The following is a 72089-nucleotide window of genomic DNA, read 5'->3' on the forward strand; positions in this document are numbered from 1 at the left end:
CAATCGTTTTCAACATTGAAGCACACTGTGTTTGCCCTATGCTGAAAGATACCAAAGTGCTGTTCTGACATTAATGAAATCAAATCCTCAATGTATATTTTAAATGCTATGTGTAAATATAAAGACTATGATCACAATCTTGACTTTTCCAAACCATAGTCATTTTGGAAAAGACTATGGAATAATATCACTGTTGTTAGAGCAGTGTTAAATACACACCTGTCTCTCAAGTGTTATTCTTTCAAAAGACTAGTGAGCAAAGGGCAAAAGCTTGGGAAATATGATGGTGTGGCGAAGTAAATAACTTCAATTTTTTAAACTAAGAATTAATGACTCCCTTATATCTCTGCTCTTTGTCCTGTGATTTCACCTTCCCTTTCATAACACCATTAGGTCAGTCAAGGTTATCTTGGATCACCCTACAGCAAGTGGACCCCAAGCATCTGTACCAGGGAATGCACCTCTGCTTGTTTTAGCTGGAAATCTCTAGAAGTGAAAACTGTTGAAACAAAAATAGTTGCCTAGATCACACATAGACTCAGGAACACTAAAAATAGTTACTTTAAGCAGTTACATTTTAGAATGGTTTGTTATCTAACAATGGTCCACTGGTATCAATGATTTCATTGAGTGTGTTTTATAATGCTTTGTGTAAACACCCTCCCCCCCAAAAAAGCATATCCTGCTTTAGCTTCTCAGGAACTGGTGATTATGAATGCATTGGTAGACCATATTCTTAATATAGATCCTGACATATCTATCAAGGGAATGAGGACATCAATAATAGGAACACTCTTCCATGTAGCTTAAAGGTCTGAAGACATCTGCAAAGGGAGGCTATCAGAGAAGAACACAGTGTGCCCTGTTGGAGACATTAACAGATAGACAGAGTTACTAGGACACATGACTCACGATTTTGGATTACCCAGGATGGTGAAAATTTCTTTTAGTTAAATTTCTGGGAGCTGATTCATGATAATTGGAAATTAAAAACAAATCTGATCAAATTTTAGATGTTTAAAATTATAAATCATTTGGCCTACCAGTTATGAAAGCAAAGCTATCTTTCCATGCAATTAATCATGTCTGTCTTGGGTGGTTAAAGTGAAGCCAGAAGGTTTTGTCCAAATGATATTTTGGAATCGTTTTCCACCCATAAGTCCATATTTTAATTATGGGAGGAAACTGTTACCAAAGGAACTGCTTCTTCTACACAGAGCACTCCTATTCATTATTGATACTTGACAGTCTTGTGTAAATCAGCTTCAATATTTTAGGAATCTGAATAAATCTCCAAAGATAATTATTGAGAAATTGGCATGCAATAAACCTTGAAGCCATCTTCAAAGAAGGAAAAGATTTAAGTGGGAGGATCTAAAGGCTGGGAATTGCAATAATCAAATTTTGTGGCTTGTAGACATTAGATGTCGCTGTGAGGTCTCTGGAATATAAACATGGCTGAACCCACACTGAATGAATAGCTGACATCAACAGATTTTGTACCGTATCCTACACAAACACATTGGGTGGGAAGAGAAAGCTTCCAAAATTAAATGAGTTCATCATTTCCAGACAACTTTCTTAGAGCCTTACCACCATCCCAAATAGGGAGGACATGCAGGAGGAAACACTGAAACCTTGATAAATCATCTTATAACCACTAAAATGTCATCTTCCTTGGTTTGGAATAAGTAGAGTTAGCTCATCCACCCAGGAATGTTCCTCAGAGTACCCTGGAAAACCTTCAAGAATAAGCGATTGACATATTATTGAATTCATTATCTGTCATTATCCTTTATAGAACTGTTTGAGAACAAGAATGTTGTAAATAGTTCATACAAGTATTCTGTGACATTCATGTATGTGCAATTGGTAAGACAATACAATCCCTCCACAGCAAACATTCTAACTATGTTCACTTTTGTATGGGGAAAGCACATCAGAGTTCTAATTATTGAGTCATTTATTTCACCCATAAATAATTCATAAAATAAATGTATGTTGCAAGGAGAGAACACAAATATCTCTCTCCAATATTATTTTAATAAAATATCATATGAATATATTAAAGAAATGTGATCCAGTCTGTGATTGGTAAGTCAGTGCACTAAGGCTGTGTCCCAGAATGCCTAGTCTAAGAAGCACCTCACACAACTCAACTTGGCTAAGGCTAAGCTGGAAGTTGAGCCACGAACTCCATCCTTCCCACAAGTGCACTAAACACTATTCCCAATGCAAAGGTGCCTGTTTAAATCCCATTTAAGTGTTTCCACAGCTATGATTATGTATGCTAAATAAACCACAAATGGCTATTGTCTCTTCCTGCTAAGAATCCACAACATGCCCCCCCATCAAATGACAAGTAAAAATAAGATAAACTAGAATCTGACAGTACTTTTTACTTATTTAACTTCTGTTCAGTAAAGGATTCAGAACAAAATCAATAGTTACTTTACAAATCAGAAGGTGGTATTTATAATACCCAAAATTAAAGTACAAATGAAACTGTTACAAATCAACAAGCCCAAACTGAAAAGTTATATGGATAAAGGGTTATGAAAAGGCCTGGAGCTGGGCGTTGGTGGTGCACACCTTTAATCCCAGCACTCGGGAGGCAGAGGCAGGCAGATCTCTGTGAGTTCGAGACCAGCCTGGTCTACAAGAGCTAGTTCCAGGACAGGCTCCAAAAGCCACAGAGAAGACCTGTCTTGAAAAACAAAAAAACAAAACAAAAAAAAAGAAAAAGAAAAAAGAAAAGGCCTGGAAATATAAAGAAAATAATTTCTTACTTATGGATTGCCAGGTAACATAAATGGGACTTAGAGGCTCAAAACATACATGACTAATTCTGTGCCTCACCTAATAATGGCTGTATGGAATTCATTCAGGTAAATTTAGTTTGGAGATTTTCCAGACTTCTATAGCTTTCTGCTCTTGGAAATCTGGAACCTCGGTTGTATTTGCTTGGAGAGCTACAGACTGTCCACAAATTTCTCTTTATTTAACTCACCTCTCCATCTATTTACATGATTTACTAATAGAGATGCACAAGGATATCAATGAACAAAAGCAGATGCTCCATCTGGTATAATTTCATTTCTCCCACAACTGACTAGATAAAAAACTCACAAAGCCACAATAAGGGAGAAAGGGCTTCGGTTTCTTGATTCTAAGATAGGCCAAGACTTTGAAATTATTTAACTGTAACAAAGGCTAAAAGTAAAACTAGCAGGAAGCTTCTTTATGCCCATCATAGAGGCAAAAGTCTTCCATTTTAATAAGATTTGTGAAGATGTGAGAAAGAAGCAATGTTTAAAAAGATAGGCAGTTAGAGAGAAGTAAATTGGGACATGGATTACTGAGAATTGATTATAATACACTGTGTGTATGCATCAAATTATTGTGATAGAGATAACAAATCTATACAAATATGTTATCTCTTAATGAAATTATTATTTATTTAAAAAAGAATATTTGAGTTTTTAAAATCTTTTCTATGAATTCAAAGAAAAGTCTTAATTTTGTCCAACTTAAACAAATTTTATTCAAGAATAAATTAACATTTTAAAATGAATAAATTTTCAAACAAGAGAATAAGAATAGCATAAACAGGTTTAAAACTTCCAAAAATGTCACATTTTCTTGACCTAATTTATTTCTCTATCATTTCTTATTCTAAACTACATAGATTTTCTTTTAAGTTTTGAGTTTATGTCATGCTAAAGGGTTCAGATTTTATTTCCTAAATTTCATCTATTAGATGTCACCTATATTAATATTTATATATGTAAACAATTCACTTGGAAAATGATTTTTGATGACACTGTTAATATTTCAAGTATTCTTTACATGTTTAATGCACAAGTAATGCATGAGCCACTGTTTGTTGGGAATATAATGCAACATAGCTCTACTATGTAGATAGCATGCAGTCTTTACCACAAGAGATAATTTACCTTGAATACCTATGTTTTATTATCAGCATTACCAATTTCAGGACAACTACTTTGAGAAAGGTTCAAATTTGTTTTAATAAGCCATCTTCAGGATAGCAACTCTTGGGTCATAACACGAGTTTAAACACACTGAGTCAAAATGGTTTCACAAAGCTCAGGAGGAAGACCACAAGTATTTCTTGATACTCTGTGTGATCCAGAAGTAGCAATGAGGCTATTCTGACCTTGCAGATGTCTGCTGACTTTCTCTGGTCACATGACACTACTTCCATCTTTACACTTGATGTGCGCTGGGGACTGATTCCATGGTCTAGAACATATTCTCAAATTCATTTTCAAGTTTTCTAGTTATGTGATTATAAGAGGGAAATGTTTTCAGTGTCAGGTCAAAAATGGATTATGAACTAATTCATAAAATCCCCATCTTTCAGTCCTTCACTATGACTTGCCCTAGCTATCCTATTACACATTTTGAGTGTAGGCATGAATCTGTCTGGCTATCCTAGCAATTTTTCTTACATTCTCCCTGAAGAATAGGACAACAGGCAAGATGGATGAGCTGTCACTTTTCCACACAGGGATGCCAGTGAGAGACACGCATTCCTGATGTAGATTTTGGCATTGGGTCTAGATTGGCATCACACTCCTCAAAGTTTCCTTAAATAACACTGATTAAAGTTTTCTACTCTGTGGTGATGCCAATCCCTGCTCCTGAGGAGAGAACATTTTTTTTGTATTGATTTTGGATGGATTTTAAGTTCAGTTTTGACGTGTAGCTTTATTTAACTGAAGAACAAAGAGGGGTTTGTTGTTATTTGTTTGTTTTGCCTTGTTTTCTTGCAGTCATGGACATGCTTGTTTTTTTGTTTTTTTTTTTTTTAGGTTATCCCATCCTCAATCCTCAGGAGATGTGGCTAGCTTGGGTAACAATCAAATCCCTAAAGCAAATCTCTTTAAAAACTAAAAATCAATTTTTCACAGTTATTCAAAAATGCATAATAATTGGGATTTTGTCTACTGGGAGGTATTACTTTCTCAACCATGAGTTCCTTCCATCTTCCTCAGTCTCTTTGTAAGGATGCAGTGTGTGTGAGTCTTGGGTAGGTATGGTGTTCTCATGATTTGCTGTACAGAGCTAACATTGCCACTGTCTAGCCTAGAGCGATTGCTCTGCATTCCTTTGGGGGAACTGTTTTATTTGTACTTTCTTCTTAAATGAAATTATGCTTGAAATCTTGATAATCTGATAAACTTTTAATTGCAAGCTGCACATATCAATGTCTCCAATTTGGTGTTAATAATATGAGCTCTGCTGCAAAGAGCACACTGAAATGATTAGCGTGAAAACTTCCTATTAAAAGACATGGCTGTGGCCTCTCTTTTCTGTATCATCTTCTAGAAGGAGCCAAAGGATGCAGATGTTTGACTTTTATTACATGAAGAGTAGTGAGCTCAAAGCGTACCACATGACTAGAAAGGGTCAAATACTTTATTACTTACTTTAGCACTGAGGTTTTCATTCCTGTGCTGCTATCCTAGATAGTCTTATCCATATTTCTGAGCATGCTTTCTCTTTCGTTACTCATAGCAGCAATTGTGATACAAGAGACTTTCCATTTTACCTGCATGTCATTGTTAAAGTAGGAGTCGAGGTTTGGTTATTGTAGATGATTGATTCACTATACAATAAACAAATTTTAAAGTGAGATAAAAATTCTCACTAATGATTTTATAGTATCTACTTGACAGTGCAATACATAAAACATTTTTCTGGCATTCATATTACCAAAATGGGGCAAAATAATCAGTCCAGTTATTCAGGAAAGAGGCCAAGAGATATTTAAATATTCTTGGAGAATCCCAGAGGGCAGAAAAGGTTATATCATGGGTAGAGATGAAAGATTTATGAAGAGTATGAGCTATATTATCATTTGAGACCTTAAAGGGCTTTTTGAGGTATAGAAACACCATGTGTAACTCAAATTTATTCATTGTTCAATATTTACTTGGACATTAATTATTATTATAAGCACAAAGACTTATTACAAGAACCCTTACACCTTTATCTGATAATATATACACATACTATGATGAACTCAGACTACTGGTCCAGAGTGGAGATAAAGGAAGAACGAAGAGTATGTTTTGAGCAAAGAAAATAAGGACATAACAAATGGAAGAATACACATTTGCAAAACATAAGATATTGTATAATTGGCCCCTGCCTCTTTGGAGAACAGAGACACTGAAGCAATGAAAAACAAGAACCTCCCAAACGTAAAGACTTGGTTTCTACCCTTTCAGACTCTGCTGTAACAACACATTTCTCTTCACAAAATGTTGACGTTCCTTTCATTAACATTCAGACTCCTCCCAAGGCCTTCTAAATGAGTTGCCATTTTACATTTTATGACCCAATGCAATATGCTATGGCATAAGTAACTCTGCATAGAAAAGAACTCACGAATGATATTGTAAGCCTGTCCAAGAACCCATGGCTAGGGTGGGTATAGGCCCTCTATTTTTTAAAGGGATAAGGTATCAAACTGCCTTCTAAGAACTTACACTTATGCTCATATTTAATATCTTATCCCTCATCAAAGAGACTTGTTTATGCATTGAGTCTTGGTTAAAACAGAGACTGACAGTGACAACTGTTTGAAATGCAGAGAACAAATGATTGAAGAATGCTCAGCCCATAATGAGACATCTGTTCACATTCCCCTCCCACAAGGCTCAGAGAACATAATGGAAGAAGAGAGAACAAATTATGTCAAATGATATATTCTGGACATGACAGATCCATTGCACTCATGAACTCATAGAAGCTGTGATCGCTAACTCAAGGTTGCACAAAACCAAGCCAGTCAAAACTCAAAAATGGTGATGGAAGGGCCTCAGGAGGCCTTACACCTAGCTAAGGGGCTGTGGATACCACCCAGGGAAAGGAGAGAATTTTCTTCATCAGACTGGCTGTGATTGGTTTCCCATATTCCTACTGGAAAATATCCTACACTTCTGCACATATGGGCAGCACTAAATAGACTCAGTGGACAACAAAGAAGAAGAGGAAAAAGAGGAGGGGGAATGAGAAGGTAAATGAAGAGAAGGAGGAGGAAAAGGAAGAAAAGGAGGAGGATATGAAAGTATATTGTTAAGGAGAAGAATGTGGACTCGATGATGATTGAAATATATTGTATTTGTGTATGATAATAGAGAAGAATAAATAAAAGTTTATAAACAGGACAAAGGAGGAAAAGAATATATAAAATCCCAGCAAGATGATAGTCATTAAGTAACATTTCTCTTTAGAAGTTCTCAATTTGAAGGTTCTGTGGTTAAGAGCAATTGCTGTTATCAGAGAAGATCTGAGATTGATTCCCATCTCCCATGCTGAGCACTTTCCAACTATCTGTAACCATAGTTCCAGGGTATCTGAGGTCCTTTTGACCTCAATGGGCACCCATACACACGAGGCATATACATGCTCATACACAGATACACACATAAATATTCATTTAAAATATAATATCAATATATTCAGACAGTTCATATTTATGTCTTGCACTATTATTTCATAAGTGAGGTATGTCTATTTCTTGTCATGTTAGATATGATGTGATTTGGTATATATATAATTTTAATATCTAGCTGTTATCAGAAATTATTGTAGCATACACAATGACTTTTACAAGATAATGATGTGACAAAGCACCAGATATTAAACACCATTAGCAAAATGCCAAGCTGATTTTCCTTCAACATAATTCAACCCAGGAGTAAAATTTCTACCTTTTAACATAAACTCATTTAAATTTTATAATAGGCGAATAAATAAATGACAAAATTCAGAGCCTACAGTATTATTTTAAAGGCATAAACATACATGAGTCTGAAACAAATGCAATGAAGGCTTAAATGTGCTTACATAATAAGGAAGCAAGAAAATTAAATATATGTCCTTGTTTCAACTAGCAGATTATTGTCCTTGTGAAAGACTTTAGTCCTTCCCACCCTCTCAACTTTCATACAATCGCTGACAAATACGAGTAACTTAGTTGCTTCTGTGATCAGCTCTGCACACAATCCTGTATTCACTGTGCTGAAGTGCTATAATTAGAACTTGCTAGAAGCAAAATTACAGTGATAAATAATTATATTTTCTCTACTAACAGCACATGTGGGAATACAATAGAGATAAACACAATGAGAGAGGGAGAAAGAGACAAAGAGCCTTTTCTGTCTAACGTCTCTGATAAAAACTGCATCAGAGACAGACAACAAACTTAGTATGCAACTAGTAACCCACTCCTAGGAACCCAGAGCTGCCAAGTTTTGTCAATGTCCAGGAAGAAGGAGTCACTCGCATGCTTAGGAAAACAGGGACAGTACCATGTTAAATGATTCTTCATGATCATTATAGCTCAATCCACAAATCCCTCTAACCTCATTTTCCCATCACTTTCCTATTTTCTCCACCACTTTTTAGCTTCCTTTGTTGATGCAGCATAGTTAAACCAATATCAGCACTGCCAAAAAAAATTCAGGTGGATTAGCTGGGCATACACAAGAAACTCCACCAGCTACAAAACATATGGAGGGTGTGTTATAGAGGATGTGCAATATAGACTAATGTTAGATTGACAGTTATATTAAAGCATTTTGTCCACATTGCCCAGAAGACCTGTAGACAGACTTATTTTACAGAAGCACCTTCAACACAAGGATGCCCATATTCATTACTAGATCTGTTATTCAGTGCTTCTTTTTCTCTTCTTTGTGTAATTTCATAAAATAAGAATGCAGACATTCCATTTAACCATTTAACCAAGCTTAGACCTGTGTATTGGTACATTAGTACAGTTGAGGTAACAGCCTCAGGGTAGATCTAACATCTTAGAAAAGAAGATTCTTGAACAACAACAAAATTAAGTGATTTGATATTTTTAGGGTCCTAGATACAGCTATCTTTGTGCTGGTTGAAAAATATCCTCATGAAAACATGAGCACTCTCTCACATAGAAAGGTCTATTTAGTATGGAGTATTTGGGGATATAAATAATGAAAACTTAGGTAGTCTCTTACTACAATTCTCATTTGTTTCCTAGTGGAGGAATTTCATGGGGAGTGTGTGCAAATGGATGTGCTTGTTAGAGAGAAGGTGAGAAACCCAGGATGGGGGAGGCAGGATCAAAGAATACAATATTATAAGCTCAGTCAGTAGTGTATTTTTCTATAAAGCTAAAAGGAGCAGTATTGTGGGAGCTGTGCTTTGAGTCACACAAACCTACTGTGTATATCCTCAGGAAGTAGAAAATTTAGTAAATTTAATCAGTTACAAGGACAATACACTCATAATCAGCAATGAGCCCATATAGAAATGATCTGAAAACTCTTTGCCTTCTATTATATGAGGGCAGGATGATATGGACCTTCTATAATCAAACATAGAATGTATTAGCTTCTTTATTTCAGGCTTCCAAATTGAATCCGTTACTTTTTTTCTTGCTGTGATAAAACACCATGGTCAAGGCAAATTATAGAATAAAGAATTTATTTGGACCCAAAATTCCAGAGGGATGAGAGTTCATTACTGAGGGGAAGCCTGGCAAAGAGCCAGACATGGTGGACAGAGCATCAAGCTGAGATTCACACCCTCAACCACAAGGGCTTTTAGTTCACAAAACCCATTCCCACTGGTACACTTTGTCCAGGAAGGTCACATCCCTAAACATCCACAAGTAGTGGCCAATTGTGACAATGTCTGAACTTATAGGGATTTTCTCATTTAAACCATTACAGCAGTATACATATAAGAAAATAATAACTGTTTCTTAAATGATACCTAGTTTATAGACCCCTCCCTCACTTTTTTCTCATAAGTATAAATGGTTTCAGACCATCTATTTGGGCTTAAGTGCTTAATCCAGTCTCATACAGAATGGAAAAAAAAATCTTCCTTATTGTTAAAGATCTTTAATGTTAAAGCTTCAAGTACCTAGCCTTATAGTTGGTTAGCTGACATTCAGAATTTGTTAAAAATAAATTATTTGTTCGAATTCAGAAGCTCTGCTCTATCATATATGCAATATGTAGGTCATCTGTGGAGGAAAGGACTAGCTACCATCTATAAGCCACCTGTCTTGAATACCATGGAGTTCACCACTGAACAACTACTTCTAACCTTCTTCAGAGTTCACAGCTGTTGAAGTGTGTGCCTTTCTATTAGGAAAACTGTATTCCAACTTTAAAAATTTTCTCAGTGACATAAGAAACAGGGTCTTTGATTGAGAGTGGGGATGGAAAAGGAACTTGAGACATTAAGGGGAAAGATGGAGAACTATTGTTCACAGGAGTGTGGGCATGAGGGCTAGTGGGTGCCATTGTTCTATAGAACTGAAAAGGTTTTACAAACCCAGTTTGAATTTCTCATTTAATCAAGTAGATCATGACGTTTTCTCCAGACACATTCAGTTGCATGGATAAGGATGTGGCACAGAGGGAGTGGAATTTAAGTAGAAATTGCATATGCCACAGAGAAACTATACTAGCTTGAGACATCCCGCTGTCCCTCACTGTCTCCTTCTTCTCCCCATTCCTCCCTCCCTTACCTTATGCTTTGTCAAACTAACAAAACTTATCACAGTTTTGCAGCAACCAGATCCTTTGTTGCTGTTTTGCTTTGTGTCTTAAATGGTATGTCTGAAACATTAAGGCACATTCTGTCTTCAGCCTATTCTCTCAGAGCCTAGCAGAGCCTCTACCACATAGCAGGTACCCAAAATCATGGACATGAAATGAATGGATGAATGAGAAAACGAATAGGAGAAAATAAGCAAAGAAAAAGTTCCAGCTACAGTTTTCATGCTACAACCTATTGGATGTGAAGGACTGAATAAATGAAGATCATTTTCCAAAGAACCAATATTTTCCTGGTTAATTAATTCTTATTGTTCTGTAGTCCCTAATTCATTGATTTCTATACTGATATTTAAAATTTCTTGTCTTCTGTTGCACTTGGTTTAGATTTTTTAAAAACATTCACCCCCACGGCTTTGTCATATACTGTTAATATTATGAACATGGTAATACTTCCAAATGTGATCAATAGAATCAACGTAATATCCATCAAAATTCCAAATGATATTCTTCAACAATAAGAGAAAAATACAAAGTTTGTATAGAAACAAAAGGATCACAGATGGCCAAATAATTTCTAAGCAGGAAGAACACAGCCAGAGATAGGATATCACATGAATTAAAATTAATGTATGTATGATGCCACAGTGACAAATATGCCATAATATTGGCACAGAAACAAACATGTAACCAGTGAAACAATAGAAGATGCTAAAATGAACGCTACTGTAGACACTCAAGTTATACAAAGTTGTCAAAAACCTACTCTAGAAGAAAGGTAGCTTTTCTGATAAGTGGTTGTAGCAAAAGTGGATATTAACTTGGATAAGAATAAATTTACAGTGAATCTCTGACTATCTACACAAACCAATTCAAATTGGATCAAAGATCTTAATTTAGAACCAGCAATATTGAAATTGCTAAGGGAATTGTGGGTAAGTACTCCAGGATATAGTTGCAGGAGACAAATCTCTAAATAGAACTCATAACATAGGAAATAGCCCTAAGGATTGACAAATGAAATTGCTTGAAATTAGAAAGCACCTGGATAGCAGAAGAAACAATCATCAGACTGAATAGCCTACAGAAAGGAACACATCTTTGCCAGATATACTTGAGATAATGGGTTAATGTCAGTGCTAAGTAAAGAACTGTAAAAATATAAACTCCAGAAGAAACAAAACTGCAATCAATTAGTAGGCAGTGATCAGAACAAAGATTCTCAAGAGAAGAAACAGAAATGACCAGCAAATACTTTTAAAGTATTCAATATCTCTAACCACCAGAGAAATGCAAATTCAGATTCCATCTCACCCAGTCAATGGCTACACTTAAGAAAACAAATGGCAACAAATGCTGTTGAGGATGTGATGGGATTGTAATTTGGTACAGCAAATGTGGAAATGATGTATGAAAGTTGCTCAAAGAGCTAATAATATAACTATAAGACATAAATATAGGTTACAAATTTCCACATACAGCCTAGTAGCAAAAGAAACAAGCCACCTATATGAGTCATAAGTCTCTACCTAAAGGTTTTTGTGCCCTACATCCAAGATATTGGCATTCATGGACATAGAGCAGTAGCTCTAGTCATAATAGTTAAGAAAGAGAATCAGGTTAGTTATCCCTCAACTATAAAGAAATAATGGAAATTAGCCACATATATGCAATGGAATTTTATTTGACTGTGAGGAAAAATTAAATTATGGAATTTTCAGGAAAATTGAAACTGGAAAATGACATTAAATGAGGAAACCCAAGCTTAGAATGAAAAATATCCTGTCTTCTCTCTCATTTGCAGATCCTGTGTTCTCTCTCATATGCATATCCAGGTAGAAGTAAATATGGGGAAGGGACAGGAAACTGGAAAATGGGCCATGAAAATGAAAAAAAAATTAAAAGGCTTTAAAAGAGGTAGGGATGAGACAATAGGTCAAAGAATTTAGACTACTTGGAGCAAAGGGCATATAGCTAGGAAAGAAAGAGAGGAAGATCTAAGGCAGAATCAGCCATGAATTAAGTGTGGAAATTCCATGAGGGGCTTTGATACTTTATAAGCTAATATTAAAAGTAAAATATTATCTTTTTAATGAAATGGAATTTTACCATTTACATTGCTTAAAACCTTATGATTCAGGCAGGAAGCAGGACCAGATGCAATTTTATCTTTGCTGTGACAACCTCTTCATTAACCATTATCAAAATATACAGAGAACCAATCATCCACTGGGCATGAAGCTATAAATCAGAGTATATACTCTTCCAGCACATGAGTATGTCAATTTACTTTAATTGGAATGGGGACTTTTGGTTTAGCAACTCTATCCTATTTCATCTCCACTCACAGTGGGTTAGGCAAACTTTCTCAATTGCTGTTCTTGGCCTGGATCCTGGGCTAAAACTAGGTGGTGTCTCCAAATGGGCTACTTCTTTTGATGGGTAATAGTCATAACCCAAGGAAATACATTTTTTTACACATTCTCATGTTCAGGGACTTACTAAATTTTAATTTATTATCTTCAATCCTGCTCCCGTTTCCTCTTTTCCTTTCTTCTGTCTTTGTTAATCATATTGGGAGACAAAGCACCAGGTTCTCACATTCCCTCTCTTATCAGATACTAGGCTCTTCAATTATTTTACCTAGGCCTGGTAAAATCGCCCCTTTTAAAAATAGGTCTTACATATATTCTATCGAGTGCAAAGATGATACCTTTGCCAGCACACCTGAGTTTTTTTTCTCTATGAAAACTAAGACATCATATTTCTTTCTTTCATCTAATGTCTATTAAACCTAAATTCTCAAGAGTTTTTTCAGACAGCTCCTGTCTTTTCAGACAAAAAGATTTTATAGATTTGCATTCATAAAAGAAATACCCATTTTGGCTGCTTATGAGGAAATGGAAACTTTGTTTTGTCTCATGGTTTTGGAAGGTCAAGTTCAAGGTTTGGTCACCTCCTTTGTGTGAGTTTATGAAAAGAGTAGCACAGTGGGGTGGGATGATGTTAGAGCCAAAGTTCTTACCATCCTTATCTTACCAGCAACCCACCACCTGATTTGAGAGCTAACTCCACAGTCTCCCTGCTAGTTATTTTTCTCATCATGGACATCAATATACATGAGAATAAGTCAATTATAAGGATTCTTAGTATTGGATCTTTATTTCTGTCATAGTAAGGAGAGGATGCTGAAACAGAACTGTTGGGAAGTAAGGTAAGGAGGGGAACAGGACAAGAAAAGGGAAATCTACAGCTTCAAGGATATGGTTCAGTACTCTGTCCAACTAACCAGGATCTCCCACCTCTCACCAATAGTGATACAATGTGAGTCTACCAAGGGGTTAACCTCTATTGACTATGTTGACTACATCATAGACTTCATGATCTAATATTTGATACATAGAGATACATACACACTTATACATGCTAGTGAGCACCTAGGCATTTCTCAATAATGTAATCGCCATAAATTACATAAAAATAAAAAGTATTGAAAGCACATTAATAATTACCTCATGATACTTAAAATAGTTTCATATTACATACTACATTGTCACCCTACATACTAAACCCTTATGTATGAACCTTGAAGAATTCTTAAATCATCCTAAGCACTGTCAAATAATGAAATGTAAATTTTATTTGTAACAAAACATGTTGACTAGTACTAATAACTAATCAGAGTTAAGATACATGGCTAGGCAATAAATAATATTAAATTTAACTAAATGTCTCCACTAGATATCGTAGCATGATGTGGGTTTTCTTTTTCTAATTTTCTACTTTGTTCTATGGGCAAAATTGTTTTTCAACAGTCTAGTATGTAAGTCTTAGAATACATGAAGCCTGAAGTTCATTTTGGCTCAGCTGTCCATTGTGATTCAAGCAAGAGAAATTTTGAAAACCAAACTCGTCAAGATAATTGCCTGAAATTTCTATTTCTCTTTAGTATGTGGACACAGTCTATAACTATTTCAGTAGAGATTATTTATTTCATTTTAAACAGCCGATTCCCAGGATAAACTTAATAAGGGTGATTTGTCGTCACCATTGATTAATGGTAAGTGGCTGTTCTAGGAGTTGGCACTGAAAGCTGAATTACAAAACTCTGAAAAATTTAGGATTATTACCTCTGGGAGTTTGGTCATTGAACTATACAGCAGGACAAGAGATTTCTGGGCATCAGATGGAATATTCAGCAACAGGAATGCCTTATGCAACATCTTCAGAAATTTTTGACAGTCATGGAGAAGATGTACAGCCATCACATCTTCATGCTGATGTTCTTTAGATTATGTCTGTAATAAAAATATGTTTGGTAATATGACTCAGCTTAAGGAATTGTATTCATAAGAAACAAGGAAGCGTGGATAAATTTTTCCTTTAAATTTTACTCCTGTGAGAATTCTAATTAAATGTCCTGCATTTGATTCTGACTCATCTGTGGCTCCTCAATCATGAAAAGTGGTACATGACACATTACATCCTGAGAGTTTTCTATACAGTTTTGACCAAAAGGAAACAGGCTTTGAGATCATTGGAGGATTCAAATATCTACAGAGCAGTATCTATAGAGCAGAGTGAGTTTTGTTGCTTTTTGGACACTGATAAACAACACAGAATTTAAAATGCAGTTTCTTATACAAGCTATTTTAAACTCAGCATTTAAAAATGAACAAAAATGAATGCTTCTTATTGTTTTTTTTTCTGAAAATCAGAAAGTAAGGAATACTTAACTCATTTCATGAAGAAGCTGTTACTCTGATATCATAGCTAGACAATGAAAGTACAACAAAGGCAACTGTGGACCATTAGATTTTTAAAAAGAACTAGAGCACTCACCCCCATACCTTTTCCTCTCCAGACCTTCCCATATACCCATTTTCCCACTCCTCCAAGCCTTCCACACTCTAAATCTGATTGCCTCTTTTTCTTGTTACATACCACATCCATAACTCACAGAACATTGTAGAAGGGGAGGTGGAAAGATTGTGAAACACAAAGAAGTCTGTTGTGAAGCAGTCTTTCCTTGAAATAGCTGTATAATCAAGACTGGAACAATGGCTATATCGATAGACATGCTGATGTGCAAGGGGGAGTTTTCCTGGAGTCCCATTATTAGACAAGGAAATACAAGCAACTAGTGACTACTAAAAGAGGGAGAATTAGCCTCTTCTAGGTATAAGCTACTCTATTAGTTCTTCAATATAATGGCAGCAGTCCTGAAACTGGTTGTATTTATACCTCAACAAAATGCTAGTAGATGTGATACAGTAACATTTAATGAATTTGACTCATATTTTACATGTGAAAATTGATCACACACATAATATAGTATGTAGTCAAGAAAGATATTTCTCAAAAGAAGATACACAAATAGGAAGGAAAAGAAATGCTTGAAATCATTAATCTTCAATGAATGCAAATAAAAAAACCAGCAATGATATGTCATCTCACTGTAGTTAAAAAGATAAACAGCAATTTTATAAAATTTTGTGTAATGCCAGGGAATACTGTGTATAAAATGCTTAAAATGTTAAAAATAAAACTACTACGTGAGCCAACCTTCCCAATGTTGAGCCTACATATGTAAGAAGTAAAGTCAGTTTAACAAAGAACATGTGTGCTCCCTATTTTACAAACCCTACTCACAACAGTCTAAAGATGGAAGTGAATAAAGTGTCCATTGATAGACAGACAAGATGAAAGTAATAATTATTTTTGTTATCGTTGTTGTTCTGACAAATACTAGGAGAAATAATCTGAAGGCAGGATTTTTTTATTGTTCATGCTTTCAGAGATTTTATTTGCATTATTTCTGGGAAATGGTTTGAAAGAATACCGCAGTAGGTAGAACACCATTTTAGAGTAAAGCATTCACAATATGTTTTCTTGGATATAAAGAGAGATAAGAAGCCTGATTATGAGATTGGTGACTGCCTTCATCCAGCAGCTGGTGGAAGTTGAAGCAGACACCCATAACTAATCACCGATCTGAACTGGAACCCAGATGCAGAGAAGGACCAATGAAGAGCACAGAGGTCCAGACCACACTGGTGGAACACACAGAAACAGCTGACCTGAACATCCCGGAACTCTTGCTCCCCAGTCTGATAGCTGGAATACCAGCATGGGACTGATCCAGACCCAAGGAACATGGGTTTCTGTGAGGAAACCTCAGAAATCTATGGGAACTCCAGTAGAAGCCGAGTATTTATCCCTAGCATAGGTATGGACTTTGGGAGCCCAGTCCATATAGAGGAATACTCCCTGAGCCAAGACACACGGGGGTGGGCCTAGGCCCTACCCCAAAGGAAACGAAAGACTCTGATGACAACCTATGGAAGGCCTCACCATCCAGGGGGAGCAGAAAAGATATGTGACAGATAAGGTTTTAGTTGGGGGGGTCGGGTAGGGGAGGATGGGTGGGAGAATGGAAATGGGATTGTCATGTAAAACAATCCTGTTTCTAATTCAAAAAAAAAGTTAGGAAAAAAAAAAGGAGGGGGACTGGGTCAAGCCATTTCTCCCAGCAGAAAATGAACATATTTATGGCTATATATGAGAGTATGCATATGTGCATCAAATTATAGCATGATACCCCATAAATTGATGCAACTAAATTAAAACAATTTTGAATGAAATAAATGTATCATAAGCACACATGAAATGCAATGTTATATTGATCATCTTTAAAAAGGGAAAAATTATGAGAAGCATAACATGTATGAACTTTGAGGACATTAAATAAATTTAGAACAGCCCCTCACAGAAAATTTTCCATTTGATTTAATTTATAAAATATATTTAGAGTGGCCACATCATAGAGGTGGGAAGCAGAATGGAAGCACTCACAGCTGAGAAGGGGAGATTTATGAGGATGGCTTTTGGTATGAGATGGTACTGGCAGATGTAGAGTGGGACAGATACACTTAATTGGACAGGAAGATGCACACCAAATATGAGTAACAAATTTTTACATTAGGAACTTTTCTTCTCAATAGAAGTTTGGGTTTCATTATTGTTGTTTTATTTTGTTTGAGAAGCCCTGTCTATCTAGGAGCTCACCTATGTAGAACAGGATTGCCTCAAATCCATACAGATTCACTTGCCTCAAGAATATATCTGGTCCCAATTGAACATTATAGAAAAGAGTTTCTTTAGACCATATATATATATATATATATATATATATATATATATATATATTATATATATATCAAAGAATTATAGAAAATTATATAATAAACAGCTCTCAGAGTTTTCACCCATGAAAACTCTGATGCTTTGTAACCAATGTACTTTAAAATGACTAATACTTTTATTCAAAAATTGTCGACTCAATATCACATATTTACTTATATCTTCAGAAAATAAGTTTTTCTATTAATTATTTTTTCTCCATTTTTATTTAAATTTGAAACAAGATTATTTTACATGTCAACCCCCAATTCCCTCTCTCTCCCTCTTCCCCTGTCCCCCTCCCAAATAACACCCTACCTATCCAATACCCTTTCTACTCCCCAGGGAGGGTAAGGCCTTCCATGAGGGTGTCTTCAGAGTGTGTCATATCTTTGGGATAGGGTCTAGGCCCACCCCCTTGTGACTAGGCTCAGGAAGTATCCATCGACGTGGAATGGCTCCCAAAGTCTATTCCTATGCTAGGGATAAGTGCTGATCTACTACAAAAGGCCCCATAGATTTCCAAGGCCTCCTCACTGACACCCACATTAATGGGGTCTGAATCAAGCCCATGCTGGTTTCCCAGCTATCCATCTGGGAACCAAGAGCTCCCCCTTGTTCAGGTCAGCTGTTTCTGTGGGTTTCACCAGCCTAGTCTTGACCCCTTGGCTCATCACTCCTCCTTCTCTGCAACTGGATTCCAGTTCACTTCAGGGTTGAGCTATGGGTGTCTGCTTCTACTTCCACCAGCTGCTGGGTGAAGGCTATAGGATGGCAAATAAGTCAGTCATCAATCTCATTATCAGGGGAGGGCATTTAAGGTAGCCTCTCCTCTGCTGCTTAGATTGTTAGTTGGTGTCATCATTGTAGATCTACAGACATTTCTCGAGTGCCTGATTTCTCTTTAATCCTATACTGGCTCCCTGTATTATGGTATCTCCTATCTTACTCTTCTCTATTCTTCCCCCAACTCAGACTTCCTGCTCCCTCAAGTCCTCCTGACCCATCCTCTTCTCCCCTTCTCATTCTCCTATATCCCCTCCCCTCATGCTCCCAACCTCATCAGGAGATTTTGTCCCTTTCCACTTCTCCTGGGGAAATATATGTCTCTTTTAGAGTCCTCCTTGTTACCTAGCTTCTCTGGCAGTGTGGATGGGGGCTGGTAATAGTTTGCTCTATGTCTAAATTCCATATATGAGTGGTACTGGTGCTTTGGCAGTCTCTGGGTGGGCTCCAGTTTTTCTATTCATTATAAAATTTAAAATAATTAATTTGAAGTTAAGGTTATTATATTGTTAATAAAATGGTTCATAAATAATCACACTTAATCTTTGTTTCTTTTTATTTTAGAAGCACTCTTTTTTTAGATATCCATCCCACCATTCCCTCACCCTCCCATCCTCCCATGCTCCCCACTAGCCCCCCAAAATACCCCCTCCCCTCCCCAGGATAGTGAGGCCCTTCATGGGGACTGCTAAAGTCCATCACATTATTTGGGGGAGAGCCCAGGCCCTCCTTCCTCTATCTGGCCTGAAATAGTATCCCCCCATAGGGAATGGGCTCCCAAAGTCCTTTTGTGCTCTAGAAATAAAGCTCTAGAGGCCCCATAGACTGTCTTGGCCTCTTATCAGGCACCCACATTCCAAGGCATATTTTTGATGGAAAAATAGAATTACAATTTTTAGTATCTGTCATGTTGCTTCACATGTGATTGGTTCACTTTTATGTTACTTGTAAGATTACCTTTCGTATGTTCTTACACTTTCTAGACCTCAGTTATCTGAGAGATATTGACACCAATATGAATGGGAAGAACAACTCATCTCATAGAAAATGGCCTAGAAATTCTACCTCTGCAGAATCCTGATACGGTCCACAGGTGATACAGACAATTTTACATCAGTACAATTCACAGGAGAATGACCACAAATGGAACCAGAGTACATGTTTTCTTGTCTGGTGTGACCATTCCACAAGGAAGTTAGGAAATCAACAGAGTCAACTAAAACTGGAGAGTCACAAGGGGCTGCTGACTTACACATTTCATCAGGTGACTGTACAGTCATTCCATATTAGGCTATAGGATCAGGGGATTCCTTTAAGTATTGTTTTGCTGATTGAAATGCTTTCTTTCTTTCAGATGTAAAGCATTGTCCATGCTGTATGTTTTATAATTTCTAGTGTAAGTGTCTTTAAGTTGAGAATGTTAAGACTCTGGTTGAGAGTCAGAATTGAGAATTGAAGTACAGATGGAAGACATCATTAGGACAGAATCTTCCTGGACTCGTAGGGCCTTTGCCATGACACTGGGAAAATCCTCCTGACATCTCAGCAACTTATTATAGTGACTTGCCTGCATTAAATCTCTTTGGTATAATAAACTCATTTTATGTTATAAGGAAAGAATGAGTTAAAGTTAAAGGAAACTGCTTCTGGACAATGTGTAGTATCTCTCAGAGCTCAACAAAGGGCTTCCGGTTTTGATGACTGACAATGTTCCAGATGGAACCTTTGCCTGTGACAGTGAATGAAACAGAACCAACTGCAATAAGCTAGCTCATTTGCAGTTGGTTGTTTTCATAAAACATACCCATCAATCAACCAAAACCAGCTGCTCAATTTTCAGAAGCTATGGGTGAAATTCTTTACTGAAAAAGATAATAAACCCAAGACAAAAATACATACGAGTCTGTAATTCAAAATTGCCCTGTTAGGCTTTTATTAAATGTACACAGAATAAAATATTTTTGGTACTTCACTTTTTTTTTTTCCTTTTTGGTCTGGGGTTTTAATAACCTTCATGGCTCAGAGGGAAAAAAAAAATCTCGGTTTTGTGTAGATTTCTTATTCTGTTTCTGCAGTATGAGTGCATCTGAGGTAATGCCGAAAGGAATATTTTTATCATTTCAAAAACACAATTTTAGTCACAGCAACACATGTCAATTACTGCTGTCCAGTTTCATTCAGCATGGTGGTGCCTTGCTAAAACCTGTGAGCTTTACAGCCCCCACAACTCAATTGCATTTGTATTCTCTCAGTGAGTGCCAACTATTTAGTATTCTGTCCCTCTAACTTCTCAACACAGCCTCAATTTCTCAGGGATATAGCACTTTTAATACATTTCCCATGTACAATTATTATGCTCAAAACAGTCACGTTTTCTTTCATGAGACTTACAGAACTCAGGCCAAATTTGTATTTTTTTGATCATGGTTTTAACTCTAAGGTATGCCTATATTTCTTTATAAATCCACAGGACCTGTGAGTTGAAATTTTCATGTCAGTTCTGTGCCTTCCTCTTTATTGATGTGGCAAAAAACTATGTGTCTGACAAATATATCCAGAGACCATGTCTTTTTTTATTCATTTTATTTTTTGATAGTTTCAAACATTTGTGCCGTGAATTTCAATAATTTTCACCCTGCTTTGCTCTCCTACATTCTCTTCTCTCTCACATTGGAACTCTTCTCAACATTCCCTCTCCTAATTTCATGGCCTCTTTTTCTTTGTGGCTCACAGAGTTTAATATGACCTGAGTGTGGGTGGGAGGTGATTTGGTGCAAGAGTGACAACGTATCTGTGGCTATGCCACCTAATAAAATGATACTCCTCTCTAAGCAGCCATCAGCTACAAATAGTCCCTCTTGTGTGGGTGAAACCCATGGAACCTGTCCCTCCTTTATGAAATATTGATGTTTCCAGTCTTGTTCAAGTCTTGTACAGATAAGAATAGCTATTATGCATTCATAAATGCAATGGTTATATCATGGCCAGAAGGCATCTTTTATTGAATATCTTCCCCACATTTGTGTTTACATCTTAGAGGGAGGGATATGGCTCTCCCATTAACAACCAAACAGTCTGCCATCACCAGTTCTTTGCACTTTAACCAGTTATGGGATTCTGCACTTACCACAACCAACAGCAGTGTGAAGCTTTCCTGTAGAACACAGAACACACCATTAATGTATGGCTACGAGCATTTGTATTTAGGAGGCACTGTGACTGCATGACTGTTTTGTTGAACATGAGAACAGGTCTATTTCTTGTGTCGATTTGAATTAGATATTCATTAGCCACCTTTTCTTGCTTTACACCAATCCTGACCATCAAAGGACAACCTATTTAGTAGCTCTAAGGGAATATCTAGATTTGCATTTTCCTTAAGCAAATTCATTTTACAATGTTAATAGCCCTTGATCTAAAACTGGACACATTATGTTCAAGGCAAAAGCAGCAGATGCCCTGTCTATCTAAATTATTTTAGGAGTGATTTAATTTTGCAAGTAAATGACTCTCCTGAAGTTAGATTTGAATTTGTTCTGCAAGATTTGTTGATCTGAAAGGAAATGCAAAGATATTTTGCTTGAATTTGTATTGTATTTTTCCTATTAGTTTAATACCTCAACTATGACAAAATAAGACATAAAACACAATGATTTTCTGGCATTCCAGAAGAAACATCTGGAAGAAAAAAAATATAAATAGTAGAGAAATATACAGCAAATAAAAATAAATACACAGAGACATACAGAAATACAAACAGACCTCATAAGGAACATGTTATGACTGCAAGATTTAACTCGGTGCTCATATAATGGTAAATAGTTCATGAAAAAAGTAGAGAAAAGAAAGATGAGAATATAAGAGGCACATAGAATGTTTCAAGAATAGAAGATGTTTCCTCTGGGTAATTTCTATCAGTTGACACTAAGAGATCACTATTAGGACAGCCTGAACTCCAATTAGAGGCCAGTGGGCCAGAGAGCTTACAGTTTCAGTTCACTGTTCTTTATTTTTTTATTTTTTTCTAAAAATTTGTTTTCTTTCTTTCTTCTCCTGTTTTAAAAAATAAAGCCCTGGTCACATTCATTTCATCTAAGTTCACCTCCTCCCTTGTGACCTCCCTCAAAGAAAAGAAGGAAAGAAAATGAAAAAAAGAATACATAAGCCAATTTGTGTTGCTTGTGTTCTCACTGGTCACACTCCCAAAGGCCAGCCCCTTAAAGAAAACTAGAAGTCCTTCCCCACCCTGACCCCTGCCAGAAGCCAACAACTATGAAGGTTTCAATTCAGGATCCCTATCACAATTTTTAAGAGTTGTCTTCAATGGCTTCCTATCTAGACTGTTTCTTTTTATTGGAAGGGGGTTGTCACAGAACCCTTCATGTCTCTCATTCCCAACTGTCAGTCTGCTGTCACCAATTTCACTGTGAAAGGCTTCCTTATCCTTTATACTCAGTGACAGCACAGATCATTAACTTATTCATGCCTTCTGACCCTAATGTAGGCCATGGACATCAACATAGCTTCAGGTGTTCCAGCCAGGACTGAGCCTGTGCAAGCCAGCCCTACTTGGCAGCTACATCTTCTTCTGTCCAGCAAAGCTTTCTTCCATCATGCTGCTCTGCTTCTCCATTGTTCCCACCACTCCATCACATGTTTGTTCATGGAAGTGGCTTTGGAAACTGCAGTGTGTCACATAAATTGCATATATATATGCATATATATATATATATATATATATGTTTAACAAATAGCTTTACATGCTAATACAAAATGTGTCATTGGTCTGGTTCAAGATTTCTTATTTCTGAAGCAGCATAAAAATCTACATCATTGGCCAGGTGATGGTGGCAGCACACGACTTTAATCCCAGCAACGGGGACGCAGAGGAAGGCAGATCTCTGTGAGTTCAAAGCCAGCCTGGTCTGCAGGGCGAATTCCAGGACAGGCTGGAAAGCTACAGAGAAACCTGGTCTCAAAAAACAGAACAAACAAAATCTAGATCATTGTCAACACTCCGGTAGGACATCATGTGACTAGGTACTGTGTCCTGCTCCAGACCTCCGCACACCTACGCTTGGTGCTGGACTCTGAGCATGACCATTGTGATCACAGCCTGTGGGCAGCGCCAGGCCGTGCTCTCCTGCTTCCAGCAAGGCAAGCAGCAATAGCAGCTCCATACTGCAGGCTGATGTTCTGTAATGCCATGTTCTTAGTCAGCTGTGGCTGCTCTCTCCCTTACAGTTCCCATACCTTCACTGTCATGTCTCTAGTTTTGCCACTCTCCTCTAGTGACTATGTTCCACCATCTTTCCTTCCAATTTCCTGAAACCACTTTCTAGAAGCATCTTCCCATAAGACCTGAATTTTTAGCTTTATTCTATTATTTTTTTAATATTATTGCAGGCTTTGAAGACTCCTTGCAGCAGGCCAGTGTTCGGGCTAGGGCTTGGGTACCTCTGGATGGCTCCATTTTGTAGGCTGCAGGACTGACTGAAAGGGTGGGACGGGCCACTGGCTAGATGGTAGCGTCTCTCATGTGCACCCTGAGCCCTGCATGGTCCTTGTGGATTATCAGCTGTAGCTTGGTGTGTGATACCCAGAGCTGGTGTGCCAGAGACTGAATTATGTCTCCACCTCTAACCTACTACAGGAGTGGGATGCACTAAGGCCATCTTGGTTCCGTCTCTCCTAAAATCTTAATTGTATCCCACTGTTTCAAATGTCATTATACCTAAGAGTAACAAGGGAGTCTATCAAAAGTATATTTGGGAATGTTCTGATTAAATAAAGTAAGAAATACACACACTTGACTCCAAGATAGTGCATTTGCCTAAATATCTAAGGCACTAGGCAAGATACCCTCAAGCCCTGGCCTGCCAAAGCCCTGTCATGAATGGCAAAGCATTTCATGGTGCCCCACTCCTATCTTGGATTTAAATACAGATAAAGATTGATGCGGTGGGGACAGACATTTTCTCCAGTGATATAACCACACTGATAAGGTTGCTCCTCAAACGACCTCCCAGCTAAGGTCCTACAAACAATCCCAGTGAAATTCCTGGGTCAAAGAAGGAGATGGGAAAACAGGGAGATGTTAACTGAGAAGAGGAAGGATTTAAGAGCAGTGGAAAAGGGACAAGAAGTTATCAGGGAACTGAATATTACCAAAATATTTTATGTTCCTGTGTGAAGAGGCTATAATGAAATTCATTATTGTGTATAATTAGCAGATGTCAATAAACGTTTGTGAAAAGAAACACAATCATTAGGGAATAGAGAAGAGTGAGCAATTCTGCTTGAACTTGCCTTTAAATCAACCCAAGACACTTTTAAGCACATGTTCCTTCACCCAGGAAATATTTTGTGCATGCCTCCATTGTGCCAAACATTATACCAGTCATTGATGATGGAAAAACTGTTAAAGACAGCAACATGAACTCAAAACAGCAACAGTCTGAGCAGTATACGATTCTTAGACTGGGCTTTTCCGTAGGGCTAGTTCTCTCATCTGCTTATAATGAAGCATACGTTTTCATCAGGGTTGAGGAATAATCGTAGGACGTATCCATAACTTACCCCTTCCCTCATTTCAAACCACATGCAGTAAAACTGTGCAGAATTGATCACTATTTGACAAATAAGTTGTTCCACAAAGCATTAAGAGATGAATTCAACCCTGGTGTTGTTTGATTGCTTGAAACACAGTCTCTCCTTGTAGCCTAAATTTGTCTTGAAATTTGATTGATGAACAGTGGGTTACAGAACAGTGAACTTCTTGTTCCATTTAAAGTCTTCAGGATAATCCAAAACTACTGTGACTGAAGCACTTACAGTGTAATTTCCTCAAGATAATAAAATACAAAAGTAAGTGTCAATGGCTAGTCATAAAGTCTTTTGAATAAAGTTCAAATCTATTTTGAACTTCAGCTTTTAATTCTCCATTAATGACAAGGACAGAGACTCAGTGTTTACAAAATCTCAATAGCCTTAGTATCATCACAAGGAGTATTTGCCACAGAGAGAAAACCTTTGCTGTTTTATTTTGGAATACTTCAAAGAAAAGCACACACCACCAAAATCACTACCAAAAACTGGGCCTGCAACCTAGCAAACATAGTTCCTTAGAACTCTGTAATAGTGGGAACTGTTCACTGAGGAGCAATGCTGCTCATTGTGAGACAGTCTCTAGTGGAGAGAAGTGACTTAGTGATTATAAATTAAAAGTAGAATGTTTTTTATATCTGGTAGTGAAATCCTCCTGTGATTATGAATACATCAATTTTATTCTATATTAAACTCTAGATTAAAGTTCTCAAAAATAAGATGCAAAATTCAAAGAGCAACCATAAACAATTAGATACTAAAAACTATTTTCCATTTGTATTTTCATATTTTATAGCACAAAACACATAGTAATATTATACATCTATAATATACAACAGGCAAATATTGGATCTTCAGTACCAAAACTGCTCTACTTATTATATTTTATGATGTATTATCTATAATAAATCATATAAAAATTCCCATGGATATCTGGTATCAAGAGTTCAGGGCAACTCTCCACTACATAGTCATCCTGTATGGATAGTATAGAATTCTATAATTTCATCAGTTTATGCAAATGACCTCACTCATAGATGGAATCCAGGGCTAAGAAAAAAGAGACACTTGTTAGCAGGTTTTTTAATTTTGGTTTTGCCTTTTTTTTTTCTTTTAGTGTTTTATCACTATATATGTACACATGTGTACTGCAGGTATGCCTGCTGTTAGCAGAGGTTATAAGAGAACATCATATCCTCTAACATTAGAGTTATAGACAGTTGTGATTTGCCATGTGAATACAGGGAAACCACGAGCAGGCTCATAAATGGATATGATATTTGGACTGGCAGGGAAAGCTCAATAGTCAAAAATTCACATAGTTCCCCCAGAGGACTCAAGCTTGGTTCCCAGCATCCAGCTTGGGTTGCTCATACCTCCCTATAACTCCAGCTTCAAGGATTCTCTGGCCTCTGAAAAAGTTACACCCACATGAACATATATGAACCAGGACACACACATAAGGCATAATATTGACAAAGGAATTTGAATGCCATAAGTACTTGGAGGACAATGGGGAAATGTGAAGTTCTTGTATACATAAAATTACATAATATTTGCAGTACACAGGTAATCTGACATCTACCATATAGTTTTTAAAAACATGAATCTATAAAATGAATTATATAGTATAAATGTATTATTATATTAATACACAAACCTGAGCACTTACATCAACAATTATCAAAAAATACACATTCATTTATGCTACAATTCTTAATGTGTATATATTATTAATAATGCACTATATTTTATATTAGGACATATATAAATTAGATTTATGCCAGGAAAAAAGTTTAACATTTTAAAACCATGTTCTGAACAACTGAGTCATTTCATAGAATTGAGTGAAAATGTTTTTGGCTTCAATCTACTAATTGATAAAATAAAAGTTGAAAAACATTCATCTTCAGAGTCATAATGATATTATATATTATATATTTCAGATAAGGAGAATATATATATATACTATATATATGTTATAATATATATATATATATATATATATATATATATATATATGGATTTTAGAATTTGAGTATTTCTGTTGCACAGAAGCAACAGATGTATATAAATTATTAAAATATAGACACATGCTTCACTAGTTTCTGTGGCAAATCTCATCAGCTTGAGCGGCTCATCTTTTCACAGCCAGGTTTTAAGTGCAAAGAAATCCTAAGTGGAATCATATTGTGTCTTCTGATCACTGAGGGGCAATTTTTCTGGCAATACTAAATGGGAGCCTAAGCTTTTTCTTTTCTCATATTTTATATAGAGTTTCAATTTGCTCTGTTTTAACCAAAAGGATTTTTTAAGTCATATAGCCCCTGTGAAGAGTGGAATACTTCATAACTACATAATGGCTTCATCAACAAATACACGTCTGCTTCCTGCAGTGAAGCCACAAGTATGTTGAAAGGCCCTGGCTTTCGGCAGGATGTACAAAGATCTCCATTCCAGTCTCTTTTGGACCATTTCCCCCTTTTTGTGGTGGCAGTGGTTGTCTGGCAGAGTGGGTGTACATTTAAAACACATCTTACAGATTTTTTAATAATGCATTCTTCAGGAATAAGAGAAACCATTTTTCCTATGCTATGAGTAATTTGTGAAACACTTCTTTTATGATTTATTGTTTTTCTTTTTCATCAGTAATACATGATTTATTAACTGGTGGTAAACAGATTTTTGAAGTATGTATGTATGTATGTATGTATGTATGTATGTATGTATATAGTGTTTTGTTGGTAGGCACCAAACTTTTTTGCTTTTTTGTATTCATTTGTTGTGAATGCTACGAAATATTTGATAGGCAAACTAATATTTCAAGTAGACTTATTCACTGTGGGTGAAAAGAATTCAATCTCATTTACAGTTATAGGTGTTTTTTCTGGTTACATTAGGTAGTTCATGTTAACATGTTCATTTGTTCACAATCTCCATTTGAAATATTTAGCTGTGGGGTGCTCTGGCTCTGAAACCATTACCATCATGGACAGACAGACACACATACACACACACACACACACACACACACACACACACGAACAAATACACACACACACACACACACACACACACACACACACACACTCAGACACACACACGCACACACTTTGAATCTTCTTGGTCAGATATTAGAAAGAGCATGTATCCTGAGGATTGTTGTGACCTACTTACACTGCTGATATGATTAGATGATGAGTGGGCAAGTAACCCTGGGGAGTCTCCTCTCATCTGTGCCCTTCATAATAACACACTCTTCGGTAATGCAAACATGCCTGGTCTCTTCTGGTTCATTTTGTTTCAAAGCTAAGGTTTGTATGCTTCTGTAAAATTCTGTCAAGGATAATATTGACATATTAAGCGAAGTTTTCTGTGACTAGTTCACTGTCTGTCTAAGAAGCAGATTTAAATAAATAAGTGCTATTTCCAAATTCCAAAAGCCTACCATGAAATTATCATATCCTCATCTTGTAAATATGAATTTTGTCTCCTTCCTTGTAATTACAGGATAGCATAAAGGCGGTATAATCTTTAAGAAAGCTAAAACATTGTAGGAAAATGAAAGTTGCAATTGAATTATTTCTCCTTTTCTGACTTCTAATACTTTTTTCTCATTCTCTTTTATTTTTTTAAATTAAATTAGAAACAAGCTTGTTTTACATGTCAATCCCTCTCCCCTCCTCCCCTGGGCTCCTATTACATCCTCTTTCTGCTCCCCAGGGAGGGTGAGGCCTTCCATGGGGCATCTTAAAAGTTTGTCTCCTCATTTGGAGCAGGGCCTAGACCATTCCCGTGTGTCTAGGCTGATGTGGAGTGGGCATCCAAAGTCCATTCACATACTAGGGATAAATACTGGTCTACTACCAGAGGCCCCGTAGATTGCCCAGACCCACGATTTTTTTTTTTTTTTTTTTTTGTGTGTGTGTGTGTAAGCACGTGCACAGACAAACACACATTCCCTGTGTGTTAATAGGTTCCTGGAGAACTCAGAAGAACACATCAGATCCCTTGAACTAGAATTATAGACAGTTGTGAGCCACATGATTTGGGTGTAGGATCTGAACTGCAGTTCTCTTAGAGAACAGGAATTACTTTCAACCACGAAGCCCTTTCTCCAGTCCTATTAGGTTCTATATTCTGTGGCTTTAAAGTGTTTAAGAGAGAAAAAATAACTTGGCAAGTTGAGGTGTTTTCAATCCCCAGGACCCACATGGTAGGAGAGCACCAGCTCTTGCAAGCTGCCCTCTGATCTACACACACACACACACACACACACACACACACACACACACACGCACATGCACACAATAAATAAAAGGCAATTTTAAAAGTTTAAAAATTAAAGTCTTTGAGCATAATGCCTTTATCATTCTCATTCATCTCTCTTAGTTGCAAATCTCTACAGAAAAGGAAGTTATTCCTCATTAATGTTCCTTCCCACCATAATTACTCAACTTCAGACATACCATTGTTTTGTTCTATTTTACCAAATACAGAAAAAAATAAATCTTTAATCTTTTATAAGATCACATCTTATCTTAGTAACTACAATTTATCAGTTTCCCAATGTTTTGATTGCTAACAGAATCATCTTGCAAATGTCATTTTCACTTTTTCTTATTTCTTCCTTATTTGTGAACTTCAGTCATTTATGGATGGCAGCTTCATGTTTTCATTGCTAAAATTCTGTTATTCCGATTTAGGCATGGCAGACACTCCATACAATCTCTGGTTTTAAAATGTCACCTTCACCTTATTAAACCATCTCGTCAAAGGAACATGCCAGGCATTCGTATACCCCCAAAGAGCTTTTAAAACTTTATAGATAAATTATATAATATACTTAGTGCCTTAGAGTTTACCAGAATAAACTCTCACTAGGATTTGACACACACTTTTGTATGTGGGTGCATTCACTGACAACATACAAGGTACAGAAGGTCTGTGATTCTGTAACCAGCAAACATCCTGCCTACAGAGGCATTCTCTGTAGGACTTCATGGGGATAGCTATTGATAACACTTCAGAATGCAGGTAGCACTATGACCTAACTGCTTCCCACTATTGCACCAAACTTCAGCCCACATTTGCAGCCCACATATACAAGGATAAACTTTAAAAAGTTACCATATAGTTTAAAGTAACTTAATCAGGAATTACTTTCAGTAAAGGTAATTAATCAGTAAAGGTAATGTGCTGGAAGTAACATCTGGAATAAAATTTTGCTGACATATATAAAACACACACACACACACACACACACACACACACACACACACACACACACACACACACTCTTTGCTAAAACAAAATGAGTGATCATCAATGTCTGGGTACATTGCATTTCTGGCCCTAGGAAAGTCTCCTTTACCTGGAAGTGTAGTTCATGCTTCAAACTGTGGCTGAAATTCAGCATTTTCACATAATGACATGTATTTAAATCAGTGCTTTTACGGACAGAACTTTTAATATTTCAAAGATTGTGTCTTCGTTTTATAAACCAGACTCATGGCTTCTGTAAACTGGAGAAAGATATTCAAAACTTTCAACCTTCCCAGCTTTCCTAACACTGTCACAAGAATCTGTGTTCTCTGTTCCCTGCTACTCACAATTATAAATCAAAGATTAGAACAATTATCTCACCATAAAGGATATGCTGAACATTCCTCCAAGAAGGATCATTACTCTTTTCAAAATGCTATGGCTTTAAAACCCTTTTTCAGTTCTCTTGACGAATTTTACCAATTGACCAGTAATCAAAACAGCAAAAATAGCTCAAGTAATTTTATAATGTTGCTCACTCAGGAAAATTACAAAATATTTCCTTTTGGATGCCAGCTTTCTTTTGTTTTAGGAGTGGGATCCAGCTCCCAGTTACAGAATTCTGGCTTTTCTTTGAGAAGTACTTATTTGCCTCCTGACTGCGAGATCATGTGCTTTCAATTTCTTTTGCATTTCACCACTTACTTTCTACAGCATTCTTTTATGGCTGAGCGACTGCCTGGCAAAATAGGAACTGAACCACAGTATGTAATTAAGTTCTTTGCACAATGGAAGTTAGTCATCGGCGGGATTACACCACTGACTCTGGATGCTGCAGGGGGAATGAACAGCAGATACAGAGAGTTCTCCTACAGCCATTGACAATCTCCAAAAATTGTTCTTCCAACTGGAAAAGAATCCATGATAAGTAGTATCTTATATGTTTTTATGATTTTACAAACATTTTATGGGGTAACAACTCTGAATGGAGATTTGAAAAATATAGATAGTGGAACTTAACAATTTAAGCTGTATTTTTGTTCATGGCTTTAAAAAAATCATCGTGAATCATAAAACTACTTTGAATAGAAAGTAAATGCACTTTCCCCTAATGTAATATAAACTGAACAGTAAATGAAATAGAACACAGTACGGATGAGTTTCCTATCTTTGAATAGACTTTCATCCTTTAAAATATAACATTTGTATTAAAGAATGATTTTAAGATTGAGCTAGAGAGGCTGGTGTGATGGTTCTCCTGCTGAAGGCACCTGTCATTGAGCCCAGTAACCTGAGTTCAATATTCCCAGTTTCTGCAAGGTTGAAGGAGAGAATGGAATTATAAGTTGTTCCCTGACCTCTGCATGAGTGCTGTGGCATGTGTACACTCCCTCTCAATCTCACGCTCTCACAATTGAATGCGCCAAAAAATAAATAACAAATATAATATACAAACAATACTCTAGAACTGTTTTAACATATGACACACAATTCAATTTCAACTTCATGATCAGATATATATCTAGAATTAAAAATAAAATGAAAAGCCACTATAATCCTAAAAAAGTAATAAAAGGGTGGACAATGACTCAGGTAGTAAAATGTTTGCTGTGTGAGTAGGTGTACCTAAATTTCATCATCAGTACACATTCACAAAGGCATCGGCCATTCTGAGAAGGTAGAAGCAGAAGGATCCTTGAAACTCTCTGACCAACCAACTGGCGATCCCAGGTCCCACTAAGAGATCCCATCTCCAAACAAGACAAAAACAGCAAACAAGACAAGAAAAAGCAAGGTGGATGGATCTTGAAGTCAGACTCTGACTTACACTCACACACACACACGTTTACATACACATTTCCAACCCCTCAAATACAAAAATATTTAAAGAAGGAGAATTCGTAAGTATTGCTAGCTTAACAATATTTTTTCAGGAAGCAATACTGTTAATATTTTAAAGAGGAAAATAATTTGTATTATCAAAATGCTTCTGAATATGATTAAAATATTAAAAGGTTCTAGATAAGATACTATTGAAGACAAATACAAGCACACAGTGTGGTATCATAAAACTCAGTATCTCAGTTCCTGTAGTTGCTTGCAATAGTGAAAATGGGCTTGTGTGAAGAGCTCTACTTAGGGACTGGTATTCTGAAAGTCTTTGTCCAACCTAGATCTGAAAGCATTCCAAACCTGTGTTTCCCTCTAGTAATGTTAATGTTCCTGTTCTTAGATGAAGGGTTACCTGGCATTCTAACCTGAATTCTGTACAGTCACACACGGGGTCTTATATCAGCCCCCTGTGTGTAGCTTTTAGCTTTCTTGACAGATTTTGCTAACACTGGTTTTGTAGTATTTTTTACTTTTGTTCTCTTTGTCCAGAATCAGGTGACTATGGTTGTGTGAGTTTATTTCTGGATCTTGTATTCTACTTTATTGATCTAAGTGTGTGTTGGGGGCCAGCACCATGCTGTTTTCATTACTAGAACTCTGTGATATCATTTGCTGTTGCTTTGCTACCGTGAATGAAATGGTTGTTGGATTGAAGACAGCCTATATATGGATGGAGAAAAGCTTTACCAGATATTCATCGAACAGTGGATCCAGAATATGTAAAGAATTTAAAACATTTAAACATCAAAGAACACATGATGTGTTCAGTAAATGGGCAAGTGAAATGAACAAATACTTTTCAAAAAATTAAAGCAAAATAGCCAATCAGTACAAGAAAACGTTTGACTAGTTTTAGCCATGAGCAAAAAATGTAAATCAAAACTAGAGTGAGATCACATCACAATGCAGACACAATAGTTATTTTCATGATGAAAATAAAAATCAGTCAAACAAGCAAACAAATACAAACCAAATGCTAGAAATGATTCAGAGAAAAATTTTACACATTATTATTAGAAAAGTAAATTATTTCAATTACTATAGCAACTAGTCCTAATGGAATTAACAAGTGATCTAGCTGAGCCACTCCTAGGTGTGTACTCCTAATAATCTAAGTCAGAATATATTATGGACCTTCCCATTCATGCTGATTATGACAGTATTCTCATTAGCCAAAATATAGAATCATCTTAGCTGCATATATATGTGAGTTTAGCATAAGTATATATTGTGTGTGTCTCTGTGTGTAATGTAGTTTTAATATATATATATATATATATATATATATATATATATATATTATATATGATTTTTGCAGTAATAGCAATATCATACAATTTTCATGAATTTGTATAACTGGTGAGCATAATGGTTTTTAAAAAGCATGAAACTGGTGGTCTCTGTTAAAGAAAAGAAAGGAATCAGAAAAGCTATAGGTGGAAAATTAGAATAGTTGGGGATGAAAGTGATTAATTCAGATTCTATGCATGTAAGAAAACATCACAGTGAAACTATTATGCCGTACACTTTACATACAAGAATACAAAAGAAGAATGGATAATATATGGTCTTATGATTTATAAATTAATAGGAAAAACGCTTCCTTGATATTCTTGCTGTGAAGTTTTTATTATAAGAACAGGTGCTTAAAAATCCTAATCACAGGGAACCAAGAAGGTGGATGTTCAGTGTGAGGATAATGTCCAAAATTTAGGGATTGAACTAGGCATGGTAGTATGGAGCCCATGGACATGTAAAACCAGCAGTATGGCATGCTTGTGAACTGGGTCGTATTTTGATCTCTGTGGAAAAGTGAGTCTGACTGGCACCTCATGAGGACCTGCAGGCTGTTGAGCTAGATTACGGAGTAACCATTGTTGTCATGCCCAGAAGGATTCTGTCAGTCTCCCTGACCCTGAAAAGGAATAGTGGGCCAGGCTCAAGCCTCTGCCATCTGTCTTATGTTCATGATCCAAGATGTCTTTTGTAGGCACCTGGAACCCAGCTTGGTCATCATCATGACTGATATAACGCACCTGCTCACTGGTTTTGCTAGCATGTTCTTTCCCTCTGTGTGTATATATCTTCATGATCAACTACCAAGATCATGAACTATGGCTGTTAATGAGCTGAGGTACCCTTGCTGTCCCTGAGGTCTATCTGAATGTTGACTGGTGGGCTCCTTTACGTGGCTGTATCATGGTTGTTTCTTGTACATTATGAGATCACTGTGGCTGTGAGCATCATAATGGTGTTGACCCTCAAACACTCTGAATATGGGAATTGCCATGGCCAGGGGCAGAGCTATGATAACAACAACTAGCAACAGGAGAATGTCTGAGTTGCCTTCATCCATGTTGTTGGGGACCTTATACAGAATGTGAGCATCACATTTGCAGTCTGTATTTTATATGTCAATTCTGAATATAAGTATGTGGATCCCATATGCACCTTTACCCTCTCCATCCTTGACTTGGGGACAATGTTAATTATCCTAGAAGATGTGATCTTAGTACTTGTGGAAGGGGAAACCAAAGCTGTGAGGAATCTGCTACTGTCTGTGAATAACATGGAAGCTTTGCACAGCATACATTTCTGTGCTCTGACAGTGATCCACGTGACCTGTCTGTCTGGATAATCACCCTTCAGAATGCCAAAGAGCAGTCTGTGCTGAAGATGGGTAAGGATCTCTTCCAAAGGATATTCTATTTCTACATCATGACCAACCAAACTGAAAACACTCTGAGGAAAGCAATGACTGCTGGAAATGCCAAGGCCTCTTGGACCAACTACTTGTCCAGGTGCCAGCAGGGACATGGCCAGGACCTGTGGGTTGTACAACCGAATGTTCAGCTAGGACTCTGTATCTTCTTCTTCGGGTTCCAGGCATAGCCTAGGACACTTCATAATGGGGTTTCTCTCCCTTTTCTCTCATGAACCCACAGCCAGCCACAGGAAGACGATGAGGCAGGCATAAAACCAGCATGGCCCTACTTCTCTTCCAGGGTGAGCTCCTAGCAAGGCTGTGTTAGGGCTTTATCATCAGCTAATCTTGCCCTAACACCACAGTTAGGAAGGCTCTGAGACAAAGCACCGTTTTCCGAAGGAATATGGGCTTTCCTGTACCACCCAGCATTTTAGTGTCTAGAACCAAGAATTGAGCAAGATACATGTTAGTGGGGAATTGGGAATCCCTTATGCGAGTATCTACTCTAAGTGATATCATAATTTTTGATCAAGTGTGTAAAATTATAGATATAAAAAGATAGGCTGTGAATGGTATTTCTAAAACTACTTTTTAGATCATGAATTAATTTTTTGTTTATCAGAGTTCATAAATGCCCTTTATTTGATAGTTTGTGGAATAAGATCACTTGGCTTCCTCCTATAGTCACTATAACATTTTATATAATTTTAATGTAAGAGTGATATAAATACTTGATAGAATAAAGATTTTGAGCAAGTCTAGCTTAATTTTGCAAACAAATTTTTAATTTTCCTGTGAGCATTCTGTGTCCATCCCCTGAAACTACTTGTGACTTTTCCAGTTTCTTTGCTTGAATTTTAGGATTCTATCACAGCACTTTGCTCAGCATTTTGCTGTAGCTATTTTCTCCAGGAAACTTACCTTTTAATGATCTGGCAAATAAATATCTATAGATTAATACATTGCCTCTTCAGCAAAAGCAAGAAATATATTGGGGCTTATTCCAGAGAGTGATCCTGGAGCTATGATACCTCAGGCTTTTAGTATTCTTGAAAGCTATTGTTATATACTATTTGTGGTATAGCTCTAATCATTTTTGAAAGATTAACTACTTGGAGTGTTTGTCCTTGGAAAGCAATAGCTGACCACGGGGAGGAATAGCAGGCTACTGGGGCATATGGGCTATAGTCAGGAGTATGTGGAATGAAAACACAGGAGTATGCATGCAGTCTGGGTTGTTCCTCTCTGAAGGTCAGGTCTTCCTTGAGCACCATCAAAAATGTCATGAGGCATGTGCATGATTTCTCATGTGATCTATTGTATTTGAGATGACGTTCACTTCAATGTGTGCATTCCTTCCTGAATCTCTGCCCCTAGTTTATCAGACAACCACCAATTTTCACATCTAGTAAGATGTGAATGTTGATATTTAGGGAAATTTTAAATCTCTAATGAAGCATGATATTAAGATGGGTACATTCATGGCACCACACAGAGATATTATTGGGCAAACATGGAAGGAACATGGAATATAGACCAGTAAGTTCAAAGGTTTTCAGGAAAAGAAGGCTACTCATCAGTAATGATAAACAGTGAAGAGTCAGACAAAATATAGCAGCCAGAAGATCAGAAAGGCTGAAGGAGAGAAGTCTGTCTTTCAGTGCTTTCAAATCATACACCATACACAGGAAAAGCAGCTCATAGAACCTAAGTAACATTCACTGTCATGCACATAAACTAGAATTATAACTCTAAGTGAACCATTCAAGTGTAAACAGAGAGAGGGCATTTTGAGTTATCTTTAGAGGAGATTATTCAGGAAACAGTAAACATAATTATTTGGAAGACAGCCAGAGTAAAGGCAGGAAAAAGATTTACACAATTATGAGAATTATCAGGAGAATTGCAAAGATGCGTTTCTCTTTTAGAGAAATAATCATGGCCAGCATGCTTGCACAAATCCTCCCATTTATTTAAATATCACTTCTAATAATTTCCAGGATTGTTTGTTCTGTTTTAAAGTTAAGGAATTGTGGTTTATGCTTTATACTTTATTTCAAATGGCCTCTCAACTGCTATATGATGTCAGATATGAATAAACATTATTGAACAGATGATGTCTTCATGTCAAAATCTATATATTATGTAAACAGACATTAAGGATTAAAGTAATAGATGTTAAGTACCTTTGTACCGTGAGATCCCAGAATGAGACTTGGTAGGAAAATTTCCCTCTAAGTCAGGGATCGCCAAGCATGGATTGCACTATTTAGCTGTAAGCATGGTTTGGCCACTTAGAGAAGTTATTATATTAGCTAAAATTCCAGGGTTTTTTTTTTTGTGTGTGTGTATGCACGTTTGTGAGAAGGAAGGGGTGGTCAGGTATGCCCATGCCACATCACATGTACATAGGTCACAGGACAAATTTGGATGTTAGTCCTTGCCTTTCCATCTTACTTAAGACAGGGTCTCCTTGCCACTGGGCAGGCCAAATTTGCTGACTCACACCTTCCATAGCAGTGGTTCTCAACTTTGCTAATGCTGTGACTCTTTTATCAGTTCCTTGTGTTGTGATGACTCCCCAAACATAAAATGGATTTATATTTATACTTCATAACTATAATTTTGCTACTGTTATGAATATTGTAAATACCATAATGTAAATGAATAATGTAAATACCATAATGTAAATCTCAAATATATCACTTCCGTGAGGGTGACGACACACATGTTGAAAATAGCTATTCTAGTCATTCTTTGGTAATGCACTAGGATTCCAGACACATATGCCACTGTGTGCCTTTTCATTTTCTGTGGAGATCTGAGGTCAGGTCATTAGGCTGTGTGCTTTTCTCACTGAGCCATCTCCTTAATCTTTAAAAGTCACTAGATTTTCTCCTAGAAACTAATAAAATTAAACTTAAATAAGAAGATGTCATTGGTGTGAACATTTATAGAATAATTGCAGTAACAATAGCTAGTAATGCATTCATACAAAATCAAATGTTGCTGTCAGTAGGTATCTGGAATTCAATCTTCAGCTAGTTTAACTTACATTAAAATAAATAAATCTAAATGTTATATTACACAGTGACTACATTTTCTGATTAAAGAGCGTTTTCTTGATATCAAAATATGTGGGATTGAATTTTAGTTTACTATGCTGACTGTATGCTCTCATTTGCTCACCTTTAAGATAGGATAACTGTCTATGTAAGGTTCTTTTCAGTGTAGTTAACTGTTGGTGGATTCCAGTCATGCATAAACTTATATATGCACATATATAAGTGCCAGGAAATAACAAAAATGCAAAAATAAAATATTAGCAATGGCCAATGTCTTGTTTTTAGACACTTAACTTTCTACCTTATTTTTTTAAGCATTCTGTTTATACAATGCAAATTTAGTTCTTTCTTGTCCATGCCTAACTATCATCTATGGTCATTTTTACTTAATTGTACATAAAATATAAGATACATATGCTAGTAGTTCCAAAACCTTAATTTGAAATTATAATGAAATAAAAGAGATGCATATCTTCAAATTCTTGGATGAATTATTTTGGAGAACAAATGAAGAAGTTATCTCAAATATATGCATAAACTCTGGAAGCATCAATATCAAGATGAGCTAAAGTTCAGAGCATGCAGAGGACCTTCAAACTCCTTTATAAACATGAGCTAATACAGTTATTAAAGGTCCTTAAATCCAGGGGGAACAAATAGTTTATTGACATTCAAACCCCAGTTTTCAAATACTTTCAGTTGTGAGTAGTCTGTTACCCAATTAAATGTTCATTCTAATTTGTTAACATGAAGCCTCCTAAACTTAACACCATTCTCAAATCAATGTGGAGTTTTCCATAAGTTACATTGACCTACATACACCACAATTTTAAAAAATTCTCTTTGGTACCCCCATTTTTTGTGAGGCCAACATAAATTTTGATGACTTGTTTAGAACCACAGTTTAGAAAGTGTAAATATATCTGTTATTTCAAGAGATTATTGGGTAGTTCATACTTCTGACAAGCTTCATGTATGCACAAAAATATTATGTCCATTACCTCAAGATGTCCCCAGTAGCTGAGCAATTTGCATGTTTCAGGAACACTACAATACAGCCTTTGAGAGTCTGTGACAGCTAGGATCACAGCCAAGATAAATTAAGCTTTCCTCCTGGTCCTTTGAGCCAAGGATTGATGGGCATTCCAAACTATAAATGTACTTGGGAAGGTCATATTTTATTAAACAAAATAGGATCATTTTGATACTCTATACTATGTTAAACACTTCATCTGTACTTATCATGACTTCCCCACTTGAACTCAAGAACTGTTTTCACATTAGCTTCAACTAAACTGTATGATTAGCATTTTCTGTTCAAATTTAGACAAATGCAGTGTAGTTGATGGAGTATCTATGTATATCAAAGCTAAGGTGTTCACTTTTAAAAATTAATTTTTCCTAAAGATTGAAATATTCTGGAATTGACCAAAGTACCTGTATTTGTGGACAGGGTGTGGTTCCATTAAAACTAAGTTGTGAATGTGTATGTGTCTGTGTGTGTTTCTAAGTGTATGTGTGTGTACATGCATGTGTGTGTGTGTGTGTGTGTGTGTGTGTGTGTGCATGCATTTGTGTGTGTGTGTGTGTGTGTGTGTGTGTGTGTGTGTGTGGTGTCTGTCTGTGCGTACATGTCTTTGTGTGTATATGAATATGCCTATGTGTTTTCATTTCAGAAGTATGGATGCAGCTTTTGACCACAAGAAGTTCATATTTTGGCAATATAAAATTTTGAGACACTGTTAAAATCCTAAATTTCCATGGTATTCTTGTCAATTTGGGATCAGGAATAAGTTATTGTTGGAAAATGTCTTTGATTTACTATTTATCAATGTGCATTTGAGATTTACAAACATTTGAGTTTGAATTGAAATCCTACTTTAGCAAAAGTATCAAACACATCCAGAGCAAGTGCATATATTCAAGTTTTAAAAAGCAGAATTAGTTTAATTTTAGTGGTGCATGGGTACATTTTCAGCATTTCTTGGTTGCTGTCAGAAGCAGTTCCTAAAAATCAGACATTCTTTATGAATTCATCAAATTGGAGTATATTTCTTGCTATTAGAAGCCAGAGTTGGCCAGGAGTTGGTGATGCATACCTTTAATCCCAGCACTGGAGGCAGAGGCAGAGGCAGGTGGATCTCTCTGAGTTTGAGGCCAGTCTGGACTACAGAGTGAGTTCCAGGACAGCCTCCAAAGCTACACAGAGAAACCCTGTCTCAAAAACCACAAAAAAGAAGCCAGAGAAATCAAGACACACTCTGTGGACTTAGGATATCTCAAATATTTTCTCAATCACATGAAGTTTGTCATGTCTTTCATTGTTTAAATAAGATACTTTCAGTAATGTCTTCCATAGAACAAATCTGGTAAGTTAAACATCCTATTTCTGTGCATTTAAAATGGATCTTCATTATAACAGTAAAAAAAAAAATCACTATCAAGGAGTGAAGCAATGAAGGGAGCCTTTGTGGGCATTTCACTGAGTCATGTCAATATTTCTCTATTGGAAGAGCCAATGTTATCACAAGAAACAAATATCTGACAACAGATTTCTAAGGAAACATTTGGAACAGAACTGCTTTAGCATAGTCAATGATCATCCTGGGAATTTGATCTTTGAGGGAAAATACTCACTGATTGGTTCTATTTGAAGTCTTTCAACCACCATCTGAGCAACCATCACAATTGCTGAGTTTACATAATTTTTTGTACCCAATCTAATCATGGAAAGGGGCTTGGAATTAAATTTCTCACCTTTATTTTACATAAGAACAATACAAGGTGATAATAAATTAATATATTAATACACATCTAGAAATCTTAAAAACAATGTCTTCACTCTTTCACTTTTCTCCTTCTTTATTTTACTCTCCCTCCTTTCACAGTCCTTTTGTTTCTATCTCCTTTTTTCTTACTCCAATGCTTTTTCTCCTTTTCTTTGATTTCTTTAGTGTTCATAATATTTATAAATTTATGTTGCATGCATACTATTTTAAGATTACAGAAATAATAGAAATACATAATGTACTTATAAAAATGAAAATCATATTTGTTCCTATGGAGTTTGTATTTTGAGAATAATAGAGGTTATACATTCATACACATATTTAATATAGATAATATATTATTGTCAGTCTTAACATAGTAATAGGAAATATAATTTTGTGAGTCAGAGTCTGCTTGACTTTAATCCTTTTAGACATTGCAACCATTTGATTAAGTACTTTATGAGCTCTCTCCCCCAACACTCTCAAAGTGTCATCTGTCATAGCCTTTCTGTCACAGTTATAATATATGACTGTCTAATGATATTAGAACCAAGAAATATGATGCTGGGTTTGGCATTTCAGATCATAATGTTTCTTTACTGTAAGCCATACAGAATGGTCTCTGTGTGTACAGTGAAAAATAAGATATCAACTGAGTTGTGATGAACACAGCAGATTTGTGGGAAGTACAACTTTAGTTTTCTTAAATGTGAAATGCAGAATATCAGAAAAATAGATTGTCTCATAATCCTCCTTTAAGGAAATGTCTATAATTGTATTTTAAATTGTGAGAAGTGATGTATTCAAGTTAAATGGACTTATCAGCAGCTTAGAATAGCTGGTTACCTGGATTAATACTACATTGAAACTGGTTATTTTCTGGTGTCTAAATGGATCCTAATATGCTGCTGATGCCCTGTCCATAGCTCAGTTGTCCTGTACATAGCTTTCTTACATGATAGAAGCTCCTTGCTAGTAAAGGCAGGTGAGAACATATTAAATTCTCAACTAAATATCATACACAGACTCATAGACTTTGGAATAAAAATAAGTGTTAATTTTTCCTATCCATATTTTCCTTTTTCTTACATAAAACTGCTTCCAATAGATGACTAGTAGAGACTGATGAAAACTAGGTGAAAAGAAATAAAATGTGAAGAACATAGCAGAAGGCTGAAGAGATAATGAGTGGAAATGTAGTTATATTTATCCATTCAAATGTGGTTAGGTAATAGTTTAAATCACTGTAATTAAAAATAAATAACTGAAATTTGTGAAGACTTCAAGGAATTATGTTTCATTTTATTAAAAAATATTTTCAATGTTGTGATATATGTAGGCATATATAAGTAGTGGAAAACACAGGAAAAAAGATACAATATTAAATGCAGGGAAAATGGCAATAAGGGAAAATGAAATTTGTAAAATGGAAGAGCTTTAGCTAGTCTACTAGATATGGTGAACATAGTGTATTTGTGAACAAATAACCATTGAGAAAAGTGTACAAAACTCAAAACCACAAGATCTGCCTTCTAAAACACATGTGAAAGTAAAAGAAATGAATACATAAATACTCTATGAGAAACATGCCAAACTGAACAAAATGTATGTAGGGTAAGAAACACTTGTGGAATCATGGTGTGACGATTTCCTTGGACCTTTTTCCAAAATGAAACAACCATGACTTCCAGCAAAACAACCATAACTCATGAGAATTATAAAAAGCAACTTCTTAAGTCTCTGGAAATTGTCCTAAAGGCGTACATCTAATGGAGAAACATGTATTCAAAAAAGTCTCTGCAGTCTCATTCTGTGTCATTTCATCCATAACTTGCTCCTGTTCTCCCACACATCAATGTGACAATAGTGTGACTAAGACAGGTGCAGTCATGAAGATGAAGATGAAAACTTCTCCTTTCACTGCTTCCAGTTTAATGTAAGGATTTCTCTCAGAACAAGAAAAGGATTTTATCATTCCCATCCTTTCTCCCCAGGCTCTCATGTTGCAAATCTTTTTTTTTTCCATGAAAGAATGCCAAGAGATCTTAGGTTCATTTCCCCCTTCTGGCTACCATGTGTACAATGGAAACTCTAACTCAGGTATGGAGGGCCAAGCAACAGTGGAGCTCAGTTGTCCTGTACATAGATTTCTTTCATGATAGAAGCTCCCTGCTAATAAAGGCAGGCGAGAACATATTACCATGAATAGTACCATGTACCAACACCACCCTTCCAGTGTCTTATTCTAGGCTACAGTTGGAATTCTAAGAAAAATAACGTGCCATTCTTTATCTATGTCTTCTATCTTAAATTAGTTGCAAAATCACTGAACATGGGGAGATGTTGGCTACAACCAGTTGCTATTATAATTTTCTTTGAAGACCTTGAGTTTATTTGAAGCACAAAAGGTGCATCATGTTTAGGGCATTGTCTAAATCAATGGAGATCCTGAGGAATGATTAGGAGATAGCTGCACAGTATGAACAAGTAGGTCATGCTTAAGCTCAACAAAAAGATTTAGAAGGAGAAAAAGAACAAAACCTCAAAGGTTGTTTTGAAACAAGTTATTTATTCTTCCCCTATGAATGTGGCCATGCTTATTTTGGAAAAGACTGTGGAAAAAGTTAAACCCCAGAGCATTATTGGAACAATATACCAATCAACTACCAATTAGTGAACAGTAACTGAATGTGTTGCCATTAGAGACAGACCACCCAAAACTGAGGAGGGAGATATGGACTGTAACAAGAAAAAAAAAATTCCATTCAAAGTCATCCTTGTAGTGTTTAAAGAAAAAAAGCTAAACATTCAGTCCCAAGGTTGTACCCTCTAATAAACAATATCAGAAGCTTTGTCCTGTGAGAAAACAGACTTCAGTAAAATAGTCCACTCAAATTAAAAAGCACAGACACAAGCAAACAATAAACCCAGGGGACAGAGATTTCTTCATATCCAGAGTAACTACTATTGAGTATCTAAAATGTTTTCTGTTGCGGAATATTAGTTGAAGATGTGTTACAATAGTTTTTCTGTGGAACATTTGTTTAATGATGCAAATACGTGTTGCATTCTTTTATGTTATATTTGTTTAACTCTGTGAAGCTGTGTTATTTTGCCTACCTAAAACACCTGATTGGTATAATAAAGAGCTGTACAGCCAATAGATAGGCACGAGAGAGAAACAGGTGGCACTGACGGGCAGTGAGAGTAAACACAGAGCTAGGAGAGAGTGGGAAGAGGGGAAAGGGAGATGGGGAGGACATTAGGAGCCAGGAACCCAGCCCTACAGTCAGCCACAGAGTAAGAAGGGAAGAAATACATATAGAATAAAGGTGAAAAGCCCAGAGGCAAAACCTAGAAGAGAAACAGTTTAATTATTTAAGTTACAAAAGCTGGCAAGAAACAAGCCAAGCTAACGCCTGGCATTCATAAGTAAGATTAAATCTCTGTGTAATTATTTGGGAGCAGAGTGGTGGGCCCCCAAAGAGCAAAAATTTAAAAAAACAACAAACAACAAAATTATACTCTTTTTAGCAAAGAAATCATTGGTTCATGGAAAGAAGCAGAAAAATGCTCATGGAGCCAGCCATGACGACGTAGATTGCATTCTCAGTCATTTGGGAGGTAAAGGCAGAAGGACCACCTGAGCCAATGATTTCAAGTCTAGCATGATAAATGAAACTAAGCTCACAAAAAATAAGGAAATGACAATGAGCCAAGCAGAACAAAAGAGCAAGGGGGGGGATGTATGAACAATACAAAAGGAGAAAAATTTCAGGCAAAACAAATGACCTTTGAAGATGCACAGATGAACCAGAGCAGACAGACTCCACAGTTGCTGTCAGAATGATTCAAACACTGCTAGAGCTTCTTAGAGAAGCAAAGGCTCATACAACATCCCATCATTAGTCAATAAAGATACAGCCATTATTCTCAAGCAAATAACCAAATTCGAGAGTCATCAGCGACTACTACAACGGAGTGAAGAATTTAATGGAGGTATTCAAAACTAGATTTGACTGGTCTGTTTTAAATGTCGGTGAACTGGGAGATACATTAATAATGTTCAGTGTGAAGAAGAGAGTGAGCAAAAGAATAAAACACAGTGAACAACTTCAGAGAGATATAAGACACAATTAAATGGACCAATATGCAAAAATTGGATATAGCACAAAGGAGGCAAAAATAATGGAAACTGAAAGTATTGCAAGACATCATATGAGAAAAACATCTCAAATTTGATGACATAGCATTCTATGTATCCAAAATTCCAATGATCTCGGCTTTTAAAAGGCACAGGGAGATCTTTACCTAAGTATATTATAATCAACATGTTAAAAATTGAGGACAAAGATGAAAATGAGAGGCAACAAGAAAATCTGATCAGCCATTCACAAGGAAATTTCACTAAGGACAATATCTTGCCTATGATCCAGAATAATGGAGAGGTCTTGGGAATATAGCTCAGTCAGAAAAGGGTTTGCTTCAACCTAAGTCCAGTCCACAGAACCCATGTGGAAGAAACTGATGTGATGGTACAAACCCCTAACGGCCAGCTGTTCTAAATGGAGTTCTTAATTGGTCTAAATAATAAAAACCCAGGGAGAAATATAGATGTAAATGCTGAGAGGAGAGAAGGAGGAGCAAGCCAAAGCCACTTCATTAGCTTCCCGTGGAAAAAGAGAGAACGTTCCTGTTACTTACCACTTATATCCTCTCTGTGCCCAGCCATCTTCCTTCCTGTCTCTGCCCAGCCAACTCATTTCCTGTTTCTGCCCAGCCCTCTTGTGGTGACATATTATTTATGATTTATTGAAGCTTGCTTGAGGACTTAGAAAGTAAAGTCAGCCATAAACCATAGAAGCCAGGCACAAACCATCAATCCCAGAGGCCAGAAGCTAGGAGGTGGTGGTCTACACATTTAATGCTAGGATTTAGGATTAAGAGGTAGACAGATTTCTTTGAATCCCAGAACACCCAGATCTACACAAGATTGATCCAGTCCTAAAGAGAAATAGTTCACACAAAGATGATCTCAGCACCAGGGATCACATGCCTTTAATCCCAGCATTAGGGAGGTATATAACACAGCGGGAAGGTCTCGGTATAGAACATTCATTCTCCTGCCACATTGAGAATATGAGGGATTCATTCTCCAGCCACATTGAGGATAAAAAGACATTCAGTCTCCGGATTCTACAGCCACACTGAAGAGAGGCAGCAGCATTGTCTTTCAGCCTGAGGTAGCAGTCAGAGCTCGTGGCCAGCTACTTTGCTTTTATAATATTCAGGTTGAAGGCTGAACACCATCACAAGTATCTGGGTCATTTATTTACAGTATTACATCATCTTACTTCCTGTATGTCTGTACAGACCTCCTGACCTCTATAGTTAGCTACTGGCAAGTTCCATCCTCTGATCTTCAGACCGGCTTTATTTGCACAAGCAAGATATCCCCACAAGTTGTGCTTGCTTGGTGATATTCAGGACTGTGTAAGATATTCCAGGATAGTGTAAGACCATGCTGCAAAAAAAAACAAGGTGTATAGTGCCTGCAAAATGACACCTAACTTCTACCTAACCAACAGAGGTATCTACACAAATATACACTTGTGTGAGCAGACATTCATGAATGTGCACATACACTTAGAAGTAGGTCAGTTTAGTTCTGTACCCTAATTTTTAATTGGATTGTTTGGTGTTTGGGAGGTCTTTGTATATTTTGGAGATCAGCCCTCTGTCAGATGTGGGGTTGGTGAATATCTTTTCCCAGTCTGTGGACTGCCGTTTTGTCTTACTGACTGTGTCCTTAGCATTACAGAAGCATTCTCAGTTTCACAGGTCCCAATTATCAATTGTTGATCTCAGTGTCTGTGCTACAATTCTCAATACAGGAATCTAAAATGGTTGAAAGGCACATAAGAAAGTGTTCAACATCCCTAGCCATCAGGGAAATGCAAATCAAAACAACTCTCAGATACCATCTTACTCCTGTTAGAATGGCTAAAATCAAAAACACCAAAGATAGTTTATTCTGGAGAGGATGTGGAGAAAGGGGAACACTCCTCCACTGCTGGTGGGAGTGCCAACTTGTACAGCCACTTTGGAAATCAGTATGCTGACTTCTCAGGAAAATGGGAATCAATCTACCACAAGATCCAGCAATTTCACTCTTAGGCATATACCCAAAAGAAGCACATTAATACAACAAGGACATCTCTTCAAAAATGTTCATAGCAGCACTATTTGTAATAGCCAGAAATTGTAAGCCTCCTAGATGCCCCTCAACTGAAGAATGGATAGAGAAAATGTGGTGCATTTACACAACGGAGTACTACTCAGCTGGAAAAAAAACAATGAAATCTTGAAATTTGCAGGAAAATGGATGGAACTCAAAGAAACCATTCTGAGTGAGGTAACCGAATAACAAAAAGACAAACGTGGTATGTACTCAATCATATGTGGATTTTAAACATATAGTAATGGAATACTAGCAATCCACACTGCCAGAGAAGCTAGTAAACAAGGAGGACCCTAAGAGAGACATACATGGTCCTCTGGAGAAGTGGAAAGGTTAAGATCTCCTGAGCAAATTGGGAGCAAGGAAGGAGGGGGAGGGAGCTAGGAGAATGAGAAGGGGAGAAGAGGAGGGATGAGGAGAACATGAGGGAGCAAAAAGTTTGAGTTGGGGAAAAATAGAAAAAAAACAAGAAAAGATACCATAATAGAGGGAGACATTTTAGGTTTACAGAGAAATCAGGCACTAGGGAAATATCTGGAGATCTACAAAGATAAAACTAACTAACAATCTAAGCAACAGAGGAGAGGCTACCTTAAATGCCCTCCCCTGATAATGAGATTGATGACTGTCTTATATGCCATCCTATAGCATTCACCCAGCAGCTAGTGGAAATAGAAGCAGACACCCACAACTAATCACTGAGCTGAACTGGAATCCAGCTGCAGAGAAGAATGAGTGATGGGCAAAGGGGTCAGAACAGGCTGGTGAAACTGACAGAAACAGCTGACCTGAACAACGGGAGCTCTTGGTCCCCAGACCGATATCTGGGATACCAGCATGGGACTGATCCAGATCCCAGGAGTGTGGGTTTCAGTAAGGAGACCTCAGAAATCTACGGGACCTCCTGTAGTAGATCAGTACTTATTCCTATCATAGGTGTGGACTTTGGGAGCCCAATCTGCATACAGGGACACTCCCTGAACCAAGACACATGGGGGTGGTCCTAGGCCCTATCCCAAAGGATATGATAGACTCTGATGACCCCCTATGGAAGACCTCACTCTCCCTGGGAAGTAGAAAGGATGTGTGATAAGTAGGGTTTTAGTTGGGGTGGTGGTAGAGGAGGGGAGGGAGTGGAATCTGGGATTGATATGTAAAACAATCTTTTTTCTAAATCAAATAAAAAAGAACAAGAAGTAGATCAGAAGACACCACTGAAGTATATTTTAAGTACTGAAAGGATCCAATAGTGTCAATTGAGAAATATCTACTCAGCAAAATGAAGTTTAAAAACAAAATATCTCAGTATATACTGTTAGTAAGTGTTAAATATCACAACAAACCCCATTTAGGTATACAAATGGTTAATGCTAACCAATTATATGCATTTCACTAAACAGTATATACTTAATAACTATGTGTGTTATAAATATATTATATTTTAATGAATATGTAACAAACATATAGCAAAATCTAAAAGTATTATAGCTTAAAAAGAACATGATATATCAATTTAGATCTATAAAAAATAAAGAGCACAAGCAACATAAGCACAAAATAATTTATAATTGAGTGTTATCTGCACTCTTCCCCAAATGATTCCATGAGGACAATGTCATCCTTACCTCATGAAAGAGCAAAGGCATAGGAAAGTAAAAATAAATCCAAGAAAACTACAGACCAGTATCATCTCTGTTAATGCAAAACATCTTAGCAAAATATTTAAAAGAAACACAGCAGCATATAAAAACCACTACACTCTATGGCAAGTGAAGTTTTCTATCAGGAATCATTAAGCATTGAAATTAACAGTATTAATGGGATAAAGGATATTAGCAATATGTCTTAGTTTCCTTTCCTCAATAAGGTCAGCTTTTTCCATATCACAGTTCTAAGGTAAATTCCATAAGAGTGGGGATATTAAGGTTTCAGGAGTATGAATCATACTGGTGGTCGCATAATGTCCACCACCTGAAAATAGACCAAATAAATGTATACGTCCTTCTGGTGTTCAGCTCCCTTTCTCAATCCTTTTCAATCCAAGACCCCAAGCACAGAGAATAGCCTTGCGCACAGTTGAGATGGTTCTTTACATATGTATTAAGGCAAACAAGAATACCTAAAAGACATGCTTACAGGCAATTCATCCAGGTAATTATAGATTCTGTCAAGTTGACAACCCAGACCTGATTACATCACATGACTGTTTTCATAAATGCAGTAGTTATATTTAAAAATTACAACAGAATTTCATAATAAGATCAAGATAAGTCATGCATATTATTTTAGAATGATCTGAAAATACAGATTACAGAATTCTTCTGGAAGCTGCTTGGATATTACTGGCAACTGTATAGTTGTAATTCTTATTATTCTGGATGCCTCCTGTGAAGAGAATAACAATAGATATCCTTTTGTCAGCAGTTTGTTTCACCTTATGTAACACCCAGAGCCTTTATTCCTTTTGTAGAACACACAATTTCCTTTGTGAATACTGGATAATGCTGCAGTAAAAGTATAGCCTATGCTTTCTTTTCCATTTATCCATCAAGAGATATTTGGATTGCTTCCACCTCATGGCTATTTCAGACAATGATTCCTGGAGCAGGAATGCTCACATCTCTCTGTAAGAGACTCCTTTGAATACCCAGAACTGGTGTTTATAGATCCTATGTGATATTTCTGTCTTTAACTATGTGATGAACATCCACAGGATTTTTTCAAAGCAGCAACATTTCAGTTTCCCTCTTGTGGTGCGTGAACATCCAGTTCTTGGACAACATTGCCAGCTTTGTCAGCATTTGCTGCCTGCTTATCCAGTAGGTTCCTGGCCATATTAATGGATGGAGGTGATATTTCATCATTGTCTTTATTTTGATTTCTTAAATGATTAAGTGTAGTTAAAGGCCTTCAGTGTATTTTCTGGCTACTTCTGTATTTTTTTGGAGAGCATTCTATTCAGTACTTTTGACCATGTTTTAACAGGCAGATTTTATGCTTGCTGAGTTATAGGATTCCTCCTATGTTCTAATCCATTTTTATTTTACATATGATTTGATCATGATTTCTTGTGCTTGGTAGGTTTTCTTTGATCTGCTGCTTTTTTCATTGACAAAGAGAAATGTTTAATTGTTGAGAGATTAATATTTCTTTATGTAAAAGTGTCATGTACAAAAGTAGAGTACTTCTATTTTTGAAAACAGCAAATCAGTGATATTTTCACAGTGCTTACCTGTGGTTCTGTCTCCAGGAACAGACATCACCACATGGTCTGTCATCTCCACCTCTGCTGGACTCTGAGTAGCATGGTTAGTTCTTGGCTTTCTTGTCATTCTTTCAGTGATTTGTTGATTTGTTCCCAATTTTTGTTTGTATTTTCCTTGATTTCTTTAAAGGAATTTTTCATTTCCTCTTCAAGGGCCTTTATCATTTTCACAAAGTTATCTTTAAGGTCATTTTCTTCTGCTTCATCTGTGTTGGGGGGTTTAGGTCTTACTATTATAGATCCACTAGGTTCTGGTGCTGCCGTATTTATGTTGCTGAATGTATTCTTACACTGCTGTCTATCCATCTCTTCCTCCAATCCATGCAGGTGGTGAATGTGTCTCTGGGGATTGCTGATGCCATTGAAGATGGCTGGGTGTGGAGAGAATGATGGATTCTGTGAGTTTGTGGGGCAGAGTGGGACTTGTAGGTTGCAGACTCCAAACGGTGGCTGAGTAGTCTGCCTGCAGATGTCTTACCTGTTGACCAACTGCTAGGGATACACACAGGAGTGTCCCAGGGCCTAGATCCTAGAGAGTGGGGCTGATTTTCAGAATCTTACATGGAAGATAAGCTAAGTCTCCTTAAAATAAAGAATTCACTGATGCATGTACACTCATGTTGATTGCTACTCTGTTCATAGTAACTAGGACATGGAATCAGCTTAGATTTCCAGAAAGTGATGAATAAATATTGAAACAGTGGTACATATAATGGAATTTTATTCAGCTATAAAGAAAAAGAAAAATAATGAAATTTGCAAATAAATGGATGAAATTAGAAAAATGTATATGGAGTATGATAACCCAGACTAAGAAAGACAAACACTGAATGTTCTTTTTCATATGTGGATCACAGCTTCAAATCTTTAGTCATATGCATTTATCATGGAGTACCTTTTGGAAGATAGAAAACTTGAAAGAGCACAGCAGGGGATAGGAATATCTACTAGAGGAGGAGAGCAGAGCGTATTAAATTAGAATGGGATGATGGAACACGTGGAAGGAGGTCTTAAGGGATAAGGAGTTAAAGGAGTGATTGAGAGGGGGTTAGTTAACATAATGAAGGGTGTATGAAAAACCCAGAAGTAAACATACTATTTTGTAACCCAATTAAAAACTATTGTTAAACTGAACTAGAGGGAAGATAAACTGAGTATTTGGATAATGCTTATTATAGAAATGGCAGTTTAGTAAACAAAATCTCAGTACTCTTTGTGGGACACCTCTGAGTTGTAAATCAAAGCAGCCACACCAAAACAATACAACCCTGGTTACCTGTCAGAACAAGATGATGAGGTTCTAGCATGGAAGACACAATACACCTTGGCTGCAAGGTGAAGAGAAAACAAACTAGAATATAGCTGAAAACTTCTTTCATGATATGTAGATTTCATAGAGTCAGAAGATGGTACCCAGGTTGCTGAGGAAAAGGGTCATCAATAGTCTTACACAGCTGTGAACCTTATGAGCTTCAATACCTATCTCCCCAATAATATATGCATATTTGTTCATAGTGGCATAACTATAATGGGGTAAACAACCAATCTCTAATTTGAGGACAGCTTTGCATCAGGGAACCCACACATCATACTATCACTAGGTCAAACATGCACAGCTGGGAAATCATAGAACCTAGCAGCAAATTAATATTGTCGTTTTGTTAAATTAGCACAGCATCAAACTCTCTTCTAAATATCTGAGTTTACAGCCATAGAAAAAATGCTACTCTCAGCCTTAAGGACAGAAGTCTCTCTTTGATTTATAAATGGAAGCAATTTCAGGGAAACATGGCTGCTCCATATGCTGAGAATAATCTACTGCTGAGTGTTTAACAATAAACAAGACTATCCACCTAAAAGGTGTGAGGGAACATCCTGGAGCAGACGGCAGAAAGAATGTGAGGACTGAAGATACGAATGGTTGTGAAATGCCATGACACAACCATACAATATAGAACTCAGGGCAACTGCAGTTACTCACATGGAGCCTGTATAAGACTGGTTTGCCAATAATAAATTGTTGAAGAGTTCCTGTGTTGCTACCCCTCTCAAGCTCTTGATGACTGAAATATTTTGTGAGTGGAAAAATTTTTCTTTTAAACTGTCTGTTCACAGGAGATGCCCAATTTACAATAGATAATTCCAAACCCATAGTCATACCATTTGCCTTAATTAAAAAGAGTGGGCTACAAAATAATTCACTAATGTGGGGGAAAGATGTCTAAGGGAAAAGAAGGATTGACAGTGATTGAAGTTGAGCATAATCAGAATGCATTTTATGCATGTATGAAAATGCTGAAGATCAAATTTAATTAATAAAAATTGACTAAAAATAAACACATGAAAAGCCATTCACAATACATAATTAGAACAGAAAGTTATTTTGCTGTGAGTGATGTATCTATACAATTATATTGCATAATCACTCTAGATGAGCCATGATAGAGCTATTTGCTTTTATGCAAATATTAAATGAGGTAACTTAGAAGCCTCAAGTTGTATTCATTTAGTTAATAATATTGATTACATATTTGTTCTCAATATATTTATAATTTTAAATAAAGAAAAGTTACTGTAACCTTTATTTAAATAGAAAAATGCCTGGAACTTGCAAAACAAAGAATGGGCAAATGTACAGTAAATAGGTCACCTAGATCAAAGTCTATGATGTATATGATACTAGAAGTTTTATTAGGTTCTGTCAAGCTTAGGAGATGGACAAAACACAGCCAAAAGCTGTCAGCTAGGTTGATATTTCCTCATTAAAGGTGAAGAGCAGTTTTCTGCTGTAACATTTCTATTAGGAATGCAGAAGAAACAACTAATTTTTTCTCTATGAAATAAATACATACAGTATTCTTCACTTATGATACTGCTTCATTTCTCCAAAATTTAATGACTTACTGAAAGTCCATTGAAAGAACCTGTTTTATTATGTTAATGACAGGGTTTTAATCTACAAATCTCTTAGCATTGCTTATTTTCATTATATATATTTCAGCAGATTTTTACTATGATCTTTAACTTCTTTCTACCTTCTGAAGATTTATGTGGTATGCTCTGGGTTTAGGCATCTGTAACACCAAAAAATCCTGTTCTTATACTTAATCAGTACAAATAATGAACTTCAGAATTTCTAACAATAATATCAGATAGATGAAACAACAGAACCACTCTGATCCTCTATCTTTATAAAAAGTAAACATGAAAAACTCATGCCATTGAAATCTACAATGCCTTTGGCCTACTCTAAAGAGGACAAAGCTATGATACTAGAAGGAATTATCTAACCAGTAAAGGGGACTTTCAACTGAAGAGGCTTTAGTTATAAGGTAAACTATTGCTTTTCAAGTGATGTCCGCACACGTGAAACAAACCAGACCCTTGCTGAGCACCTCCTGTCTCCTGTGTATTTCGATCTCTTCCTGGTCTCACTGGGGATGAACTTCCCAGATAAACGATGATGCATTATTGTGGTATAGCAGTGATGGTATTAATTTTTCAGGCTCTTACCCTGAACCAGTTACAGTGGCAGATTTATATTAATCCCCAAACTGGCTGGAGAACCTCGGTTTAGCATAAGAAGGCAAGTGAGATGTGAGTCACAAAAAAATGTCCCATTTCATGAGAACCCCAAGTGAGGGAGAACTTTAAATGGTATTGACAAGAGCATGAAGTTTCCATTTTGAGAGCTCCACCTGCCTTGAAGCGGAAGCTGCCCATGTGTCTGCCATGCTGTCCTCATTTGAGGGATGAACAGAAGTTGCTCCAACAGTCTGTCAATCCAGCACTTTGCTCAGGCACTGAATTTATCTAAAAGTGAAAAAACACAGTGCTAAATGAATACATTGTCAAACCAAAAATAATTTTAATTTTTGAAGAGAAATGTGGCATTCCAATTATCCTGAATAATTATCTTAACAATATGTAGTTTTGTGTTACCTGTTCCTGTGATAGTGAGAACAATGTCACACCTGTGATTCCAGTCAGTGGTTTCTATTCACAGCTCAGTTAGCAAGAAATGCTGCCAAACTTACTTATACAAATAATACTGTTGACTAGAAAATATTCTTTTAATATCCATTACTGAGAAAATTATGGATTTCCTTTAAGATTATAGGCTTTTGTTTTCTAACATTATTTACAAAATGTGTTGGAAAGACTGGTATTTCAAACCAAATCATTATATTTCGACAGGTGGCCACAAATTTGATTTATAAGAGACACTTATTGAAATGTCTACTGCTTATGGAGACTTTTTCTGTTTTATGTAAAAAAATAATATTACCAAAAGATTTTATTATGACTTTTTTCAGACCCTTCCTCTATTCCATGTTAGAGATAATTTTATCTTTTTTATTCCTCTCTGGGAAATGTGTGTGTGTGTGTGTGTGTGTGTGTGTGTGTGTGTGTGTGTGTGTGTGTGTGTAATGCCTTTGGTTATAATATATCCCACTCTTACTTTCCAATAATCAAATTGGAACACTTTTTCCAAGTGTTTCTTTCAAGTCCTGCTCTTTAATTTCAATTCATCAGCAGGCACACAGGGCCTGATCAAAGGTGGGATCTACTTAATACCCCTGATTCTTTGTACCCACAACAGCCTCCTCTGTTCTATTGTGACCCTGAGTGGGGTACAATAGGAGGCATTTTTTTGTCCTATTGTGCATAATTATTAAGGTGTGACAAAGGATGAAGGAACTGCAGAGGCAATCTGCTCATCTATCTGGACTGTCTGAGGACTCTTCAGTGCAGCAGTGTTAATTTCCTGAGCATCTTGTGATAAGTGTAAGGCTCCTCTGACAAGGAGGTTGGCAGCAAGCATGCTGGGTTGTTCAATTGACTCTCCTGTGTGATAAAAACTGAACAAAAGTAAGAGGGTTAATTCCTGTACATAAAAAATGCTCTTGACTTCCTTTATGCAATACAAATCCCCCAGCCAAGGATAAACAAAAAAAGCACTATTTTGAAAGCTATTGATTGTTGCTAGTCACAGTAACCATTATTTCAATGATGAGAAAAAGATCATTTCATGAAAACTTCTATCATCATTCCTCTCTGAATAGAAGAGCTTGTAAAACACTCTTAATTTACACTAATACAGTTTACAGGCTTATATTTTATTTACTTATACATTTTGGTCCAGACAACTGTGAAAGTTATTAAAAAGGCTTCAATTCTAAGAATTACATATTACACAATAGAATTATCAACTTGAAAATACATGAAATGGTTCTGATTGAATATGATAAGCTAGAAAGAAAATCCTGGGGACATTTTCTTAGGCAGCCTTTAACATCTTTGAAGAAAACGCTCTGTTCTGGAAAAGGGAATGAACTAATAATTTTCCTTTGAACTTATTTGAGAAAAACATGATAATAGTAATTCAAAATACCAATTCTGCCTTTTAGCTAGAAATATCAGGTTGTAGCATGCAATTGTGGCCTGAAAAATAACCTATCGATTCCCAAATAAAGGTTGTGATTTTTAGCCAGCTGAGATGCTTCAAACCCAGATGCCCTATACAACACTTTCTTATTGTATGCTTCCTTGAGAGATTCAGACATTAGCTTAAAAGTGAAAAGTGGGGGTCTTCTGTCAGAGTCTTTGTTCTGGAGTGAAGCTCAGCTCTGTGTGGCTGATTTCTCAGTTTTCTCCAATCCCTTAAAACTAGTTGCCAATGCATTTTGTCTACCAGACAAGCAGAAATCCAAGAGACTCAGAGCAGAGGTAAATTGACTCAAAGGGTTGTTAAGAACCTAAATCTGAGGTGCATCATGAAATAGAAATATTTTAGTCAGATATTATTGACTACAATTACTCAACTAAAAGTTAAGAAGAGACATTATTGTTTCTCTATCAGGGAATCTTATCCAGGTCTAGGTTTATGACCAACCACCTCTCTGAACATTCCACAGGTATATTCAAAGTGTTTGGCACCCAAATGCTAAAAACAATCCTCCACAATATATTATACAAATCATTCAAACAGTTATTGATTACAACTCATCTTAAGTCACAATATGTTGTGAACACAGATGAAACACCATAACCACGCCCACCGGCAGTTCGTAAAAGTACCCAGAACAATATTCCGCTTATCTATTAGTATCTTAGATATTTGTTCCCTTTCGATCTTTTTTTTTCTTGGTTTTTCAGGACAGGTTTTCTCTGTGACTTTGGAGGCTGTCCTGGAAATCGCTCTGTAGACCAGGTTGGGCTGGAACCCACAGAGATCTGCCTGCCTTTGAGTGCTGGGATTAAAGGTGTGTCACCAACGCCCAGCTCCTTTTGATCCTTTGCCATTTATTTTTGTTTTATTTCTGTAGCTCTATAATTCCTTTAGAGGAAGAATAAGTCTATTTACTCTGCTTATAACGAATGTCCTGTTCTTGTTCCTATCTACAGAATAAAACTATTTAACTTAGGTTCTTTCTTCTGTGATCTTCCTCAGAGTTAAAGTTAGAGGGGTAGGTTACTTATGAAGAACAAACATTAGAAACATAATCTAGGTAAAGATAAAATACTTGGTTTTTGGAAGGCTCAAAGACATTTTACACCATTCTGCGTAGACAGAACATTGGTCAATAAAGGTAAATATTTCAGAGAACAAAATAAATAAAGACAAAATGTGAACTTCTCTTCTTGGTGGGGTAAGAGAAGCTATATGTGAAAGAAGGACATGGAAATGTGAGAAGGTTTAAGATCAGAGTGATGGTGTGAATGGAGGTTTCTCTGTCCACTCCATCTCACAATCACTTCTAAATAATCACTGAGAGGCTTAAAATTAATTACAAACTGTCTGGCCAATAGCTCAGGCTTATTACTAACTAGCTCTTACAACGTAAATTAACCAATTTCTATTAATTAATACTATTAATATTCTTTAGCAGGAAGTACTCTAGTATGTTGCTTCCCTGGATGCTACTTTCATTTCCCCTGTCTCTGCCCTTCTTTTGCCTTCTATTCCCACCTAGTTTTATTCTACTTTTCTATGGGCCAAAACAGCTTCTTTATTAACTAATGAGAGGAAGACATATTCACAGGGTATGGGAGAATTATCCACAGCATGATGGTGTATCACTTTCCTATGGCTGTGGCAACAAATTATCCCAACTTGTTGGCATGTAGCAGCAAAAGTTCATAATTCAGGAGTTCTGATTCCAAAATCAGTGTGGACATGATAAATCCAAGGTAGCACTTTGTGTCCTCTGAGAGTCTAGGTAGAAACTGATGCCTTGAGTCTTTTAATTTCTTATGACTTCTACCATTCCTCACTCTTGTTCACATCATGGTATTCTCAAGCCTATGTTTCCAAGTCTATGTCAACTGCATTGAAAAACCTCCTTCTTGTGTGCCTGTAACATCTTTCCATTTCCATCTTATAGGGTTGATATGGCCAGAGTTAAGACCCACTTAGATTATATGAAATAATTTTATCCTTATAAGACAGGATGTGAGATTGTATATAGTCATACACACAAGATGATATGTAGACTAGAGCCTATCCACTGGGAGCTATTATTTGTCTTCACATTTCTTAAGTTGATCACAGGGGTCATTTGGGACAATAATAAGGGAATATACACAGTGAATAAAAGCCTTTCGAAGGAAGCTCTCTGAATTTCAGATTAGAAATGTTTGCCAGAAATAAACTTGAATTTTTTGTTCCCTTGAAGCATTGGAACAAGATATCCCAAACAGTAATTGCCATGGGATATAATTTTACCTAAGTATCAAAGGGAGGTATTTCTCAGCTGAAATTTGAATGACTTTTGATTGTAACTACTTAAATTTATGGCTATTAGGAATCTATTTTTGAATATTCACGCATTTCTGAGAGTCTCTTCAGGTGCCTGCCTGTTTTATTTTCTATTTTCTTTTCTGCCATTGCCTTTGGCATTCTACTCTGACATGAACACATTATGTTTAACACTTAACGACACACTCTTATTAAAAATACAAAGTCTCAGGCCGAGTGCACTAGGATATCACATCTGCTTGCTCCTTGGCTTGTAGCTTCCATTCAGGAAATGAAATCATCTTTTTAATTTCCATTAGTGTATCGTCTGGTTTTAAAGGAAAGGAGGAACTCTGAGAGATTAATTTCAGAACTCCACAGGTGCTGTGTAGACATGATGCTGTCTACCCTGGAGGACTTGGCTACCTCTACAGGAAAGCCTTTCTTTATTTAATGACCTGGTCCCTATCTGAGGTTGTAGGGGGTGGACGTGAAAGAATTATCAGTGAATGACCTTGTGTGAATTGGTTACAGAAGGTGAGTGTTGTTACAGAAACTACCACACCTGGAATTTGCAGAGTGCTGATTGTGGCTAGTGTTTCCAAAGCATTCCATTTTGATGGATATCTGCAAATGCCAAAATTCTGAGTCATGGCTTTGACAAGGCTACTGGGCTATCTTTGAAGGGTGTTCTAATATTGCATTCCTCTTCAGGATGAGAATGAGCCCATAAGGAAGATGAGGATGCATGGTGAGGAAACATTTCCACCTCTCCAAGGAAAAAAGGGAACAAGGCCTCTCAAACAACCCTTCTGCAAGCTTTAGGCCTTTCCTCCAAAACTTTAGAAGCTAATCAATGACTGTTGGCAAGAAAAGCCTAAATCCAGAGAATTTTGCAGGAACATTTTCTTACTCTTGCATGACAGAAGAGGGCATAAAGTAAACTGCTCTTCTTTGGTGGGCCAAGGGTATCCCCTGAGGAACAAACTGAATGTGTGGAACCAAGCTGAGCTACAGAGTCCTAGGCCTCTTAGACTTTCTTTAAAAGGAAAAAGATTTTCTGAGCTAAACCAAGGCAAAGAGTGTTCTAAATAAATATTAAATACTCTTTAAAAAGAAAACCCAATGGAAACATATATAACATACATACATACATACAAAGGTAGATTTATGCATATGTATAAGTTGTGTACATATGTGTGTGTGTGTGTGTGTGTGTATTTGAAGTGTAGATGTACACATTTGATTTTTTGACTCACATATCATTTATAGCTTTTAACAATAGGTGTGAACATCAGGGGTTCCAGGGATTTGGTTTTTGTGCTACCAAATCCAGTTAAATAATTTAAGGTACATTAATAATTAATTTTCCTCTGCATTGTCATATATAAAAACTAAATTAAAATAAGATGTTCGATGCAAAACCCTTTGCTTTTCATACCCCTTCCTTCACACTGATTTCTAATGCTATCCGCATTCATTTTAACTGCTTACGTTTGCTCTCATAAAGCCCTGTATGAAATGTCCTGAGCATGTGTTTCTATTTCTGTCACTTGCAGTACTGTAGGTTACCTATTCATTCAATTTTTCTTAGTTGTCTTCATCCATATATAAAATTATTGCTTCTCTGATTAATAATTACAATTAAGTTGTGCTTTTATACTCATAGTTATCTGTTTTAAATTATAAGGATTCCATTGCTTTACTAAGAGCAATCTATTTAAAATTTTCTTCCTTTCAGTAAATAATTCTTAGATATCTTTATTTGAAAGGAAATTACATCATATCCTTTAGAGAAAGAAAGCAGACATTTTATCTGATATCTTTATTAGTAAGTTAATCTTCAAAAGTACATATACAAGTAATATTATATGGACTGAACAAGTTATATTTTGGAATATATATGTATATTCACATAAATTTATGCATGTAGTAGTAAATAGTGAAAAACATGCCAAGAATCTGAAAAGGAGTAGGGAGGGTTATTTGGGTGTTTGCAGTGGGAAAAGGAAAATGAGAATGTTGTTAGTGTATTATAATCCACAAACAGTACTGAAGAAATATCAAATTTAAAAATTATTGAGCATACCTACCTACCTCTGTACAATAGGTTGTGTGGAATATAAACAGAAAACTGATGAAATCTTGATAACTAACAAAAGACTTTATTGGCAATAAATGTGCCAAATGAGAAATTGTGAGTCTTCAGTTAAAATAAAGCAATGCCTTGTGATGGGAACCCAATTCATGACGTGGGCAAGTTGAGAAGACTTATGTTCCACTGTTCATAATATCAAGTTAATGTATTTGAGTTTTCAAAAAGGTATTCCTACATAATGAAATACTAAGAGGCTCATATTCTGCATCATCCTCAAATGTAAAGGAATCCAAATAAATAAGTCACTAACCTCAGAAAGTCTTCCAACTTGGTTTGGTTATAGATATTGATGATGTTGCAAACACACCAAGAGGTGATAGAGAGGTTTATTACTAGAGCTTGACAACATAAGAAGGAAAAGAAAAGCAATTCTGTAGCAAGTTTATAGATGGCATAAAAAAAGCAGAGGAGAAATGGTGCCTTTAGGCTCTGTATAGTTGAGAGACAGCAGGAATAGGGTGAGCTTTTGTAGCTCAAAATCTCACCAGCACTAGTTGAGCAATCACCATGCTCTTAATTGTCTCACTCATATGTAGAGAAGATAGGAAAAGAGGGGTGTTAGGACTTGAAAGCTGCTCACAGAAATTAAGAATGAAATCCAACTCTTATAGCAGTTAATCTCTGATTTTGACTAGAAGTGGAAGTGAGCATTATCTCGTTGAACTTAATTTGAACTTCCCTTCAAAAGCCATCATCGTGCTCCCTAAGGACTGCTGTCTGAGTCTGGAAAAGAAAGTGATTCTTCACCTCACTGTATTTTTCAGGACTTCAGTACTGGGTAGCTTTGAAGGTGGAATAAGTATTTTGAATCAACTATCAATAGCCCCTAAAATTCTGAATATAGTATGCTATATTTTAGTATGCCCTGGGATTGTGGTTTTACCATGGTTAGAATTTGCAGAGTTTTTCATTCCATTTCTTTGTACATCAGATATTATCAGTTTGTTATACTGAAAGTAGCAAGTTTAGACATGCAATTTCTCATTATTGACCATCATCTGGGCAAAGCATTGATATTGACCAAGAGTATGTAAAATGGCCAGTCAAAGCCAATATTGGTCAGTATAATCCATGCTAAGTTGCTTTCATTAAGCCCAGCCTATTGTACTGATCTTTTATTCTCATTAATGTGAAAGACCCTCAGATTGAGGAATCTCCAACCTGGACAGTTGCTCAAGAACTCAATATCCAATCCAGTTGATGCAACACACAAGAGACTTTATTGCAGTTGTTTAACGAGCTAACCCCATGTTAGCTCAGGCCTTTCATCCATCCACCATGGCAGATGGCTAGAAAAAGATGCTGAGAAGCCACTGCATAGAGATCTTATAGGGCAGCGTAAGGGGAGTGTCTAGGGGTACACACAGGCTCAGGATTGGTGTGCTTCCAGGCTTGGAGGGTTTGCCCTGTGTTGATTGGTCAACTGGTTGTTATGGCCCATAGGCCCTCCCATGGTGGTTGTTATGCTCTGAATGTCATTGCTGTGCACTTGTCCGTAAAGCACACCCAGAGCCGTAAAGCATAGCACCACCAGCTAACTTCTGATTGGTTCATTGCCACAAGGCAGGCATCTAACCTCCTAGTGACCAAGACAAGGTCAGGCAAGTACGTGCTTGGCTGTTATGGCTGCCGAAATGGGGAGCTGGTCCCTTCAATGAAGAGGGGCAATATGGGAAAAATAAATAAAATTAATACCACTCCAGTACAGTCCCACTCCCACACATGAGTGTGAACAGGTATTCCTAAAGTATATAAACTTTGCTTTTATATTCTCTAAGTTGGACTTCTCAAGTTTCAACCAAGGGATTTAAGGTAGAGTTCTGTTATAATATTGGAAAGTAGCACTGTGGGGATAGAAGGGACACTCTTCTAAAAGATGACCTATCCCAGAGTGTCTAGTTTTGATTCTGTTCTCTAAAATAATATTCTGAATCCATGGACTGCTGCCTCTGAAACCCAAGGCATCTCTTCTATATGGTGAGCAATGGGCTCTGGGCTTGCATGAATCTGTTTCAAGCAGAGGACTGTATGTAGACAACACACTGGGTAAGACTTTGAGCCCAAGTATGGAACTTACTCACAACAGCGGTCAGTGGGAAACTTATGTTCATTTTGCCTGTTTCAGAAACCAGGAAAGAAAGTTGATAAACCTTGAAGATAAAGGAGTTTCTGGACTCCAATAACAAGAATGTCTTTTCTCTTGAAATTTAGAAAAAGTTCTTAAACCCACATCTTAAAATATCTAGAATGCCCCAGTCATAGTGAGCTGATATGGAACAACATACAATTTTTCATTAGGAATTTAACAGATAAATCCATTGCCTCTATAATTAAGAAAATTTAGATGATGGTTGTTACTTTTGGAAATTTAAAGTGACAATAGCTGTATTTTGGCAATGTTGAGAATATAACAGTCTGATGTTTGCCAAATAATTTCCAAGAATTTATCCAAGTTATATGTCTTACACAATTTTTGGAGGACTGGCCAGCCTATTCTTTTCTTGTGAACTTGATTGTATCTTTATGTACTGAGTGGGTAGATCCAATGTGTCACACTAGAAGAGGGGGTCATTCACATAAAACCAGTCTTGGCATTCCTGGAGAAAGGTAAATTGGTTGAAAACTTGCTTTTACCACTGTGGAATGGCCACACATACTGTTTCATGTGTAATCAGATAAAAATATAATAGGATCTTCCAATGTGAAAGAAAATTGAATTAGTCTGTTGAAGGAAAAACAAATATACTGGTCAAATCTGGAACTGAAAGATGTAGAGGAGTCGCTAGCTAGAAGGAATCAACAATACTAATACTGGTGAATATCCAGGATTGATGGGTAAAATGGGCATTAAGTATGGTCCCATGCATCACATTTCCTATGTGTCCTTTTTAAATAAGAGAGAAAATTACTTTGATAAGTACAGAAGCGATGGAGACAGCCATATCTTTTCTAAATAGGTCTTACATAACATGATTCCACCCTTAATGGCCTTATTTAAGCTTATAAGCTTATGATACATTAACTATTATAACTAATTCAAAGAAGGTACATGTAATGACATTTGTTCAAGCTATTTTTAAGTGTCAAAGAATTAGTTTTATTTTTATTGATATTATGTCTACAGTTAAGTATTGGGTACAGTGAGATTTAACACAGTAAAAACAATAAAAGAGTCAATATCTCCATGGTAAAGGCATGTATTCTTTTTTTTTAACTGAGGAAAATATGGGAGATGCCTTGGTTAAATGTAGTGTTATCCCAGAATTAGATGTAATTTTAGTGCTAGTAATACTGTGTGTAGTCTTGATGCTATGCCAGTTGGTGAACTTAGCAGAGGTTAAATTTGATTCATGACCTATGCTGTCCAGGAAGAAAAACCAGTCAGTATTGTTATTAGGATAAATTTCTTTAGGCAAATTTATGTTTCCAATTGAATTACACTGACAAGTCTTGTCTTAGATTTTGTTTTCCCCCTATATTTACATTCCTCTTTTGTTATTTGTCACACTGTTCATGAACACACACCAGAGAAGCCTCTCTATTCTGACAATGGATTTGTTTGTTTTTATTTTTTAAAGTCTACAGACATAAGTTGACTTTGTGTTTATCACTCTACTGCCCCATGAACACATAGATGTTTTGTTGCCTATGATCTCAAAGAGCATAATATTTGTTACAGGAAAGGCAGAGGTTCCCAACCTATAGGACATGACCCACACATCAAACATCCTACTTATCAAATATCTACATTTACGATTCATAACTCTAGCAAAGTTATAGTTATGAAGTAGCAACTCAATAATTTTATCATTGGGATCACTGCAACAAGAGAAACTCTATTAATGGGTCATAAGATTAGAATAAGCAAAGGGGTCAAGACCAGGCTGGTGAAACCCACAGAAACAGCTGGCCTGAACAAGGGGGCGCCCTTGGTCCCCAGACTGATCACTGGGAAACCAGCATGGAAGTGATTCAGATCCCATGAATATCAGTGAGGAGGCCTCTGAAATCTATGGGACCTCTTGCAGTAGATCAGTACTTATCCCTAGCATAGGGATGAACTTTGGGACCTCATTCCACATAGAGGGAAACTCCCTCAGCCTAGACCCAAGGGGGAGGGCCTAGGCCCTATCCCAAAGGATATGACAGACTGGGAAGACCTCCTATGGAAGGCCTCACTTTCCCTGGGGAACAGAAACAAGATGGGATAGGGAGTTAGGGAGGAGGAGAGGGAACTGGGATTGACATTTAAAACAATCTAGTTTCTAATTTAAGAAAAAAATGGAGAAAAAAAAAGAACCACTGGATGAGGCAACAATATCCCAAAAGTAATTTGTTGGTTCCAAATCAAGCATTTACTTTCAAATCTAGCCATTCCATGTACAGCTTAGTATGTCCACAGAAGCTACTATTTTATTGGCTTCTCATTTATTAAGAGCAGCAATGCCCCTCTCTCTTCCCAAGAATGGATACTATCAATAGCAGTAGGGTGAAAGCAGTAAGGCAAAGATTGTCCCTCTGAGCCTGTGTCTGAAGACCTTCCCCCAGGGGGTACTCAGACACACAATTCAGTCTGACAGGAACTCAGAGGTCTGGATTGAACCACAAGGTGCCTTTAAAAGTGGGCCCTGAAGAGTTGATGGCTTTCTCTGTAAATGTCAGTTGTTGAAACAAGGTGCTTGCCTTACTTGAATCTGCAAAAGGGTCGGTCTGATTCCACAAATGCTAGAAGGTAGCACGCCTAAATCACAATTTTAACAGATAACCAGTCCAGTGGGCAAGTCAAAGTGAGTGGGGAAAACAACCCAGAAAGTAGTTGTATTCATTGTTTGTGGGAAATACTGCAGTGGGCCCCAATCCTGAGAAGAGATTATCCACCCCATATTGGGTTCTGGTGTCATACAGATGGTGTTTTCCAACAGATGAAGAAGGCTTGAAAAAGTTTCTCTACAGTGTTGCTTTCTGGGCAGAGCAGGCTGAGTTACCAGGAGTGGTTAAAAATGGATGCTGAGAGTGAACAGAGGTTAACTTGGGAGACTGGAAGTAGTTAAGGAGTAGAGGTGGAGTGAAGGGTTCTGTACTCCAGCTGGAGCCTACAGGATTTCAGCTTCTCCTCCAGTGAACAATAAGACACCTGAACTTGCTTATATCTGCCTTCCGGTGTGGTGCAGAGGCACAAAGAGAAACAATGGATGCGAAAGCTTCTGGAAGTCAAACATTAAAAGGAGTGTCAGGTTCAATATAACTTTATTATATTCTCTCTCTCTCTCTCTCCCTCTCTCTCTCTCCTTCCTTCCTCCATCCCCCTCTCTCCCTCTCTCTCTTTCTCTCTCTCTCTCTCTCTCTCTTTCTCTCTCTCTCTCTCTCTCTCTCTCTCTCTCTCTCTCTCTCTCTCTGTGTGTGTGTGTGTGTGTTTCTCTCTCACTGTGTGTGCACATGTGCCCATGGTGTTTGTATATCTGTCTTATTAATATTACAAGAAAAGATTTGAAATATTATTACTATCTTTTTCTTAGTACTGATTCTCAAGGAGAGGATGGTTGTCAAAATACTACAGAGTCAAGAGTCAGACGGACCTGCATCCATATCCCTACTATGCACTCTCGGTGAAATATGCTTACTCTTACCATTTTTCTCAGGAGCCATTAGGGAAAAGGGACAAAATTCGAGAGCAGGTGAGCCTTTGAGATATCTTCCCTAGCAATTGGTCATTGTCAATTTTGGCTTCACCCCACTTTTTCCTGTCATTCAGCACTTCTGTTCCATTCTAAATGGAGACTCAGATTGTGGGAGGTTTTTCGTGGACAGCCAATTCCCAGTTATTCACAAATGAGCTGTACTCATTTTGGAAGACGCCATGCTGTGGAAGTTTCTTGGCTGGCATTTGATCTGGCCTGTGCTCTTTATCCTGGGGTAAGAATTGAGTCATACCAGTTAATTTAGTCACATACAAAATTGGATTATACAAGGTTGTTTTCTCCATTGTGTGATTTCTAACCATAAAAAGGCCTATTTGGACCTTTATATTTAATCCTTATGAATCAATTATCTTTCCAACTTTGAATTTCAGGATGTTTAGCATGCACATTTATATCATTATATTCTCACTTTTAACAAAGATGCATTGTATACACTGTGGAACATATTATGATTCTGTGTGGAGACATAGAAAATATAAAGAACTTAAAATGTGTATATAGCAAAGCAGAATCCACACTATTAGTAGACATACTTGGTACTGTCTTACTCTACACCTTTATCCTAATCAGAGTCTCATGAAAACAGTTCCATGACTGTGAATACCATTACTTTGCTGATACCTTCATTTCATAAGGCCCATAGTTGTCTCCATAGTTCATGCCTCCAATGTATTGCTTCGGTTTTACATTGATCACATTGGCTCATCCAAATTGGTATGATTCATGGATTTCTCCTAAGTTGAACATCATTCAGCCCAAACACCAGACATCCTGCAAACAGAGGTTTCAGTATCCATCAGGAATAGCTCCCAAGCAGTGACTGACAGGAGCTGATATCTAAGGTCTCTGTCTTCTTCATTTCTTAGACAAAATAACACTGAAGCATGTATTTTGCTCCGACTTTTGGAGAGTTTCCCAATGGTCTTAAACTCCATTCACACATAGGAGGCACTGGCCTTAACATCTTAGCCATAACTGACCTCATCTCACCTCATTTACCTGTTCAGCTAATGCTCCTTCTTGCTAACCTTAATTGAACTACTTGCTTTCACTACATTCATTTAGAATCTACCCATTCATAAAGAATCTGCTTTCTAGCCCAATTGATTTATCCATGGAAAGCTTTAGGATTATTTTGCTGGAGAATTTATGAGGAATCAATGTGTTACATACACCCCCACCCCCACCCCAGTATCTGCTGAGATCTGTAAAAAAATCGTTGGATTTCTTATCTATGGGCTTAAAATTAATCTATTGCAACTTTCATGGTTACTAAAAGAATATAGAGGCTTTCTGGTACAGAGACAAAGGTGTGCACTATGCAGAACAAACAAAAGAAACTTTTGCTCTTAACATTTGTCCCTGTACCAAGGTTAAAGGCAATCATGCACATGGACCCAGATGAATGCTGGATGCTTTATGGGTTTGCTTCAAAAGCAAGGAATTTTACTGCTTTTATATTTGTGGGTATGCAAATCCATTATACCAGGTAAACACCCATTTGACATCCATGACCTATAGCAAATTGCTTCTCCCATATACATTTACATCTGGTTTATATTAATTTTTCTCATTTGTTTTCTTATTCATAAATTTAAAATAAATCAGAGTCATCATTTCTGGTCGTTCTAATGCAGAATATATCTTTGAGTTTGGCCTCATTCACACTTACCATGAGACAGTTGTTGCAGTATTTTCCTGAAGTTGAAGGCACCAGTGTCAACCATAAAAAATAAAACACAGTGAGTGCAAGAAAAGAGGTACAGAAAGAATGATGGAATTCTATGCCTGAAAATAGTCAGGTTGTGGAGGGCTCCTCAATTTTCCTTGTGGCATTTGCACAGCCATGACAAATGAGGGTTTCTGCAAAGATAGAGAGGATGAAGCACAAACACAGAGAAATAGAGACAGGAGTCATTAAGATGTAGAACATGGTATATTCAGGGAAGGCTGGGAAGCAAATAAAAAATCACAGGGTTGGGAGGTAGAGGCTAAAGTGAGGTTGATAAAAACAATGGGGTCACAGGATAATAAGGGGATAAGGAGCCAATTAGTGCTGTCTTAACAAATATAAAGTACACATTTAATTTAATGTGATATCAAATTAAATGGAATGTTTATGTGACATTCTTGCCTTTCTCACCATTCTTAAAGCAGTAGTGTCATATAGTCTGGGGGGTGAACGGACCCAGCAGATAGGTTGTCTCTTCTGTACCAAGAAGTACATATAAGCACTATGTAAAGTTCTCCACGAGAATACCCCTAGTCCTTAGTACAGGCAACAACAAAGTATTGCTTTAAGGACTTCTCTGTTTCATGAGCTGAGTTGAAATAGCTTATGAATATTGGGGGAACAGATGGTGCAGACATCAATGTATCGATCTCAGAATTCAAAATCTCAACTTTCCAGTCCCACAGGGGAATTCGCTTCCTACAAGACATTTCACAGTTTTATTACCTCCTCAGGTCCCACTTTCTACATCTGTAAGCTACGAGTGAAGATTTTACGTTTCTCATGACTATTGTTCTGATGGTTTAATAAGAACATTTTTGCAAAATACATGGTGAGGGACCTGGCCCACATTAATGGACAAATGTAAACTCTTACAGTCCTTAGATTTACAAATTGAAAGGGACAGTATTTTACAGAACAGTGTGTGTGTTGTCAATCCTCTGAACAGTCACTTGGCCACTATTAAAATATTTAAGTATTTTTCAAATATGATGTAGTCAAGATGTTTTTAAGACTTATTATTCTTGTCAATCCTGAAATCTGCTCAACTCATCACATCAAAATCTGTTACTGGGTAAACTTAGCAAAAGAATTTCAAAACTAAAATGTTTTACTTTCAAGAGTCAAGAAATTATGTATATATACATATACATGTGCATATACATATATATTAATTTCAACTATGTCATTGAGTTTTTTGTTTTTCTTTTGTATGTGTGGTGAATAAGTGCATACAAACATAATTGAGAGTGAAAGTGTAAAACCTAAAGTGAAGTTGCAAAGCTTCACAATTTCTACTCAACCTATACAGAAATTCATTGAGATTTATAGACTTTGGATCAGACTAATCTGTGTAAATTTGTTTTGCTTTATAATTTGGAAGTTCTCAACAATAAAGTTTTAATGTTGAAAAATTCAAGAATAGTTTTAGGAGGTTGATCTGTGGTTCACATAAAAGGAAATTCTCATGTATTTATGAATAAAATTTATGATGCATTGACTTCAAACAATTTATTTCCACATGCTTTAGTTCATTCACAGAGTTAATGTACTACCAAAGCAAATGCTGAGTGTAAGTAAGCAAACTATCAAGTGAAACTAGACAATTCAGTACCTAAGAAATATCCAACATGGAACACTTGGTTCAATACTCACATTTTCTCCCCCAATATATTTTTACTGTAATTGGAAATGAAGAGGGACAGGTATGTGTCACCCTGTACCACAGGCATCTGCAACACTTCTCTTGGCCAAATGCCAACTCAGAAGCCACAAAATCTGCCCCCTTGAATAAATTTAGGGGTTTTCCACTTGTATGCATGCTGACCCAAGTTCCAAACAATGCTTGTGCCAACAATTACATAACTCGCTTTGTAGTTGTAGCAATCCTGCGTCTTTCTCTCTGGGACACTCTTAGTTGTCACTCATTTATTTATCTTGCTTCCTCTTGCTGTTTCACTTTACCAGGTCCTTTAAGTTATGGCACCCAAGTTCTGTACCACAGAGCACTCAATATGCATAGTCACTCTGAAACTGCACTGTGCAAGGGATTTTCTTTCACCACACTCCTCCCAGGTAGCTTTGCCATCCCTGGCTTCTTAGAAGTTGGTCCTGTGTCTCCCTGTCACTTCTTTGTTGGGACAGAGGTGACATAATTTCTGGGAATGATATGAGGGTTGTCCACGCCAACCTATTACTTTACAGATAATAAGATCTTATTTCAGTTCCAGCTAGATTACAGCATTCCTTGTGGGAGTTTTATGGAAAACTTTGAATGAGAGGCTAATTTTGGAAGTTTTCCACAATTGACTAATTCTTTTCTTCTGACTTATATTGATTTCTAATAGTTCATTCATCAGATACAATTGCTGTCTTGTCCCCTGAGAACGGATCTTCTTATTGATAGTGTTCATGAAGAGAATATTGATTAATGTCTCTAATTGTAGATGCACCAGACTGAAGTAACTATATATCAGATAGGTTAAATACATTCTAGAATTTATTTCCCCTTGTTTTTTGTACTTATCTATACTTTTAATGCTCTAAAGAATTTCAATATGGTTTGTACCCTTCTACTATTGCAAACAGGGAATAATGTTTTTTTTTGTTATATACATGGTTTTTCTATAAAAACATGCTATAAAGCATAGCGTATTTAATAACTGGGTAGATTGGAATACTGAAGAAAATAACTAAAAAAGGAAATATCTGAAAAACTGACAAAAATGGAATATTGATATACTTGAGATAACTGAATTCCTTCATTTATCATCCCACAGGACCAGGAGTTTGAAATACTCACAGATGGTAAAAATATTCAAAGCCCTTGTCTCATTGTATGTCATCTTATGGATGCACGAAAAGCAAGGTCGTAGGTAATTAAGAGGTGAGTCTTTGTGATGGGGTCATTTTAAAGTAAATACTGCTTGCTCATCTAACATCTAAAGTATGATATTTATTTTGTCTCTGAAAATAATATGGATGACAGCAAAGTTACTTTGAATTATAACTACTTTGTTTTCTAAATAGCCAAACAAACATCCAATGCCTTAAATTTGAACATTGTCTCCCAAAATGCATCATACTCCGTGAGAAAAATATCCTTCAATGTTCTTTCTGAAAGGAGATTTGAAAAGAGTAAGTAACTAATTCTATGTGTCAGTTTCCTCTACATCCTCATTTGGAAACTTGGTTTAACATTCTACTGAGGAAATCACATGTGAATCTATTAAGTACTTCATTAGTGCATGTCCATCTTAAGCAGTAAAAACATTTCTACTGAAATTTTCTATTCTGCCATGCAGGACGACACTTGAACCCTTCCTTTTTATCTAGAATATGAGCGCTTCTTCTGAATTCCCAAGGAACATAAGTCAAACCAGTTAACACCTCCCTTGTCCCTCTTAGCATTATGCCACCTTATTTCAAGAAATTCTATAAAAGCATCATTTCCCTTTAAAATATCAAGTTTTACTTCTTAAAATATATCTGCTACTGTATACCTCTCCTGGTGACAGAGCACGAATTGGATCCTGTTTAAGAAAGCCGAAAGAGTCCCTCAACATCATCACCACTCTATAACATCAAGTCTCTAATTCGTCACTTGACTTATTTATCCATTTGTATATAAACAAAAATTCATTTTACGTAAACATAAATCAGTTGACATTGGCAATTACATTTCTAGTCTAATCTTTGCACTTAATGCTATCAGCACAATGTCATTCACATTAAAGTATAGCACACATTGTTATGCTGTGGCTGTGGCTGTGGCTAATATATCATGAACTGCACAGTGACCATTTACTATTCCAATAAGAGAGCTAGCAACAAAATGTCATTTAGAATTTTTCTTTACATATTTGTTATGTACCAAAAAGAGTCCAATTCAAATACTTTAAATCCTGGCTTAACTCCTTACTAAGCTGAAACACAGGTAAAAGAAACTCACAAAACAAGTAGTTCTTGGTTCTCGCATCTGCTCGGCAGCAAGTAGTTAGATGAATTAATGACTGGCTAGAGATAGGTAGAAAGATGATGGATAGACAGACAGACAGACAGATGATAAATTGATACACAATAGGTAATAGAGGGCTGATAGATGGTGACATAGATACAGATGGGCTATAGACAGGTAGACCTATGGAAAGATACATATATTTATTGACAGATCAATAGATATTTTAGTGAAGAAATATGTACATAGAGATATAAATATTGAACATATATATTTAACATGGTGACAGACAAGTACAGATCTGTTTAACTACAATGTATTATCCTGCTTGATTCATAAATTTATGAAAACTGCCTGGTTTCTATAGGCATTTGATTGCCTGTCCTTTTTCTAAGTAATGCAGAGTGGCTGAGATCCTGTTTTAG

This window comes from Cricetulus griseus, chromosome 4 (assembly GCF_003668045.3).
Source record: "Cricetulus griseus strain 17A/GY chromosome 4, alternate assembly CriGri-PICRH-1.0, whole genome shotgun sequence".
Classification (NCBI taxonomy): Eukaryota; Metazoa; Chordata; class Mammalia; order Rodentia; family Cricetidae; genus Cricetulus; species Cricetulus griseus.